At 43.6% G+C, this 70,809-nt stretch overlaps 6 non-coding genes and 7 pseudogenes across 6 annotated transcripts; all 13 read left to right on the top strand.

Annotated features, from left to right (window-relative positions):
- Positions 1-2,702: 2,702 nt before the first annotated feature.
- Positions 2,703-2,871, top strand: LOC142695703 (U2 spliceosomal RNA; annotated as a pseudogene).
- Positions 2,872-4,147: 1,276 nt separating this feature from the next.
- LOC142695736 (U2 spliceosomal RNA) lies at positions 4,148-4,217 on the top strand (annotated as a pseudogene).
- Positions 4,218-10,626: 6,409 nt separating this feature from the next.
- Positions 10,627-10,814, top strand: LOC142695648 (U2 spliceosomal RNA). Its single transcript, XR_012863735.1, has one exon. It is a non-coding gene; the product is annotated as a U2 spliceosomal RNA (small nuclear RNA).
- A 1,316-nt stretch (positions 10,815-12,130) lies between these two features.
- LOC142695735 (U2 spliceosomal RNA) lies at positions 12,131-12,200 on the top strand (annotated as a pseudogene).
- Positions 12,201-18,620: 6,420 nt separating this feature from the next.
- On the top strand, positions 18,621-18,808 carry LOC142695647 (U2 spliceosomal RNA). Its single transcript, XR_012863734.1, has one exon. It is a non-coding gene; the product is annotated as a U2 spliceosomal RNA (small nuclear RNA).
- Positions 18,809-25,009: 6,201 nt separating this feature from the next.
- On the top strand, positions 25,010-25,212 carry LOC142695662 (U2 spliceosomal RNA; annotated as a pseudogene).
- A 6,657-nt stretch (positions 25,213-31,869) lies between these two features.
- LOC142695712 (U2 spliceosomal RNA) lies at positions 31,870-32,067 on the top strand. The gene has a single exon (XR_012863767.1). It is a non-coding gene; the product is annotated as a U2 spliceosomal RNA (small nuclear RNA).
- Positions 32,068-38,393: 6,326 nt separating this feature from the next.
- On the top strand, positions 38,394-38,604 carry LOC142695686 (U2 spliceosomal RNA; annotated as a pseudogene).
- Positions 38,605-44,911: 6,307 nt separating this feature from the next.
- Positions 44,912-45,115, top strand: LOC142695677 (U2 spliceosomal RNA; annotated as a pseudogene).
- Positions 45,116-51,448: 6,333 nt separating this feature from the next.
- Positions 51,449-51,637, top strand: LOC142695717 (U2 spliceosomal RNA). Its single transcript, XR_012863771.1, has one exon. It is a non-coding gene; the product is annotated as a U2 spliceosomal RNA (small nuclear RNA).
- Positions 51,638-52,941: 1,304 nt separating this feature from the next.
- On the top strand, positions 52,942-53,083 carry LOC142695729 (U2 spliceosomal RNA; annotated as a pseudogene).
- A 1,312-nt stretch (positions 53,084-54,395) lies between these two features.
- LOC142695631 (U2 spliceosomal RNA) lies at positions 54,396-54,586 on the top strand. Its single transcript, XR_012863725.1, has one exon. It is a non-coding gene; the product is annotated as a U2 spliceosomal RNA (small nuclear RNA).
- Positions 54,587-65,391: 10,805 nt separating this feature from the next.
- Positions 65,392-65,583, top strand: LOC142695663 (U2 spliceosomal RNA). Its single transcript, XR_012863746.1, has one exon. It is a non-coding gene; the product is annotated as a U2 spliceosomal RNA (small nuclear RNA).
- The last annotated feature ends 5,226 nt before the right edge of the window (positions 65,584-70,809 follow it).

Genomic DNA, 70,809 nt, shown 5'->3' with positions numbered 1-70,809 from the left:
AGAGACATGCGTACTCCCATCAGTGCATGGTGGGAGAAAATGAAAAAAAGAATAAAGGAATTTTTTATTAAAAAGAGCGTGGCGAAAGCCAGAGAAAAACATGCTTTTTTTAAAATTCTCAGCACCCGTCTGCAGACCCTGTACAAGATGAGAGATAATGAAATTGACGTTAAAACTGACATCACTAATTTAAAAAAAGAAATAGCTCAGTGCCTGGAGCAGAAAGGCAAAGAAATCATTTTTCGTTCCAAAATTCAGCATGTGGAGGAGAATGAGACCTGCTCCAGGTACTTTTTTAAAAAAATTAACAATAAAAAGGCTATTATTAAAAATATTGAAGGTGTGTCAGATGTACAGGGTATTTTAAGTAAAGTTCATGAGTTTTATGCTGACCTTTTTAGTGTTAAAACTGTGGATCATAATTTTATGCGTGACTCACTGAAGGAGATTACTACTGTTTTAGACCCTGTCTCCCAGAATTTTTTATTACAGGAGCTGACGGAGCAGGAGGTTTTAGAAACGGTAAAGAGTTTTAAAGCCGGAAAAGTTCCCGGACCGGACGGTATACCCAGTGAGTTTTATGTCAAATTTTATGACATTTTAAAAGAGGATCTTTTTAGCCTTTTTTATGAAGTTTTTAATTCCAAGATGCTGCCTAAGTCCTGGCGGAAGGGTGAGGTCTCCCTGCTACATAAGAAAGGTGACATCGCAGTTTTGAAGAACTGGAGACCAATAACCCTTCTGAATAGCGACTATAAAATAATGGCAAAAGTGTGCGCAAATAGATTAAAAGCCATAATACCCCACATTGTACACTCTAACCAGGTGTGTGGGGTGCCAGGCCGCAGCATCTGGGATAATCTTAACCTGGTAAAAGATGTGATTGAGGACACAAGGTCTAGAAGAGGTAAATTAGCCATTTTATCTATAGACTTCGAGAAGGCGTTCGACCGTGTCTCTCATTTTTATCTTTTTAAGGTTTTAGAGCGTATGGGTATACCTGAAGGATTTTTATTATCACTTAAAGCCTTTTATAAAGATTGCACAAGCAAAATTTTAGTGAATGGTTTTAAGACACAGGACGTGATTTTAGACTCAGGGGTGAAGCAGGGGTGTCCCTTGTCCCCACTGCTTTTTATTTGCGCATTAGAGCCTCTACTGTGTACAATTCGCCGCGATAAGTTAATACGTGGAGTCCCCCTGCCCGGGGGTGGCGGCGTAGAGGCTAAAGCAGTGGGGTACATGGACGATGTAGCGGTTTTTTGCAGGGACACCCTGTCGCTTCAGAGAACCCTCAGACAAATTGAGTTTTATTGCTGTGCTTCCGGTTTTAAGGTGAACTTCGACAAAAGTAATATTTTAAATATAGGAAGCATGGCTTTTAGAGACATACCCGTCCCTGTGTCAGATAATATTACGATTTTAGGTGTCTCCTTCAGTGAGTGCGATAATGGTTTTATCAGTTGGGACATGGTGGCGCAGAAGGTAAATCAAAAAATATGTATGTGGAACATGAGAAAACTTACCATGGAGGGAAAAGTTTTAATTATTAAAATGGTCATTTTACCCCTGCTTTTATATCTCAGTATGGTTTTCCCTCCCCCCACGGTTTTATTGCAAAAAATTACTAAAGCATGTTTTACCTTCTTTTGGAGTTCCAGAATGGAGAAACTTAAAAGAGAGATTGTGATGAAATCCAAACCGAAGGGTGGCAAAGATTTTCCGAATTTTAACAGGTTTCTTTTAATCAAGTTCTTCAGTTTCTGTTTTAATTCCCTTTTTAAAGAACATTATTGGTCCTATTTTTTACGTTTTAATACAGGGTTTTTAATGCGAAGGTTTGGGTGGTTCAACATTGTTTTATCCTCACCTTACGCTTTTAAACTCTCAATAAACTATGTGATTTTAGAAAAGATAGTGACCTTATTCAACCTGAAGGGAAAAAATGTAAATGAGCTGAAAAATAGTAAAAAATTAATTAAAGACCTAAGAGAAAGTGAGACGGTCAGCAGGATTGAGAATTTTAATGAGGAACGAAGTGCTTTTATCTTCAAAATTATTAATGTGTTTTATCTTTTTAATACACAGATGGACCTGGCCTGGAGCTGCATTCATCAATGTCTTCCATGCCGGGCATTCCAATACAGAAGGAGGCTCGCGAGGTCTGCCGTCTGCCCGAGGGAAGGCTGCCAGGCCGAGGAAACGATTCGACACATTTTTTGGACGTGTGATTTTGCGAAGGAATTTTGGAAAAAAATATTCCCTCTTTTGGTAAAGATGGCAGACCTGAAAGACTTGAATTATGAAGATATTTTATATGGACTATTTGGATGCCCAACCGCGAGCCAAAAGATAATAGCGTGGAAGACGATGAATTGCGCCAAAGAAGCTCTATGGAAGGCCAGGAACATCCTGATTTTTAAGCACGATGTTTTATCTACTGATGATGTTTTAGGTCTTTGTTTTAGCGAAATGTACATTTATTATTTATTAGACAAAAAAAGAAATGCCACCCTTCTTAATAAATGGTTTGTGAAAGAATGGAACTCCAACATATAAAGATTTGCCACCATGTCCCTTTTATGTAATGTAATGCAATGAAATATTGATTTTATTGTTATTCATTTGTACAAAAGTTGGTTTTATTGTAAACTGTATTTTTTATCATGAAATAAATCATTGACACCCCTGAAAAGGGGTAGCCAACTTAAAAAAAAATCTGTTCTTATCAGTTTAATATCTGATACGTCCCCTATCTGGGGACCATATATTAAATGGATTTTTAGAACAGGGAGATGGAAATAGAGCTTGCTCTGTCCACTCCACGCATTGACCTGGTATTGCAGTATTTCCAGGACCGGTGCACCCTTCCCTTATGTGTTGACTAAAATCAGATTCCAAAAGTGCTATTTGTGTTTGCTATTGTTTTTGTCTTTCTGATGGGATCTCCCCTTTTAATCCCATTATTTCAACACCTGTTGGACAATGCATTTGTACAGTCATGTGTGATAATGAGCTCATTTATTAACTGCAATTAATTAATGAATAGATTGCCACCTCTTGTTTTGTGTCGTCTGTGTTTCTGTGTTTCCGGCATTTCACATTGGAACAGCTCATTCACCTTCCTTGTCTTCTCTCCGCCCTCCCTTTTAGGTAAGTTAAAGAGCTGCACCTGAGCCAGCCACTGATTGATGCAGCACCACAGTCAAATAGTGGAGTGGAGTGGAGTAGGGGAACAGCAAACAGCCATTAAAGCAGCCAGCCGCCTACCCGCCACAATGGACCTACCTGTGTACACTAGATGGATGTGATGGAATGTACTGTCGTCCCTACATTTCAAGAAGAAGTAAGAATTGCAGTTGCAACAAAGCCTTGCTTGCCTACAAAGAGAGCAGCAATTTGGATTTGTTACTATGTTACCTAGAAGAATAACAAACTGTGCAAGGATGGAGGTTGTAGGAGCAAGGAGAACAAGTTGTCTGTAAAGTTGGTGGATGCCTATTTTCCATTTTGCAGTCCCTTGTCTCCCTCTTGTGGCCTCCTGGAGGCAACTAGCTGTGCAAAAAAAAGACAGCCTGGCGGCCGGCTGTTGCAGTGTTGCCCTCTCAGGCAACACTGAGTGACTGACTGAGCCTCACCGTCTTATATAAAGTTCAGACGGAACTTTGCACGTGTCATAGTGGAGCCCTCAGGATTCCAGAGCCAGCTTTCTGACATCATAATGGGGCCTGCCTCAGAGATAAAAGCCTGGGCCCAGGCAGTGTTGGTCAGTGCTGCTCAGCAGGCAGCACCGGACTGGACTGGATTAAAGCTGATACAAGGTGTGAAGGAACAAGGGGTGGCTGTGGGCATGCACTTGCTGCCGCTGCCAGTGTTTATCTGCATGGCAGCAGGGCATTTGGGCGTTGCCAGGAAGGCGTTTTTATGTAGATTCCTCCTCTTTCAGCACTGCATTGTGGTGCAAGCAAAAGAAGCAAATCCTGTCTGGCTTCCTCTCCGGCCTTTATTCACCTCCCGCTTAGTAGCTGTAAATGTGTGTGAGCCTGCAGGGCCCCATGGAATTGCCTAGGAGTAGGCTGAATCAATCGCTGCAAGGGGTGAACAGCAGTATTAGGCAGGCTCGGTCAACGGCCGGCCCATTCGGGTTATCGCTTCTCGGCCTTTTGGCTAAGATCAAGTGTAGTACCTGCTCAAGCTGAGGTTAGTAATCATCCCTGCCGGTGGTACGTGGGCCATCGTAGGGGGATGACAGAACGCCGAGGTGAGGGCAGGGAACCACAACGGTCATCGCTCTGGTGTACGCATTTGGTTTAAAGGTACCATTTGTAGGTGACCAGGCGACCGCCGGATCGAGGTCATTAGGCCGGGTAGTTTGGAAGCCCGAGTTGCTATGTGCCCCAGGGCTGGTGACCCTGGGGTGCCCTAACTCACTGGGGGTGGGATCCCACTGAGTGAAGGCACACTTGCACGCACTCTCTTTCACGCTATATGAGCACACACCTTTATTCTCCCGGCCTTCTGGCTGGGAGATGAGGAATTTTTATATACCTGGCGGATGTCCAGGCTGTATCACAGCGCACATCCACTTATTTAATTTTGTTTTTCACTGTGTGTTTGTCACGTTTGTCACAAGGATTTTGGGATGCGGTGCCCTTTTGGGACCCTCCTGAGGTCTAGGGGGAAAATGTGTGGCCTTCTGGTTCCTTTTTCCCCTGCAACCCGGCCTCCCTTCTTCGGAGGGGAGGTGCAACTAGGATGCAGGCTCCTAGGTGGACACTGGGGTGGCAGCCCAGGTAGAAGCCTAGGAGTGTGTTTGGGTCTCCCTAAGCTTCGGCGAGGGGGGACCATCGATCCTTGATCCTCTAGGCCTAAGGTTTGGAGGGTCAGGGAATGGTTATGCGGGGCCTCTCTCTTTTAAGAGAAGGGCTGCGATAGACCGCATCCTTGTGCACTTTTTGTGTGGCACCTCTGCACTTTTTATGCACTTGGGTGATAGAAAGCACGACTCGGGCTTTTAAAAAAAAATCTGTTCTTATCAGTCCTTGTAAGGATAGATAGCTCGGAGAACCACTGGGGGCTATAAACACTAGCTTAGCGATCCAAGAGCGTTCCAGACGAAGCCGGCGACGAACTGCGGAGAAGAACCAGCGAAGACGACGATCCAGAAGGGAGAAGCTGCCATCGGGGAAGAAGCTCCGGGAGATCGCTGCCGGGAAGAAGAAGGAGAACTTCGGAGAAGAGCCGCTGCTGAAGGGGATCTTCGAAGAAGCTCGGCCGCAGAAGAAGAAGCTCGACGAGGAACCGCTGCGGAAGAAATTTCGTGGAAGAACCTCGGCCAGCAAGGAGAAGATTTGCATAGCTCCGCCCCCTTCGGGAAAGAGCTATCGAAGATCCTCCCCAAGCGACAGGAACAGCTGGAAGAAGCCATGGCCTCAACCAGCAACCCTGCCACCCAGAAGAAGAAGGCTGATGGACCAGGTGAGCCGACCCAGGCCAGGACATCTCCTCCTGAAGCCTCCTCAAGCCAACAGGCCACCAGGAAGCCGAACCAGGCTGCTCCAACCCTGGAGCCCTGGATGAAGCAGACGGTGGCCCTGAAGCTGAAGGAGGTGGACGGGAGAGTGCCGGACATGACGGAAGAAGTGTTCTGCCAGAAGATGCCCCTGGACCAGGGCTTCGCTAAGCCGGAGACCATCAGCATCCAGGCCTTCATGACCGGGATGTTCTTCGTGACCTTCGCTTCGATCAACATCTGCAGAAGGTACTGGGAGATGGTGAAAGCGGCGAGGCCTGAATCCCCTTTCTCTCGCTTTGTGGGCAACTGCCCTGTCCAAAGAGAGGAAAGGCGGGTGACGGTCTCAATGCGGAACCCACACACCCCCGGCAAAGACATCACCACGCTCCTGAAGCGGTTCTGCACAGTGGTGAGGGAACCCACCCACATCCTGAACGGACTCGGCTTCTGGACTGGCAAGTGGTCGGTAATCGTCCGACTGAACAAGGATTCGAGCGCGGAAGACGGCCTCCAGCACCTGCCCCAGTCATTCTCGCTGGGCAACTCCTACGGCCTCATCTATTACCCGGACATGCCGCAGATCTGCAGGAGATGCAGCAAGAAGGGTCATTCGGTGAAGGACTGCAAGGAGGACGCCTGCAAGAACTGCCGGGTAACAGGACACGAGACCAAAGACTGCCCGAAACGGACAATGTGCAACCTCTGCGGACAAGCAGCCCACTCTTACAAGGACTGCCCGAAGAGGGATCGATCCTGGGCAACTGTAGCAGCGAAAGCTCCAGCCAGAGGGAACCCCGCCCCAGCCAGAGCTCCAGCGGCACAGAAGACCGGGAAAAAGAAGGATGGTAAGAAGACGACAGTCCCTCCCCCCCCTCTCCCGGCCCTCCCTCGCCCTACCCTTCCCACCCTCCCCCGCCCGGCCCTCCCCACCCCCCCGTCCCCAACCCCTGTCACCCCCACTGAGGCTCTCACCTTCTCCTACCCACCCATCTCAGTGGTCCTGTCACCTGCACCTCTCCCAACCCAGCCTCCCTTCTCCCCAGCTCCAGCAGCACTAACATCTTCCCCTCCAGCTGCTGGAGTCCTCTCCCTGGAGGATTTTCCCCCTCTTGTCTCCTCAGGTGCCATCCAGAGGAAGAGAAAGGTGAGGGACAGCCCAGCTGCTGAGTCCTCAAAGCGACAAGTCGTGGAAATCTGCGAAGATTCCCTTGCGCAGCAGGAGGAAATGGAGCAGATGGTGGAGGAACTCGTGTCTGAACCTGAGGTCATCGACTTCACAACAGACATCCAGGTGGCTACAATCCTGGAACAATTTTTGTCAGAGGGCCTGCTGGATCTTTCGGACCCGCCAGGCGAGGAGGACCCGCCCGACCGCACTGGTAACTAAGGTGTATCGTTTGCACTAACCTTCTTTATTCTCCCCCATGGCTGCTAAACTTAACATCTTTGGCCTCAATGTGAGGAGTGTTAGAGATAGGACTAGATGTCAGATGGTGCTAACTTTTCTTTCCAAGCAGTCGAGTGATATATTTATGCTGCAGGAATGTACTCTCCCCTCTTCCAGGTCATATCATCACCTGGCCAGGCAGTGGACCCATGGCCCGTCCTACTGGTCTGGTGGGGGCGACTGTAAGTCTGCGGGGGTTGCCATCCTGATTAGGGGAGGCGTATTTACTGTTGACTCTGTCCAGGAGCTCGTCTGCGGCCGCTTGTTGGTCGTAGACGGTTCCTGGGCAGGAGAGCCGATTAGGCTCATCAACGTGTACGCCCCCCCTATGAAGGCTGAGCGCCTGGAACTATTCCAGACCCTGCGGACCCAGCTCGCCACCACTAGGGCAGTGGTGATGGCCGGGGACTTCAACTGCCCCATCGAAGAGGATGGACGAAGTTCCGGCACTTCAATCAAGCTGGATGTCAGTTCCAAACTGCTTATCGAGATGGTAACCGAAGCATCCTTGCAGGACGTTGTGGGCTCCATGGGGATCGGCTCTGTGAACTATTCATGGAGCCGACCCGATGGCTCACTTCGTTCTCGGATTGACTTTGTGTTCACCTCCCGGGCAGTCAAGCAGCATGGGCACTCCATGGTCCCCTGCTTCTTCTCTGACCACAGGGCCATTCTCTTCCAGGGTGCCATCGGCCACGGTTTTCCTCCCGGCCCTGGCTCCTGGAAGCTGAATTGTGCCCTGCTGGAAAGAGAGGAGGTGCTGGCGGAACTTAGAGACGCCTATATTGTTTGGAGGAATGATAAAGTTTTCTTTGACAAAACCTGTGACTGGTGGGAATATGTTAAAGTTGAATTTCGTTGTTTCTTTCAGGCAAAAAGTCGTCAACAGGCGTGTGAGAGGAAGAGAGACTTCAGAGAGATGCAGCGTCAGCTGCGATCCCTGCAAGACCTCCTTCAATGCGGCTGGGACGTCAGGAAGGAGCTGGAGGAAGCCAAAAAGGGCCTGAAAAGGCACTTTGAGGAGGAATCCAAGCGAATTGTCTTTCGTTCCAAGGTGGAGAACCTGGAGAAGGGTGAGAAATGTAACTCGTTCTTTTTCAGGAAACTCCATGCCGGCCACACGCCCCTGAGGGAACTCCGAGATGAGACCGGAAACATGCATTCTGGGAAGAAGGAGGTGATGGGAGTCGTCACAGACTACTACCGAAGCCTCTACTCCCGGAAAACCACTGACCCCGAAGCCGCCGATAAATTCCTGTCAGGTATCACTAATCATCTTGATCCTGCAGGTACGGAGGCTATGGATGTACCCCTGACGGTGGAGGAACTGCTCTCTGCCGCTAAATCCTTCAGACCCGGCAGGACCCCGGGCAGTGATGGTCTCCCAGCAGAGCTCTATGTGGCGCTGGGGGACCTGATCTGTCCGGACCTGCTGGAGCTCTATGAGGAGATGGTGGTGGAGGGTAGAATGCCACCGTCCTTGAGAGAAGGCATGATCACGATCTTGTATAAGCGGAAGGGGGAGAGATGTGACCTGAAAAACTGGCGTCCCATCTCTCTCCTGAACGTGGACTACAAGATCCTCGCCAAAGTATTGGCCAACAGACTGAAGGTTGTCATCGGACAGATCATCGGATCGGACCAAACCTGCGGCATTCCTGGCCGTAGGGTGGCCGACAGTCTTGCCCTGGTGAGGGACACGGTGCATTACATGCAAAGCCGCCGTACACACGCGGCCCTGGTCAGTCTGGATCAGGAGAAGGCTTTTGACCGGGTCTCTCACGAATTCATGGGTAAGGCTCTGCGTAGGCTGCGGCTTGGCAGGTTGTTCTGTTTGTATGTTAACCTGATGTATTGCGACATTTACAGCTCGGTGCTGGTGAACGGCTGGAAGACTGACCCCTTTCCTGTATCGTCGGGGGTTAGACAAGGCTGTCCTCTTTCACCTCTCCTTTTTGTTTGTGTTATAGAGCTCTTCGCAGAGGCTATCCGGCAGAATGGAGAGATCAGAGGGATCACCGCACCAGGTCCAGGACACTTCGAGGTCAAATGCTCGCTGTACATGGACGACGTGACCGTCTTCTGCGCTGACCAGAGTTCGGTGACTGCACTCGTCCAGACCTGCGAGGAGTTCGGACACGCTTCAGGGGCAAAAGTCAACTGCGGGAAGTCGGAAGCCATGCTCTTCGGAAAGTGGTACCTGCCTTCTCCTGCCTCCTTCCCGTTTACTATCAAGCCGGACTTCATCAAAATTCTGGGAGTCTGGTTCGGTAAGGAAGGTGCAGCCCTAAAGTCGTGGGAAGAACGCTTGGCCAAAGTCAACCAAAGGATCGGACTGTGGAGCCTCAGACAACTCACTATTGAGGGCAAAGCAATGGTCCTGCGTAACGAAGTCTTGCCTGTGCTACAATACACTGCACAGGCATGGCCCCCTCTTGCAACGGTCTCGAGGGCCATTACCAGGACTGTGTTTCGCTTCATCTGGGGCTCGAAAATGGACAGAGTAAAGCGGACGGTTATGTACAAGGAGCCCCGCAAAGGTGGGAAGGGTATACCCGACATTCCCACTCTGCTGCGGATCGCTTTTGCATGTGACTGTGTTCGTAGGACTCTGAGGACAGCAAACGGCTCTGCGGGCAAGGCCATGTCCCGCTACTTCCTCCTTCCCCTCTGGCGAGGTTTTGGCTGGGACAAGTGGGACAGCTCCTTCCCTTACAACTGGCACGCTCCCTGGTTCTACGGAGATGTTGTCCGGTTTGTGAGGGAGCATCAACTGGAGGGTCTTAAGCCCGACTTGTGGAAACCTAAGACGATCCACAAGCACATCAGAGCAAAGGACTCACTGGAGTTTGTTCCAGGGCTTCATGCCGACACGTTGGAGACTGTTTGGACTAACGTGTCATCTGGCAGGTTGACCAATGGGCACAAGGACATTTCATGGATGGCCATCCAGGGAGGACTGCCTCTTAGGTCATTCATGCATGCCCGCAACCTGTGCAAGACCCGGTACTGCCCCAGGTGCCCCTTCACGGAGGAAACATCTTTGCACATTTTCTGGCAGTGCCCCTTTGCACAGGGTCTGTTGAAAGCCTTGGAACATGAACTCAAGGACTCAGTAACCAGGAACAGACTGTCGTACCGCTCGGTACTTTATGGACTATTTCCTGGGAATACCACGGATGGAGCAATCCAGGAAGCCTGGCGCCTTATGAACTGCTTTAAGGACGCTATATGGTTTGCCAGGAACCGTCTGATTTTGCGGAGAGAGAGTGTGTCCGTCCAGGACTGCCGCAGGCTGATCCACAGCCTGCTCAGAGACTATTCCACCTGGGACAGCCCGGACGTCGATGAGGAGGAGGACTGATACTCCCCTTCCCCCCACTCTCCCTTCTTGTGTGTTGTCTTTCAATAAAGCTTCGGGCCTGTGATTTCCCCCCTTCCCTATCCCCTCCTACCCACTCCCCTACCCCATCACTTGTCTGAAATGCTTTGTTGTTTGGCGTTAGTGAATGCAAGAATGTTAGTGTAGCATGTGGTGTAATGTATAGCATAGGCTAGCCTGTACTGTGTATTATACTGTCATGTTATGTTTGACGACTGTTATTATTTATTATTTGCTGCTTCATGGCTTGCGCTGCGTCGCAGTAATGTTTGTATGATGACGATTGATTGTCAATAAAGCAATTTTCAATCAAAAAATCTGTTCTTATCAGTTTAATATCTGATACGTCCCCTATCTGGGGACCATATATTAAATGGATTTTTAGAACAGGGAGATGGAAATAGAGCTTGCTCTGTCCACTCCACGCATTGACCTGGTATTGCAGTATTTCCAGGACCGGTGCACCCTTCCCTTATGTGTTGACTAAAATCAGATTCCAAAAGTGCTATTTGTGTTTGCTATTGTTTTTGTCTTTCTGATGGGATCTCCCCTTTTAATCCCATTATTTCAACACCTGTTGGACAATGCATGAGTGATAATGAGCTCATTGATTAAATGCAATTAATGAATAGATTGCCACCTCTTGTTTTGTGTCGTCTGTGTGTCTGTGTTTCCGGCATTTCACATTGGAACAGCTCATTCACCTTCCTTGTCTTCTCTCCGCCCTCCCTTTTAGGTAAGTTAAAGAGCTGCACCTGAGCCAGCCACTGATTGATTGATTGATTGATTGATTGATTGATTGATTGATTGATTGATTGATTGATTGATTGATTGATTGATGCAGCACAACAGTCAAATAGTGGAGTGGAGTAGGGGAACAGCAAACAGCCAATAAAGCAGCCCGCCCGCTCGCCTGCCCGCCACAATGGACCTACCTGTGTACACTACATGGATGTGATGGAATGTACTGTCGTCCCTACATTTCAAGAAGAAGTAAGAATTGCAGTTGCAACAAAGCCTTGCTTGCCTACAAAGAGAGCAGCAATTTGGATTTGTTACTATGTTACCTAGAAGAATAACAAACTGTGCAAGGATGGAGGTTGTAGGAGCAAGGAGAACAAGTTGTCTGTAAAGTTGGTGGATGCCTATTTTCCATTTTGCAGTCCCTTGTCTCCCTCTTGTGGCCTCCTGGAGGCAACTAGCTGTGCAAAAAAAAGACAGCCTGGCGGCCGGCTGTTGCAGTGTTGCCCTCTCAGGCAACACTGAGTGACTGACTGAGCCTCACCGTCTTATATAAAGTTCAGACGGAACTTTGCACGTGTCATAGTGGAGCCCTCAGGATTCCAGAGCCAGCTTTCTGACATCATAATGGGGCCTCAGAGATAAAAGCCTGGGCCCAGGCAGTGTTGGTCAGTGCTGCTCAGCAGGCAGCACCGGACTGGACTGGATTAAAGCTGATACAAGGTGTGAAGGAACAAGGGGTGGCTGTGGGCATGCACTTGCTGCCGCTGCCAGTGTTTATCTGCATGGCAGCAGGGCATTTGGGCGTTGCCAGGAAGGCGTTTTTATGTAGATTCCTCCTCTTTCAGCACTGCATTGTGGTGCAAGCAAAAGAAGCAAATCCTGTCTGGCTTCCTCTCCGGCCTTTATTCACCTCCCGCTTAGTAGCTGTAAATGTGTGTGAGCCTGCAGGGCCCCATGGAATTGCCTAGAAGTAGGCTGAATCGCTGCAAGGGGTGAACAGCAGTATGGGACAGGCTCGGGCAACGGCCGGCCCATTCGGGTTATCGCTTCTCGGCCTTTTGGCTAAGATCAAGTGTAGTACCTGCTCAAGCTGAGGTTAGTAATCATCCCTGCCGGTGGTACGTGGGCCATCGTAGGGGGATGACAGAACGCCGAGGTGAGGGCAGGGAACCACAACGGTCATCGCTCTGGTGTACGCATTTGGTTTAAAGGTACCATTTGTAGGTGACCAGGCGACCGCCGGATCGAGGTCAGGAGGTCGGGTAGTTTGAAAGCCCGAGTTGCTATGTGCCCCAGGGCTGGTGACCCTGGGGTGCCCTAACTCACTGGGGGTGGGATCCCACTGAGTGAAGGCACACTTGCACGCACTCTTCTTTCACACTTTTAAGCACACACCTTTATTCTCCCGGCCTTCTGGCTGGGAGATGAGGAATTTTTATATACCTGGCGGATGTCCAGGCTGTATCACAGCGCACATCCACTTATTTAATTTTGTTTTTCACTGTGTGTTTGTCACGTTTGTCACAAGGATTTTGGGATGCGGTGCCCTTTTGGGACCCTCCTGAGGTCTAGGGGGAAAATGTGTGGCCTTCTGGTTCCTTTTTCCCCTGCAACCCGGCCTCCCTTCTTCGGAGGGGAGGTGCAACTAGGATGCAGGCTCCTAGGTGGACACTGGGGTGGCAGCCCAGGTAGAAGCCTAGGAGTGTGTTTGGGTCTCCCTAAGCTTCGGCGAGGGGGGACCATCGATCCTTGATCCTCTAGGCCTATGGTTTGGAGGGTCAGGGAATGGTTATGCGGGGCCTCTCTCTTTTAAGAGAAGGGCTGCGATAGACCGCATCCTTGTGCACTTTTTGTGTGGCACCTCTGCACTTTTTATGCACTTGGGTGATAGAAAGCACGACTCGGGCTTTAAAAAAAAAAAAAAAAAAAAAAATCTGTTCTTATCAGTCCTTGTAAGGATAGATAGCTCGGAGAACCACTGGGGGCTATAAACACTAGCTTAGCGATCCAAGAGCGTTCCAGACGAAGCCGGCGACGAACTGCGGAGAAGAACCAGCGAAGACGACGATCCAGAAGGGAGAAGCCGCCATCGAGGAAGAAGCTCCGGGAGATCGCTGCCGGGAAGAAGAAGGAGAACTTCGGAGAAGAGCCGCTGCTGAAGGGGATCTTCGAAGAAGCTCGGCCGCAGAAGAAGAAGCTCGACGAGGAACCGCTGCGGAAGAAATTTCGTGGAAGAACCTCGGCCAGCAAGGAGAAGATTTGCATAGCTCCGCCCCCTTCGGGAAAGAGCTATCGAAGATCCTCCCCAAGCGACAGGAACAGCTGGAAGAAGCCATGGCCTCAACCAGCAACCCTGCCACCCAGAAGGAGAAGGCTGATGGACCAGGTGAGCCGGCCCAGGCCAGGACATCTCCTCCTGAAGCCTCCTCAAGCCAACAGGCCACCAGGAAGCCGAACCAGGCTGCTCCAACCCTGGAGCCCTGGATGAAGCAGACGGTGGCCCTGAAGCTCAAGGAGGTGGACGGGAGAGTGCCGGACATGACGGAAGAAGTGTTCTGCCAGAAGATGCTCCTGGATCAGGGCTTCGCTAAGCCGGAGACCATCAGTATCCAGGCCTTCATGACCGGGATGTTCTTCGTGACCTTCGCTTCGATCAACATCTGCAGAAGGTACTGGGAGATGGTGAAAGCGGCGAGGCCTGAATCCCCTTTCTCTCGCTTTGTGGGCAACTGCCCTGTCCAAAGAGAGGAAAGGCGGGTGACGGTCTCAATGCGGAACCCACACACCCCCGGCAAAGACATCACCACGCTCCTGAAGCGGTTCTGCACAGTGGTGAGGGAACCCACCCACATCCTGAACGGACTCGGCTTCTGGACTGGCAAGTGGTCGGTAATCGTCCGACTGAACAAGGATTCGAGCGCGGAAGACGGCCTCCAGCACCTGCCCCAGTCATTCTCGCTGGGCAACTCCTACGGCCTCATCTATTACCCGGACATGCCGCAGATCTGCAGGAGATGCAGCAAGAAGGGTCATTCGGTGAAGGACTGCAAGGAGGACGCCTGCAAGAACTGCCGGGTAACAGGACACGAGACCAAAGACTGCCCGAAACGGACAATGTGCAACCTCTGCGGACAAGCAGCCCACTCTTACAAGGACTGCCCGAAGAGGGATCGATCCTGGGCAACTGTAGCAGCGAAAGCTCCAGCCAGAGGGAACCCCGCCCCAGCCAGAGCTCCAGCGGCACAGAAGACCGGGAAAAAGAAGGATGGTAAGAAGACGACAGTCCCCCCCCCCCTCTCCCGGCCCTCCCTCGCCCTACCCTTCCCACCCTCCCTCGCCCGGCCCTCCCCACCCCCCCGTCCCCAACCCCTGTCACCCCCACTGAGGCTCTCACCTTCTCCTACCCACCCATCTCAGTGGTCCTGTCACCTGCACCTCTCCCAACCCAGCCTCCCTTCTCCCCAGCTCCAGCAGCACTAACATCTTCCCCTCCAGCTGCTGGAGTCCTCTCCCTGGAGGATTTTCCCCCTCTTGTCTCCTCAGGTGCCATCCAGAGGAAGAGAAAGGTGAGGGACAGCCCAGCTGCTGAGTCCTCAAAGCGACAAGTCGTGGAAATCTGCGAAGATTCCCTTGCGCAGCAGGAGGAAATGGAGCAGATGGTGGAGGAACTCGTGTCTGAACCTGAGGTCATCGACTTCACAACAGACATCCAGGTGGCTACAATCCTGGAACAATTTCTGTCAGAGGGCCTGCTGGATCTTTCGGACCCGCCAGGCGAGGAGGATCCGCCCGACCGGACTGGTAACTAAGGTGTATCGTTTGCACTAACCTTCTTTATTCTCCCCCATGGCTGCTAAACTTAACATCTTTAGCCTCAATGTGAGGAGTGTTAGAGATAGGACTAGATGTCAGATGGTGCTAACTTTTCTTTCCAAGCAGTCGAGTGATGTATTTATGCTGCAGGAATGTACTCTCCCCTCTTCCAGGTCATACCATCATCTGGCCAGGCAGTGGACCCATGGCCCGTCCTACTGGTCTGGTGGGGGCGACTGTAAGTCTGCAGGGGTTGCCATCCTGATTAGGGGAAGCGTATTTACTGTTGACTCTGTCCAGGAGCTCGCCTGCGGCCGCTTGTTGGTCGTAGACGGTTCCTGGGCAGGAGAGCCGATTAGGCTCATCAACGTATACGCTCCCCCTATGAAGGCTGAGCGCCTGGAACTATTCCAGACCCTGCGGACCCAGCTCGCCACCACTAGGGCAGTGGTGATGGCCGGGGACTTCAACTGCCCCATCGAAGAGGATGGACGAAGTTCCGGCACTTCAATCAAACTGGATGTCAGTTCCAAACTGCTTATCGAGATGGTAACCGAAGCATCCTTGCAGGACGTTGTGGGCTCCATGGGGATCGGCTCTGTGAACTATTCATGGAGCCGACCCGATGGCTCACTTCGTTCTCGGATTGACTTTGTGTTCACCTCCCGGGCAGTCAAGCAGCATGGGCACTCCATGATCCCCTGCTTCTTCTCTGACCACAGGGCCATTCTCTTCCAGGGTGCCATCGGCCACGGTTTTCCTCCCGGCCCTGGCTCCTGGAAGCTGAATTGTGCCCTGCTGGAAAGAGAGGAGGTACTGGCGGAACTTAGAGACGCCTATATTGTTTGGAGGAATGATAAAGTTTTCTTTGACAAAACCTGTGACTGGTGGGAATATGTTAAAGTTGAATTTCGTTGTTTCTTTCAGGCAAAAAGTCGTCAACAGGCGTGTGAGAGGAAGAGAGACTTCAGAGAGATGCAGCGTCAGCTGCGATCCCTGCAAGACCTCCTTCAATGCGGCTGGGACGTCAGGAAGGAGCTGGAGGAAGCCAAAAAGGGCCTGAAAAGGCACTTTGAGGAGGAATCCAAGCGAATTGTCTTTCGTTCCAAGGTGGAGAACCTGGAGAAGGGTGAGAAATGTAACTCGTTCTTTTTCAGGAAACTCCATGCCGGCCACACGCCCCTGAAGGAACTCCGAGATGAGACCGGAAACATGCATTCTGGGAAGAAGGAGGTGATGGGAGTCGTCACAGACTACTACCGAAACCTCTACTCCCGGAAAACCACTGACCCCGAAGCCGCCGATAAATTCCTGTCAGGTATCACTAATCATCTTGATCCTGCAGGTACGGAGGCTATGGATGTACCCCTGACGGTGGAGGAACTGCTCTCTGCCGCTAAATCCTTCAGACCCGGCAGGACCCCGGGCAGTGATGGTCTCCCAGCAGAGCTCTATGTAGCGCTGGGGGACTTGATCTGTCCGGACCTGCTGGAGCTCTATGAGGAGATGGTGGTGGAGGGTAGAATGCCACCGTCCTTGAGAGAAGGCATGATCACGATCTTGTATAAGCGGAAGGGGGAGAGATGTGACCTGAAAAACTGGCGCCCCATCTCTCTCCTGAACGTGGACTACAAGATCCTCGCCAAAGTATTGACCAACAGACTGAAGGTTGTCATCGGACAGATCATCGGATCGGACCAAACCTGCGGCATTCCTGGCCGCAGGGTGGCCGACAGTCTTGCCCTGGTGAGGGACACGGTGCATTACATGCAAAGCCGCCGTACACACGCGGCCCTGGTCAGTCTGGATCAGGAGAAGGCTTTTGACCGGGTCTCTCACGAATTCATGGGTAAGGCTCTGCGTAGGCTGCGGCTTGGCAGGTTGTTCTGTTTGTATGTTAACCTGATGTATTGCGACATTTACAGCTCGGTGCTGGTGAACGGCTGGAAGACTGACCCCTTTCCTGTATCGTCGGGGGTTAGACAAGGCTGTCCTCTTTCACCTCTCCTTTTTGTTTGTGTTATAGAGCTCTTCGCAGAGGCTATCCGGCAGAATGGAGAGATCAGAGGGATCACCGCACCAGGTCCAGGACACTTCGAGGTCAAATGCTCGCTGTACATGGACGATGTGACCGTCTTCTGCGCTGACCAGAGTTCGGTGACTGCACTCGTCCAGACCTGTGAGGAGTTCGGACGCGCTTCAGGGGCAAAAGTCAACTGCGGGAAGTCGGAAGCCATGCTCTTCGGAAAGTGGTACCTGCCTTCTCCTGCCTCCTTCCCGTTTACTATCAAGCCGGACTTCATCAAAATTCTGGGAGTCTGGTTCGGTAAGGAAGGTGCAGCCCTAAAGTCGTGGGAAGAACGCTTGGCCAAAGTCAACCAAAGGATCGGACTGTGGAGCCTCAGACAACTCACTATTGAGGGCAAAGCAATGGTCCTGCGTAACGAAGTCTTGCCTGTGCTACAATACACTGCACAGGCATGGCCCCCTCTTGCCACCGTCTCGAGGGCCATTACCAGGACTGTGTTTCGCTTCATCTGGGGCTCGAAAATGGACAGAGTAAAGCGGACTGTCATGTACAAGGAGCCCCGCAAAGGTGGGAAGGGTATACCCGACATTCCCACTCTGCTGCGGATCGCTTTTGTATGTGACTGTGTTCGTAGGACTCTGAGGACAGCAAACGGCTCTGCGGGCAAGGCCATGTCCCGCTACTTCCTCCTTCCCCTCTGGCGAGGTTTTGGCTGGGACAAGTGGGACAGCTCCTTCCCTTACAACTGGCACGCTCCCTGGTTCTACGGAGATGTCGTCCGGTTTGTGAGGGAGCATCAACTGGAGGGTCTTAAGCCCGACTTGTGGAAACCTAAGACGATCCACAAGCACATCAGAGCAAAGGACTCACTGGAGTCTGTTCCAGGGCTTCATGCCGACACGTTGGAGACTGTTTGGACTAACGTGTCATCCGGCAGGTTGACCAACGGGCACAAGGACATTTCATGGATGGCCATCCAGGGAGGACTGCCTCTTAGGTCATTCATGCATGCCCGCAACCTGTGCAAGACCCGGTACTGCCCCAGGTGCCCCTTCACGGAGGAAACATCTTTGCACATTTTCTGGCAGTGCCCCTTTGCACAGGGTCTGTTGAAAGCCTTGGAACACGAACTCAAGGACTCAGTACCCAGGAACAGACTGTCGTACCGCTCGGTACTTTATGGACTATTTCCTGGGAATACCACGGATGGAGCAATCCAGGAAGCCTGGCGCCTTATGAACTGCTTTAAGGACGCTATATGGTTTGCCAGGAACCGTCTGATTTTGCGGAGAGAGAGTGTGTCCGTCCAGGACTGCCGCAGGCTGATCCACAGCCTGCTCAGAGACTATTCCACCTGGGACAGCCCGGACGTCGATGAGGAAGAGGACTGATACTCCCCTTCCCCCCACTCTCCCTTCTTGTGTGTTGTCTTTCAATAAAGCTTCGGGCCTGTGATTTCCCCCTTCCCTATCCCCTCCTACCCACTCCCCTATCCCATCACTTGTCTGTAATGCTTTGTTGTTTGGCGTTAGTGAATGCAAGAATGTTAGTGTAGCATGTGGTGTAATGTATAGCATAGGCTAGCCTGTACTGTGTATTATACTGTCATGTTATGTTTGACGACTGTTATTATTTATTATTTGCTGCTTCATGGCTTGCGCTGCGTCGCAGTAATGTTTGTATGATGACGATTGATTGTCAATAAAGCAATTTTCAATCAAAAAATCTGTTCTTATCAGTTTAATATCTGATACGTCCCCTATCTGGGGACCATATATTAAATGGATTTTTAGAACAGGGAGATGGAAATAGAGCTTGCTCTGTCCACTCCACGCATTGACCTGGTATTGCAGTATTTCCAGGACCGGTGCACCCTTCCCTTATGTGTTGACTAAAATCAGATTCCAAAAGTGCTATTTGTGTTTGCTATTGTTTTTGTCTTTCTGATGGGATCTCCCCTTTTAATCCCATTATTTCAACACCTGTTGGACAATGCATGAGTGATAATGAGCTCATTGATTAAATGCAATTAATGAATAGATTGCCACCTCTTGTTTTGTGTCGTCTGTGTGTCTGTGTTTCCGGCATTTCACATTGGAACAGCTCATTCACCTTCCTTGTCTTCTCTCCGCCCTCCCTTTTAGGTAAGTTAAAGAGCTGCACCTGAGCCAGCCACTGATTGATTGATTGATTGATTGATTGATTGATTGATTGATTGATTGATTGATTGATGCAGCACAACAGTCAAATAGTGGAGTGGAGTAGGGGAACAGCAAACAGCCAATAAAGCAGCCCGCCCGCTCGCCTGCCCGCCACAATGGACCTACCTGTGTACACTACATGGATGTGATGGAATGTACTGTCGTCCCTACATTTCAAGAAGAAGTAAGAATTGCAGTTGCAACAAAGCCTTGCTTGCCTACAAAGAGAGCAGCAATTTGGATTTGTTACTATGTTACCTAGAAGAATAACAAACTGTGCAAGGATGGAGGTTGTAGGAGCAAGGAGAACAAGTTGTCTGTAAAGTTGGTGGATGCCTATTTTCCATTTTGCAGTCCCTTGTCTCCCTCTTGTGGCCTCCTGGAGGCAACTAGCTGTGCAAAAAAAAGACAGCCTGGCGGCCGGCTGTTGCAGTGTTGCCCTCTCAGGCAACACTGAGTGACTGACTGAGCCTCACCGTCTTATATAAAGTTCAGACGGAACTTTGCACGTGTCATAGTGGAGCCCTCAGGATTCCAGAGCCAGCTTTCTGACATCATAATGGGGCCTCAGAGATAAAAGCCTGGGCCCAGGCAGTGTTGGTCAGTGCTGCTCAGCAGGCAGCACCGGACTGGACTGGATTAAAGCTGATACAAGGTGTGAAGGAACAAGGGGTGGCTGTGGGCATGCACTTGCTGCCGCTGCCAGTGTTTATCTGCATGGCAGCAGGGCATTTGGGCGTTGCCAGGAAGGCGTTTTTATGTAGATTCCTCCTCTTTCAGCACTGCATTGTGGTGCAAGCAAAAGAAGCAAATCCTGTCTGGCTTCCTCTCCGGCCTTTATTCACCTCCCGCTTAGTAGCTGTAAATGTGTGTGAGCCTGCAGGGCCCCATGGAATTGCCTAGAAGTAGGCTGAATCGCTGCAAGGGGTGAACAGCAGTATGGGACAGGCTCGGGCAACGGCCGGCCCATTCGGGTTATCGCTTCTCGGCCTTTTGGCTAAGATCAGAGTTTATTGCTCTGGTCTTGGTCAGGGGGTGCGGGTTTTCCCTTGGGAGGAACCAGAGTGGTGATCGTTCTGTGATCGTGGATCGGCAGGTATAGTCAGCATGGATGCAGCAAGGACAACACCAGTGGAGAGAACCATTCGAATTAAGGTAGACCCAAGTGATTCTGGTAAGAACACCATTGAATTTGTTGGAAGGAAGCTGGTGGTCGACATGGCAGGTATCCCTCTTTATAAATTATTCTGTGTGCAAGAAAACAGAAAGCAAGGATTGTATGATGTGTCCTTTCAAGAAGAAAATGACTGTTTAAATTTCTATGAAGCCTTAAAAGTGAATGCTAACTGTGAGGTTTTGAAAAATGTCTCTTTTGTGCCTCTATTTGCTATGGGAGAGAGGGTACTATTTGTACACGTCTTCAACCCATTTACCCAGCTGGACTTAATCAAGAACTTTCTGAGTTTATATTGCACCAGTGTGAAAGGGGGAACCAAAATGACCAGCTCATTGAAAGTGTTCAATGGAACTTATAAATTTTTCGTCCAGTTTAAGCTGGACCCGGATTGTATTGGTGGAGTTAAGAGCCCTCCGTTGTCCTTTTCCATTGCTGGCTATAGAGGATATTTGTATTATCAAAATATGCCAAAATTTTGCCGGTTCTGTCACCAGTTTGGTCACACTAAGGAGTGCTGCCCTGGGGTGAAGGTGTGCAGGAATTGTAAGATGGCTGGACATGAGGCAGGTGCATGTACGGAACCCCGATCGTGTGATTTGTGTGGTGAAGTGGGGCACCTGTATAGAGATTGCCCAGTGGGCAAGAAGAGAAAGGAGAAAGAGGAAAAGGAAAGAGAGGCACAGAGACAGAAGAATATCCAGAAGCAAGAGGAAGCCAATGAGAGGTTAAGGATAGAAAGGGAGGTGGAGGAGCAAAGGCAGAAAGAAATCCTTGATGCAATATTGGCTGAGGCTGAGCGAGATAGCACGCAGGTGCAGGCAATTGAGGAAACTTTCATTGAGGACATGCCAAGCCCTGTGGTAGAAGAATCTCAGAGGATATCAGAATGGTCTTCCTCTGGAGTGTTGAGTCCAGTGAGAGAAGTGGAGATGTCTTTTCGCCCACAGAGAGTGGGGAACTTTCCAAAAAAACAGAGAATTGAAGTGGTGGAGACGCAAAGTGTGGAGACGGCGAACGCCTTTCAGGCATTGTTTGAGCCGAACATGGAGTATGAGACTAGTGAAGAAAACTCTCCCGGGCCTTTAACCCGGAAAGTTTGAGGGTTCTGCTTTGTGTTTTTTCACCTTTTTCTGCCTAGGGCAGTTATAAAATGTCGTTTAAAATTTTGTCTTCCAATGTCCGGGTGTTTAAAAACCGGGCCAGGAGAGCAGCCATTTTGGAGGAATTGTCTTTCAGTGGAGCAGATTTAATTTGTGTGCAGGAGTGTGGGATAGAGTATATAGTTAAGCAGGAGGAGTGGGGTTTTGGTGCAGCAATATGGTCATGTTCTAGTCACAATAGAAATGATGGTGTGGGGGTTTTGGTTAGGAGTAGCAGGGTGGAGGTTTGTAGCTACACAGTGATTGAGGAGGGGCGGTGCCTGTTAGTGGTTATAAAAGTATGTGGTGTGAATGTGCGTGTAATTAATGTGTATGCGTCTGCAAAAAAGGAAGAGAGAGTGGAGTTGTTTGAGAGAATTAAACTGTTTTTGCCAGGTAGGGAACATATTGTGTGGGTGGGGGATTTTAACTGTGATACTAGAGGGGATTTGGATGTGTCTGGGAATGTGCTAAAGTCTGTACTCACTGATTTTGGATTGAGGGATGTAGTACACCTGTGTGGTGTTAACCCTATAGTAGATACTTATTATGCGGATAGTGGGAGACACAGTAGTAGAATTGATATGATTTTCGTTTCTAAGGGGGTGATGGGTAAGGGATATATGCAAATGAAGGTAGGATATTCTGATCACGAGTGCATTAAGTGTGAGTTGGTCTGGGATGAGGATTGTGGGAGTGGGAGGGGTTTATGGAAATTGAATGTGAGTTTGTTGGATGATGAGAGTGTTTGTGGAAAATATGTGGATACATATAGGTTTTGGTGTGAGAAAAAAGGTGATTTTGTGGATATAATAACATGGTGGGATTGGGTTAAAGAAAGAACACGTGTGCTTTTTAGAAAGGTTGGTTATAGGAAAGCTGTGGAGAGAAGGAAGAGGTATGAATGTTATAATATAAGGTTGAATTTTCTCCAGAAGGTTAAAAAGAGAGGTTGGAGTGTGGATGAGGAGATTGATTGTGTGAAAAATGAGATGAGGGAATGGTTGTTAGAAAAAGGTAGAAAGATTATGTATCAGTCAAAATTAGATAAATTGGAAAAGGGGGAAAAATGTTCTAGGTATTTTTTCAAAAAAGTAGTGGGGAAAAAGGAGGATTTGGTGAGAGTGTATGATAAAAATGGAAGGGTGGTGAAAGGAAAAGCAGTGTTTCCTGTGGTTGAAAGTTTTTATAAAGAATTGTATGCAGTGAAAGAGATTGATAGGGACTTGGAGGCTGAAGTGGTGAGTATGATTGAAAATAGGGTGGAAGTAATTGAATATGCAAATTTGATGAGAAACATTGAGGAGGATGAAGTAAAGAGAGTGTTGGATAGTATGGCTGTGAATAAGACCCCAGGGGATGATGGGTTACCGATGGAATTTTACATAAAAATGTGGGATGTGATTAAGGATGATGTGGTGCAAGTTTATAAATTTATGTGGGAGAATGGTAGGATGGTTGAAAGTATGAAAAGTGGGGTGGTGGTTTTGATTTATAAGAAAGGGGATGTGAATGATGTTAAAAATTGGAGGCCGATTACTTTGTTGAATGTGGACTATAAGGTGTTTGCTAAGCTGATTGCAAATAGGATGAGAGATGTGATTGGTCAGGTGGTTGGGGAGGAGCAAGTGTGTGGAGTGCCGGGGAGGAGGATTAGTGAGAATTTGTGTTTGCTGAGAGATGTGATATGGGATAGCATGGAGAGGAAACAAGTATTGAATGTTCTGTCAATTGATTTTGAAAAGGCTTTTGATCGTTTGGCGCATGATTTTTTATTTAGAGTTTTGGTAAGAATGGGTTTTCCTAGTGACTTTGTGAATGTTGTAAGAGTGTTGTATAAGAATGTGTATAGTAAGATTCTCATTAATGGATGGGTTGGTGGTGAGATAAGTGTGGGTTCCGGTGTGAGGCAGGGGTGTCCCCTGTCTCCGATTGCCTTTATTTGTGCGATTGAGCCTTTATTACAGATGTTTCGGAAGGATAAATGTATGAGAGGTGTGAAGATTCCTGGTTGTGGTGGGAAAGAAGTAAAAGTATTAGCATACATGGATGATGTGTGTGTGATTTGTGAATCCGATGCTGCGGTAAGGCGTGCTAAATTGTTAGTTGCTTTGTTCTGTGGGGCATCTGCATTTAGAGTAAATTGGGATAAGAGTGAATGTAAGAGGTTTGGGAACATTGGGAGGAGAGAAGATTTAGGTGTAAAATGTGTGGAAGGAGCGATTCAGATTTTGGGGGTGAAATTTGATGAAAAATTGGATGGGAATGAAAGTTGGGAGGATGTTGGTAAAAAGATTATTAAGAAAATGAATTTCTGGCGTTTGAGAGAATTGTCTTTTGCTGGGAAGATTCTTGTGATTAAAAGTGTGATTTTACCAATTTTGTTGTATGTTGCTTTTGTCTTTCCGCCAGGGTATATGATGCTGAGAAGATTGAATAGAGTGCTGATGGTATTTTTTTGGGGTTCTAAGATGGAGAGAGTGAAGAGAGAGACTGTGAGGAAAAGTGTAAAGAATGGGGGAATGGGGTTTCCTAATATTGAGGTATATTTGGGAGTGAATAGTGTGTTTGCAGTAAGAAGGATGATGGGAGGTGATTGGAAATTTGCATGTATGGTAAGATATCTGAGTGGGAGTGTGTTATGCAGATTAGGATGGATAGGGAGAGATTTAAGAGTGCCGTATGCACTTATATGTCCAAAGTGGTATCTGTATGTGGAAAAGTTTTTGAAAAGCTATGAGTTGTTGGGGAAGGGTGATGTGTTGAGAAATAAAAAAGAGATGTTGAGCTGTATTGAAGGAAAAGAAGTGCAGTGTCCTATAAATATGGTGAGAAGGGCGAATGTAGGGAGAGTATGGAAGAGTTTGGAAACAGATGGGATAACAAATAGACAGAAAGAGATTGTATGGCAAAGTATGCATGGAGCGTTGCCTGTGAGAGAGTTTCAAAGAAATCGTGGGATTGGGAGGAGTGAAGCATGTCCTAGAGTGGGGTGTGGAGGGTGTGAAAATATTTTACATTTATTCTGGAATTGTGATGTGGCTCAGGAAGTGTGGAAGGGTGTGAGTCCTTTGTGTAAAGAGGTGGTTGGGGTTAAAAAACTGTCGTTTGAGGTAATAATGTTTGGGTTGGGAATGTTAGATAGGAAAAAACAGAGGGTGTGGTGTATTATGTTAGCAATCATTAAAGAAGTTTTGTGGGATGTAAGGAATTTGTATGTCTTTAGAAGAAAGGAAGTGACGGTAGAAGGGTGTTTGAGGATGATTTTGGATAGAATGTATGTGGTATATTTGTCGGACAAGAAAAGGTTTGGGGAAGCAGATGCAGAGGGTATTTGGAAATTTTTGAAGTGGAGGTATGTAGTTAAAGTATAAATGGTGGGTGGAGTGAAGGGTTTAGACTAAGGTGATGGGATTGTATGCCTTTTTGTTTAATTGTAAATGTAAATAAATATGTTTAAAAAAGAAAAATCATTGACCCGATGATGAGCTTAAAGAAACGCACTAAATACAGAGTGTACGTTTGGTGAAAGTGTTTGAGGTGCAAAAAATATAATGAACTTATATTTTTACCTCTGAGGGTTAAAAAAAAAAAAAAAAAAAAAAAAAAAAATCTGTTCTTATCAGTTTAATATCTGATACGTCCCCTATCTGGGGACCATATATTAAATGGATTTTTAGAACAGGGAGATGGAAATAGAGCTTGCTCTGTCCACTCCACGCATTGACCTGGTATTGCAGTATTTCCAGGACCGGTGCACCCTTCCCTTATGTGTTGACTAAAATCAGATTCCAAAAGTGCTATTTGTGTTTGCTATTGTTTTTGTCTTTCTGATGGGATCTCCCCTTTTAATCCCATTATTTCAACACCTGTTGGACAATGCATGAGTGATAATGAGCTCATTGATTAAATGCAATTAATGAATAGATTGCCACCTCTTGTTTTGTGTCGTCTGTGTGTCTGTGTTTCCGGCATTTCACATTGGAACAGCTCATTCACCTTCCTTGTCTTCTCTCCGCCCTCCCTTTTAGGTAAGTTAAAGAGCTGCACCTGAGCCAGCCACTGATTGATTGATTGATTGATTGATTGATTGATTGATTGATTGATTGATTGATTGATTGATTGATTGATGCAGCACAACAGTCAAATAGTGGAGTGGAGTAGGGGAACAGCAAACAGCCAATAAAGCAGCCCGCCCGCTCGCCTGCCCGCCACAATGGACCTACCTGTGTACACTACATGGATGTGATGGAATGTACTGTCGTCCCTACATTTCAAGAAGAAGTAAGAATTGCAGTTGCAACAAAGCCTTGCTTGCCTACAAAGAGAGCAGCAATTTGGATTTGTTACTATGTTACCTAGAAGAATAACAAACTGTGCAAGGATGGAGGTTGTAGGAGCAAGGAGAACAAGTTGTCTGTAAAGTTGGTGGATGCCTATTTTCCATTTTGCAGTCCCTTGTCTCCCTCTTGTGGCCTCCTGGAGGCAACTAGCTGTGCAAAAAAAAGACAGCCTGGCGGCCGGCTGTTGCAGTGTTGCCCTTTCAGGCAACACTGAGTGACTGACTGAGCCTCACCGTCTTATATAAAGTTCAGACGGAACTTTGCACGTGTCATAGTGGAGCCCTCAGGATTCCAGAGCCAGCTTTCTGACATCATAATGGGGCCTCAGAGATAAAAGCCTGGGCCCAGGCAGTGTTGGTCAGTGCTGCTCAGCAGGCAGCACCGGACTGGACTGGATTAAAGCTGATACAAGGTGTGAAGGAACAAGGGGTGGCTGTGGGCATGCACTTGCTGCCGCTGCCAGTGTTTATCTGCATGGCAGCAGGGCATTTGGGCGTTGCCAGGAAGGCGTTTTTATGTAGATTCCTCCTCTTTCAGCACTGCATTGTGGTGCAAGCAAAAGAAGCAAATCCTGTCTGGCTTCCTCTCCGGCCTTTATTCACCTCCCGCTTAGTAGCTGTAAATGTGTGTGAGCCTGCAGGGCCCCATGGAATTGCCTAGAAGTAGGCTGAATCGCTGCAAGGGGTGAACAGCAGTATGGGACAGGCTCGGGCAACGGCCGGCCCATTCGGGTTATCGCTTCTCGGCCTTTTGGCTAAGACCAAGTGTATTTATACAGGAGGTTTTTAGTCAGAAGGTGCTCAGGTACCCTCTCTCTCGGCCTCGGGGGATCGTCCAGGTTCGCCTGGACTTCACCCCCGTGCTGCTATTTGGGAGAGAGGCTTAGTCCTGAGCAACGAGTTGCGATCCCCCCCCAGCCCTTTGGTAAGTCTCAGGACCCCATAGGGCGCAGCAATTGCTGTGCGGTTCGGCCTGGCCACGGAAATGGCAGGCGAGCCTGATGCGGTGCCGGTGTATGCCCGGCTAAGGAACTCTGCCCGATTTATCGTGGCAGAGGGTGGAGGCGGTCCACGTGGCGTAAAGTTCTTGGTCCACAAGATCTTGGAAGAACTACTGGCGGTCCACAAGAATGAGATTCTGGCTATCCAGGACTACCCGAAACGAGGAATTTTCGATGTCACCTTTATGGGAGAAGGAATCCTCCGTGATGCCATGGACCGAGCTGAGAGGAGAAAAGGTGAACTCGTGGTAGCGGGAGTCCAGGTAGTAGAACATGCCTTCGAAATTACGAAACTCGTGGTGATTAAAATGTACTCCCCATATGTGAAGGATATGGAAGTGGCAGCATTCTTAGCTGCCTACTTCAAGAATGTCAAACTGTTGGGGAGAGTTATGAACGAGTGTGGAGTGTGGACCGTCAAGTGGAAGTTCTTAGTAACATTGATAAAGGACCCCTCCACCCAAGAAACGAGATTACCACCGGCTCGTTTTAAAATTGGAAATGTGAATGGCGACCTCTATTTTTCAGGGATGCCAAACTTCTGCAGGGCCTGCGGTACCTATGGACATACCAGTTTTAACTGCGATGTCACCTGTAGAAACTGTGGAAGCAAAGAGCACAATATGAGAGAGTGCACACAAGAGAAAAAATGTAATTTTTGCCAAAAAACTGGTCATCTGTACTATTCTTGTCCCCATAGGTACCGAGGCGAAGAAAATGAGCAACCCGAGGCGCCCCCACGTGCTCCACCAGCAGACCAGTCCCACCCCCTGGGAGAGGAGCATGCCGGGGCAGCGAAGGAGCAGCGAGGCACCTGGGCTTCAGTGGTGCGAAGTAATGGAGCCAAAGCGGGTGCCTCGCGGCCAGCAACCTCTGAGGAAAGGATGGAGCCCAATGCCAAAGAAAAAAGGCAATCTAAGAGGAAGGCGGAAAAGGAGCAGGCCACCGATGATACTGGGGCATCCCAGAGGGCTGGTTGTCCAGTGGGTGCCGGGCCTGCTCCTGTACCTGGGTCTCAGGAGTCTGACTCCGAGCAGGAGAACTGGGTAGCGGTGGGTCCCCGAAAAAAGGGAAAACAGGAGCGTGCTGGTAGGAGGGAATCAGGGGAGGAGCAGATGGACACAACCGTGAAAAAAAGTGAGGCTCCTCCTAGGACCACCTCCTCGCCTGACCTGGTGAGGAGGGTGGGCACTGTTCCCTCCCAGATACCGGACACCCCGCCATGTGCGCAACCTCCCCCTCTAAGACGGCGTCATCAGAGCCTGGGGGGAGAGGCGGGGCCCTTGGGGGACCCACCCGAAATGGACCTACGTGGTCACCCAGTTGAGACCCAGGTGACGCTAGGCGAGATTGGGCTCCCCTTGTATGAGATAAGAGTTGCTGGCACGGCCCTCAGTGAAGGTAGTTCCTCTCCCTTTTCGTCCCTCTTTGCAGGCGATTCGGACGAGGGTGGGGATATGAGCGCAAACGAGAGTTCTGGTAATGCTGGTGGAGGAAATGTCTGATTTTAAGTTCCACGAATATTTATTATTTTAAAATCAAGACGCTATTTTAATCTCCACAATGTCAGAAGTAAAGGGAATCTCCCTCAACGTGAGGGGCGCCAAGTCCAAAGTTAGAAGGGTTGCTCTCTTCAGCTTTTTAGCTGGCCTGGCAGCCTCTGTTTTTTTCCTGCAGGAGTGCGGCATTCCCCATATGATGAAGTACCATAAATACCAAGAGGATTGGAAGTATGGTCCATCAGTCTGGTCTGGATCTAACGAGTCCAGATCAGCAGGGGTCGCCATTCTTTTTAAGGGAAACGTTTTAATCGATTTTATCCAAGAGATTCTTCCAGGACGTATTTTATTGGTTAAGGCTTTTATTGACGGTGTGAAATGGCAGTTTTTAAATTTTTACGGCTCACCAGATAAAAATGAAAGAGCAGAAATGTTAGCGATTTTACCTCTTTTTATTAACACGACTGAGCCTTTTATCCTCGCAGGTGATTTTAATTGTATCCTGAGGGGGGAACGCCGGCTTACCAGCGCTACAAGCAGAAACTATGACAAGACCTCTGGACTGCTCAAAGATATGGTGGGTGATTTTAAATTAAAAGACGTTTATAAAGAGTGTAACAGGAGCAGTCCAGAGGAAGCCGGCGTTACCTGGAGCAACGCCACCTGTAGCTCCAGGATAGATTTTATATTTTGTAATGAGAATCTACTGCCTTTTAAATGTGAAGTTTTAACCAATGTTTTTTCTGATCACAAGCTTTTATCATTTTATGTAAAGCGTGATTTTAATAACATTATTAGTAAAAAGTCCTGGAAGTTAAATGTTTCCCTTTTAGATGATCCACAGGTTTTTACAGATTTTATTGAATTTTACAAAGAGAGTAGGCGGGTGAGAGACACACGGGCTCCCATCACCGCATGGTGGGAGAAAATGAAAAGGAAAATAAAAGAATTTTTTATTAAAAAAAGCGTGGCGAAAGCTAGAGAGAAGCAAGCTTTTTTTAAAATTCTCAACACCCGCCTACAGACCCTGTACAAGATGAGAGAGCATGAGATAGAGGTACAAGACGACATCACCAACTTAAAAAAAGAGATAGCTCAGTGCCTGGAGCAGAAAGGTAAAGAAATTATATTTCGTTCTAAAGTACAGCACGTGGAAGAGAACGAGACCTGCTCCAGGTACTTTTTTAAGAAAATGAACAATAAAAAAGCTATTCTTAAAAATATTGATGGGGTGTCGGATGTACAGGGTCTTTTAAGTAAAGTTCATGAGTTTTATACTGACCTTTTTAATGAGAAAACTGTGGATCGTGATTTTATGCGTGACTCGCTGAAGGAGATTACCACTGTTTTAGACCCTGTCTCCCAGAATTTTTTATTGCAGGAACTGTCGGAGCAGGAGATTTTAGAGACAGTGAAGAGTTTTAAAGCAGGTAAAGTTCCTGGCCCGGACGGTATACCCAGCGAGTTTTATGTCAAATTTTATGATATTTTAAAAGATGATCTCTTAAACCTTTTTACCGAAGTCTTTCATTCCAAGATGCTGCCTAAGTCCTGGCGGAAGGGTGAGGTCTCCTTGCTATACAAGAAAGGTGACATCGCAGTTTTAGAGAATTGGAGACCAATAACCCTTCTGAATAGTGACTACAAAATAATGGCAAAACTATGCGCAAACCGTTTAAAAGCCATAGTACCCCACATCATACACTCTAACCAGGTGTGTGGGGTGCCAGGCCGCAGCATCTGGGATAATATTAATTTAATAAAAGATGCGATTGAAGACACAAAATCTAGAAACGGAAAATTAGCCATTTTATCCATAGATTTTCAAAAAGCTTTCGACCGAGTATCGCACTTTTATCTTTTTAAGGTTTTAGAGCGGATGGGTATACCTGAAGGTTTTTTATTATCTATTAAAGCCTTTTATAAAGATTGCACAAGCAAAATTTTAGTAAATGGTTTTAAGACACAGGACGTTCTTTTAAACTCTGGGGTGAAGCAGGGGTGTCCCTTGTCCCCACTGCTTTTCATATGTGCACTAGAGCCTCTGCTATGCGCAATACGCCGGGACAAACAGATACGTGGAGTCCCCCTGCCAGGGGGAGGCGGCATAGAGGCTAAAGCAGTGGGGTACATGGATGATGTGGCGATACTTTGTAGGGACACCCTCTCGCTTCAGAAAGCCCTAAAACAAATTGAGTTTTATTGCTGTGCTTCCGGTTTTAGAATAAACTTCAGCAAAAGTAATATTTTAAGCATAGGAAGCATGGTTTTTAGAGACGTACCCGTTCCTGTGTCAGATACTATTAAAGTTTTAGGTATCTCCTTCAGTGAGCACGACAATGGTTTTATAAGTTGGGACATGGTGGCGCAGAAGGTAAACAATAAAATTTGTATGTGGAATATGAGGAAACTCACTATGGAGGGAAAAATTTTAATCATAAAAATGGTCATTTTACCCCTCCTTTTATACACAAGCATGGTGTTCCCTCCCCCAACAGTTTTATTACGAAAAATAACAAAAGCATGTTTTACCTTCTTTTGGAGTTCCAGGATGGAGAAATTGAAACGAGAAACGGTAATAAAGTCCAAACCAAAGGGTGGCAAAGATTTTCCTGATTTTAATAGGTTTCTTTTAATTAAGTTCTTTAGTTTCTGTTTTAATTCCCTTTTTAAAGAGCACTATTGGTCTTACTTTTTACGTTTTAATACTGGGTTTTTTATGCGGAGGTTTGGTTGGTTCAACATAATTTTATCCTCACCATACGCTTTTAAATTACCAGCGAATTACGTAATTTTAGAAAAAATAGTGGCTCTCTTCAATTTAAAAGGGAAGACCGTGAACGAACTTAAAAACAGCAAGAAAATAATTAAAGACCTGAGAGAGAGCGAGACGGTCAGCAATGTAGAGAATTTTAATACGCAACGATGTGCTTTTATTTTCAAAATGGTTAATGTGTTTTATCTTTTTAATGCACAGATGGACCTGGCCTGGAGCTGCGTTCATCAATGTCTTCCATGCCGGGCATTCCAGTACAGAAGAGGATTCGCGAGGTCTGCCGTCTGCCCGAGGGAAGGCTGCCAGGCCGAGGAAACTATAAGACATATTTTTTGGACATGTGACTTTGCAAAACAATTTTGGAAAAAAATATTCCCTCTTTTGGTGAAGATGGCAGACCTAAAGGACTTAAACTATGAAGATATTTTATATGGACTTTTTGGATGCCCAACCGCGAGTCAGAAGATAATTGCATGGAAGACGATGAATTGCGCCAAAGAAGCTCTATGGAAGGCCAGGAACATCCTCCTTTTTAAGCACGACGTTTTATCGGTTGATGATGTTTTAGGTCTTTGTTTTAGTGAGATGTATATTTATTTTTTACTAGACAAAAAAAGGAATGCCACCCTTCTAAATAAATGGTTTGTGACTGACTGGAACTCCAAATAAATAAAGATTTGCCCCATGTCCCTCTACAAAAATTTTATGAAAATTTGATTTTACTATTGTTACAATGTAAAAATTCTTTGTATTTATCTATGTAACTGAAATGTGTTTTATTGTAAAATTGAAATTTTTATAAATAAATCATTGACACCCCCGCGAGGGGGTAGCCAACTGAAAAAAAAATCTGTTCTTATCAGTTTAATATCTGATACGTCCCCTATCTGGGGACCATATATTAAATGGATTTTTAGAACAGGGAGATGGAAATAGAGCTTGCTCTGTCCACTCCACGCATTGACCTGGTATTGCAGTATTTCCAGGACCGGTGCACCCTTCCCTTATGTGTTGACTAAAATCAGATTCCAAAAGTGCTATTTGTGTTTGCTATTGTTTTTGTCTTTCTGATGGGATCTCCCCTTTTAATCCCATTATTTCAACACCTGTTGGACAATGCATGAGTGATAATGAGCTCATTGATTAAATGCAATTAATGAATAGATTGCCACCTCTTATTTTGTGTCGTCTGTGTGTCTGTGTTTCCGGCATTTCACATTGGAACAGCTCATTCACCTTCCTTGTCTTCTCTCCGCCCTCCCTTTTAGGTAAGTTAAAGAGCTGCACCTGAGCCAGCCACTGATTGATTGATTGATTGATTGATTGATTGATTGATTGATGCAGCACAACAGTCAAATAGTGGAGTGGAGTAGGGGAACAGCAAACAGCCAATAAAGCAGCCCGCCCGCTCGCCTGCCCGCCACAATGGACCTACCTGTGTACACTACATGGATGTGATGGAATGTACTGTCGTCCCTACATTTCAAGAAGAAGTAAGAATTGCAGTTGCAACAAAGCCTTGCTTGCCTACAAAGAGAGCAGCAATTTGGATTTGTTACTATGTTACCTAGAAGAATAACAAACTGTGCAAGGATGGAGGTTGTAGGAGCAAGGAGAACAAGTTGTCTGTAAAGTTGGTGGATGCCTATTTTCCATTTTGCAGTCCCTTGTCTCCCTCTTGTGGCCTCCTGGAGGCAACTAGCTGTGCAAAAAAAAGACAGCCTGGCGGCCGGCTGTTGCAGTGTTGCCCTCTCAGGCAACACTGAGTGACTGACTGAGCCTCACCGTCTTATATAAAGTTCAGACGGAACTTTGCACGTGTCATAGTGGAGCCCTCAGGATTCCAGAGCCAGCTTTCTGACATCATAATGGGGCCTCAGAGATAAAAGCCTGGGCCCAGGCAGTGTTGGTCAGTGCTGCTCAGCAGGCAGCACCGGACTGGACTGGATTAAAGCTGATACAAGGTGTGAAGGAACAAGGGGTGGCTGTGGGCATGCACTTGCTGCCGCTGCCAGTGTTTATCTGCATGGCAGCAGGGCATTTGGGCGTTGCCAGGAAGGCGTTTTTATGTAGATTCCTCCTCTTTCAGCACTGCATTGTGGTGCAAGCAAAAGAAGCAAATCCTGTCTGGCTTCCTCTCCGGCCTTTATTCACCTCCCGCTTAGTAGCTGTAAATGTGTGTGAGCCTGCAGGGCCCCATGGAATTGCCTAGAAGTAGGCTGAATCGCTGCAAGGGGTGAACAGCAGTATGGGACAGGCTCGGGCAACGGCCGGCCCATTCGGGTTATCGCTTCTCGGCCTTTTGGCTCAGATCTGTAGTGGGTTTGAAACCATTAGGCAAGGTTCCTACAGTGGAAACCTACCTGCTCGGCCTTTTCGGTTTTCGGACCGAACTGCTGCTATTGAGGGGTGGCTGAAAGCTGTAGTGCCTTTTCCTTAGGAGGATCCGGATTCTTTTCGTGGAGGGAGAAATTCTTTGGACGTGGGATTCTGGATTATCGATTTGGATCAGGAGGCGATCGAGCTTGGATTTCTGGGCTGTGAGTATATTTTTCATTTGGAACGATGGAAGGAAGATCGGATAATTTCCAGGACTTCTTTGCGGATGATACTCCTTTGAAGGACACGATTCGTTTTGTCATCTCGCCGCAATACCGCCAGGTAAAAGAACTGGGGTTTCTTTATTCCAATGTGTTTGGTCCTATCCTGAAGATCAAGGATGGGGATTATTTTTGTGTTCAATCGTTTAACTCCCGTGGAATTCACGATGTTACTTTGAACTCTTGTGGGATTTGTGAAGCAGCGTATGCTCTCTATGAGCGAAATAGAGGACATGCTATGTTGGAGGGAGTAAAGGTCCTTCCTTTGTTTCAATATCAATATAAACTGCTGACAGTGCAAATGTACAACCCATTTATTTCTGATATGGAAGTCACATCTTTTTTGTACAACTTTTGTGAGAAGGTGACCCTTAAGAAACATGGGATTACTAATTTCGGTGCATGGAATGGGAAAAGGATCTACAGTGTGGTCTTTAAAAAAGATCCGACTGCTGAGGGGGGTGTTCTGAGACCACCCCCTATTATTTTCATCAACAGGAGTAGGGGTTATCTTTTTTTTACGGGGATGCCCCAATACTGTCGTAGATGTCGCAAATATGGACATGCTGACATGGCCTGTAAGCGTTGCATGAAATGCCATGATTCCGTTCATCAGGAAACAGATTGTCCTAAAAAAAGAGTGGAGGAAATTTTGTCAGATGAGGACTTCGTGCCTCCAGAAGAGGCGCAGGCTCCTATAGGTTCTGTGGTACAGAATAAGGGCAAGGAAAAAAAAGAGGAAAAAAAGAAGGATAAAAAGAGCTCCCAGGGGAAAACAAAATCCTCAGGTGTGGAGGCTTCAGTGGTAGAAAAAGAGAAAAAAATATCAAAAGAGAAAAAGGAGAAGAAAAAAGAGGAATTAACTGTGGTGTTGGAGACTCCCCTTTCACCCCCTGGGCAAGCAGGTTCGTCTGGTGCTCAGGAGGAGATGGAGGTGGCAACAAAAAGTTTAAAAAGATATACTAGAGAAGAAGAGAAAGTGAGTGATGAAGAGACTGACCAAAGTGGGAAGAAAAGCAAGGTTTATGATCTTCTTGGAGATATTTCTCCCTCTGACTCATCTGGAGCTGAAGATCTGAAGATTGATACTTCTCCACCATTTATCGATGAGGGCGGGGGAGAAAGCCCTGGCATCTTGGTTAAAAGATGATCAGGGCTGCCTCCCTGAATGTTCAGGGGTTTAATAACCAATATAAACGTACAGCCATTTATGATTTTTTTAATAATGAAAATTATGACTTTGTTTTCTTACAGGAATGTAATTTAGAAAAGAGATTATGTTATAAGTATCTACAAGGTATATGGAAAGGTAAATCTTGTTTTTCAGGTGGAAACGAATTCAAAAGTGACGGGATAGGTTTTTTATGTTCTAAAGATTGGGAAATTGTTAGGCATGAAGAAATATACCCAGGGCGCATACTTATGGTGGAGGTTTTAAAAGATAGCAAAAAAATCAAGTGTTTTTGCATATATGCAAATACAGAAAAAAAAAAAAAAAAAAAAAAAAAAAAAATTGAGAATTCACCTTTTTGAGTTACTACAGTTGTTTATTGTTGGTTCAGATCCCATCATCATTGGTGGTGATTTTAACTGCCAAATCTGTAAAAAAAAAGAAGGATCAGTATCTGTTTTGAAAAATATTCTTTCTGCCTGTAACCTTAAAGATACCTGGGAACTAGGTGGAAAAAGGAAAGAGTATGAGCTTACTTGGAGTAATCGTGGATGCTCATCTAGACTAGATTATATTTTTGTATCTAGTGATTTGATGTGTTCTTCTTTTAAATCCTTTGACAGTTGTTTTTCAGATCACAAGTTAATTGAATGTACACTAAATTATGAGGTTTCAGAAGGTAAGGTGCCATCACACTGGAAACTTAATGTGTCCCTCTTGGAAGGAAGTAAGGTTAAAGAAGAATTCTGTAAGTTTTATGATAAACTAAAACAAAAAGAGGGCGAGTTTAATAATGTATTGGAGTGGTGGGATTTCATGAAGAGGGGTTTTAAAACCTTCTTTGTTAAATATGGGAAGAAGATAGCCTATGCAAAAAAGAAACTATACATTGATCTTAGTTCTAGGCTCCAGTGTTTTTACCTATTTAGAAACAATGGTATAGAAATGGATGATCAAATTGAGGATGTAAAAAGTCAGATAAAAAATTTATTAAAAGAAAAAGGGAAAGAGATTATTTTCAACTCTCGTGTAAGAATCCTTGAAAAGGATGAGAAATGCTCTCATTTCTTTTTTAAAAAAATTAACGGGAAAAAAGATTTTATTGAGTGTCTAGAAGGGGAAACAAACCGTGAAGAAAAATTATTAAAAGCAAAAAATTTTTATGAGGAATTATTTTCCGAAAAGGTGCTTGATGCCTCTTTAAAGGAACATTTTATGGGGTTGTTAGATAAAAAGCTTAGCACTGATGAGATGATGTTTCTAGAGGAGGAATTTACTCAAAATGAAATATTAGATACGATTAATAGTTTTCAGAATTTAAAAACCCCCGGTATGGATGGTCTACCAATAGAATTCTATAAAAAATTTTGGGATGTAATAGGTGAGGATGTGTTCAAAGTTTTTTCTCAAATTGAATCTTCATTAATAATCCCGGAGTCCTGGTTGGAGGGTCTTATTGTTTTAATTTTTAAAAAAGGTGATAAAAAATTAATCAAGAATTGGAGGCCAATTACGCTACTGAACACCGATTATAAAATTTATGCAAAATTGTTAGGGAATCGTTTAAAAAAAGTGATAGCATCAATAATTGGGGTTGACCAGACATGCGCTGTGCCAAAAAGAAAAATTGTCGATTCTTTGGTTTTGCTACGGGATATTATTTGGGACAGCAAGGACCGCAATCAGGATTTAGCTTTGATCTCCTTTGATTTTGAAAAAGCTTATGATCGAGTTTCACACGATTTCTTATTCACAGTTTTAAGCAAATTAGGATGTTCAGAGGGTTTTATTAATCGTATTAAAATCTTATACAATGGAGGTTTTAGTAAAATTTCAGTTAATGGTTCCTTATCTGATAAAGTTCATATTCGATGTGGGGTGAAACAGGGCTGCCCTCTGTCACCTATCTTATTTATATGTGCAATTGAACCCCTCTTAGAGGCCTTTAGAAAAGATAAAGTAATTAACGGTTTTTTTATCCCGGGCTGTAAAAATGAACAAGTTAAAGTTATTGCATATATGGATGACGTGACAGTTTTGGTGCGTGATCTTAGAAGTTTTAATAGGGTTTTAAGAACAGTGGATTGGTTCTGTGGAGCATCAGGTTTCAAAGTGAATTTAGATAAAACCGGTGTTTTAACAATTGGGAAATTTACCCTTGAACCTGATTGTAAGTTGCTTAAAATGCATGACATGAAGATTTTAGGTATCTATTTTTCAGAATCTTGTGGGAATATAAAAAATTGGGAATCCTTGCTGGAAAGGGTAAGGAAAAAGATTTCCTTTTGGAATTTGCGAACTTTGACTCTTGAAGGTAAAATTTTGATCATAAAACAGGTTTTACTCCCCATGATTTTGTACATATCTGCTGTTTTTATCCCCCCAAATAATATCATGAAAAAACTTATTAAAATCTGTTTTTATTTCCTATGGAAATCAAATATGGAAAGAGTCAAAAGGGAGGAGTTGTATAAACCTAAGAATAAAGGAGGGAAAGGCTTCCCCGATATTAGGTCTTTTTTGTATATTAAATATTTGGCCTATTGTACAAGCACTTTATTGGGGCCCAGTTCAAAGATAAAAACTTTTCTTATTTATAATCTTGGGTTTTATATAAGGAAATACAAGTGGTTAGAAATTGACTTAAACAGACCATATAAGTTTTTACCACCAGAACATTATATTATTTTAGAGAAAATTTTAAGGGAGTTTGAGTTGTTAAAATCTGACTTAAGTATTATTACTAATCATAGAAAAGTGTTAAAGATCTTAGATGAGAGGAAAATTATGAGTTCTGTAACAGGTTTCTCTGTAAGAATTGTACAAGGTATTTGGATCAATGTTAACCTGTTTTACTTGTCTAACGAACATAAGGACCTGTTGTGGTGTATGTTGAAGGATTGCTTACCTACAAGAGAATTTCAGCATAGAAGAGGTTTGGTAAGACATGAAAGATGCCCAAGAGTAAGATGTAGCGGAAGTGAAACGCCAACGCATATTTTTTGGAATTGCTCATTTGCACAAAAGATTTGGAGGAAAGTTAGCATCTTAGTTAAATATTTGAGCAAAATTGATCATTTTGATTTTAATATGATCTTTTATGGATTGGGCATTGGTAAAGAGGATTTTAAAGTCGTATGGTTAATATTTACATGTGTTAAGATGGCTTTATGGAAAGCAAGAAATATTGTATTATTTAAAAGAGATCAGCTATCTGTTGAAAACTGTCTTAAACTATGTTTAAGCTATCTGTATGTATATTTTTGGAGAGATAAATTATTACTAGGTACTGTGAGAGCAAATGAGATTTGGAAACCAGAAATGTGGAATGTACTTACCTTGTGATGTGTAATCTTGTATTGTTTTCTTCCTTGTTATACCTGTAAAAAAAAAAAAAAAAAAAGTTAAAATATAATTAAAAAAAAAAAGAAAACAAAACATATTAAAAAAAGAGAAAAAAAGTAATAATAACAATTAAAAAATGGATAAGATCATGAAAATTATATATTCATACTACAATGATGGTTTTGATGAAATCTAAGACTTTCAACCTATGTTTTGCGTTTTAAGATTTCAAATCTGAGTAGAAAAAGAAAAAAAAAAAAAAAAAAAAAATCTGTTCTTATCAGTTTAATATCTGATACGTCCCCTATCTGGGGACCATATATTAAATGGATTTTTAGAACAGGGAGATGGAAATAGAGCTTGCTCTGTCCACTCCACGCATTGACCTGGTATTGCAGTATTTCCAGGACCGGTGCACCCTTCCCTTATGTGTTGACTAAAATCAGATTCCAAAAGTGCTATTTGTGTTTGCTATTGTTTTTGTCTTTCTGATGGGATCTCCCCTTTTAATCCCATTATTTCAACACCTGTTGGACAATGCATGAGTGATAATGAGCTCATTGATTAAATGCAATTAATGAATAGATTGCCACCTCTTGTTTTGTGTCGTCTGTGTGTCTGTGTTTCCGGCATTTCACATTGGAACAGCTCATTCACCTTCCTTGTCTTCTCTCCGCCCTCCCTTTTAGGTAAGTTAAAGAGCTGCACCTGAGCCAGCCACTGATTGATTGATTGATTGATTGATTGATTGATTGATTGATTGATGCAGCACAACAGTCAAATAGTGGAGTGGAGTAGGGGAACAGCAAACAGCCAATAAAGCAGCCCGCCCGCTCGCCTGCCCGCCACAATGGACCTACCTGTGTACACTACATGGATGTGATGGAATGTACTGTCGTCCCTACATTTCAAGAAGAAGTAAGAATTGCAGTTGCAACAAAGCCTTGCTTGCCTACAAAGAGAGCAGCAATTTGGATTTGTTACTATGTTACCTAGAAGAATAACAAACTGTGCAAGGATGGAGGTTGTAGGAGCAAGGAGAACAAGTTGTCTGTAAAGTTGGTGGATGCCTATTTTCCATTTTGCAGTCCCTTGTCTCCCTCTTGTGGCCTCCTGGAGGCAACTAGCTGTGCAAAAAAAAGACAGCCTGGCGGCCGGCTGTTGCAGTGTTGCCCTCTCAGGCAACACTGAGTGACTGACTGAGCCTCACCGTCTTATATAAAGTTCAGACGGAACTTTGCACGTGTCATAGTGGAGCCCTCAGGATTCCAGAGCCAGCTTTCTGACATCATAATGGGGCCTCAGAGATAAAAGCCTGGGCCCAGGCAGTGTTGGTCAGTGCTGCTCAGCAGGCAGCACCGGACTGGACTGGATTAAAGCTGATACAAGGTGTGAAGGAACAAGGGGTGGCTGTGGGCATGCACTTGCTGCCGCTGCCAGTGTTTATCTGCATGGCAGCAGGGCATTTGGGCGTTGCCAGGAAGGCGTTTTTATGTAGATTCCTCCTCTTTCAGCACTGCATTGTGGTGCAAGCAAAAGAAGCAAATCCTGTCTGGCTTCCTCTCCGGCCTTTATTCACCTCCCGCTTAGTAGCTGTAAATGTGTGTGAGCCTGCAGGGCCCCATGGAATTGCCTAGAAGTAGGCTGAATCGCTGCAAGGGGTGAACAGCAGTATGGGACAGGCTCGGGCAACGGCCGGCCCATTCGGGTTATCGCTTCTCGGCCTTTTGGCTCAGATCTGTAGTGGGTTTGAAACCATTAGGCAAGGTTCCTACAGTGGAAACCTACCTGCTCGGCCTTTTCGGTTTTCGGACCGAACTGCTGCTATTGAGGGGTGGCTGAAAGCTGTAGTGCCTTTTCCTTAGGAGGATCCGGATTCTTTTCGTGGAGGGAGAAATTCTTTGGACGTGGGATTCTGGATTATCGATTTGGATCAGGAGGCGATCGAGCTTGGATTTCTGGGCTGTGAGTATATTTTTCATTTGGAACGATGGAAGGAAGATCGGATAATTTCCAGGACTTCTTTGCGGATGATACTCCTTTGAAGGACACGATTCGTTTTGTCATCTCGCCGCAATACCGCCAGGTAAAAGAACTGGGGTTTCTTTATTCCAATGTGTTTGGTCCTATCCTGAAGATCAAGGATGGGGATTATTTTTGTGTTCAATCGTTTAACTCCCGTGGAATTCACGATGTTACTTTGAACTCTTGTGGGATTTGTGAAGCAGCGTATGCTCTCTATGAGCGAAATAGAGGACATGCTATGTTGGAGGGAGTAAAGGTCCTTCCTTTGTTTCAATATCAATATAAACTGCTGACAGTGCAAATGTACAACCCATTTATTTCTGATATGGAAGTCACATCTTTTTTGTACAACTTTTGTGAGAAGGTGACCCTTAAGAAACATGGGATTACTAATTTCGGTGCATGGAATGGGAAAAGGATCTACAGTGTGGTCTTTAAAAAAGATCCGACTGCTGAGGGGGGTGTTCTGAGACCACCCCCTATTATTTTCATCAACAGGAGTAGGGGTTATCTTTTTTTTACGGGGATGCCCCAATACTGTCGTAGATGTCGCAAATATGGACATGCTGACATGGCCTGTAAGCGTTGCATGAAATGCCATGATTCCGTTCATCAGGAAACAGATTGTCCTAAAAAAAGAGTGGAGGAAATTTTGTCAGATGAGGACTTCGTGCCTCCAGAAGAGGCGCAGGCTCCTATAGGTTCTGTGGTACAGAATAAGGGCAAGGAAAAAAAAGAGGAAAAAAAGAAGGATAAAAAGAGCTCCCAGGGGAAAACAAAATCCTCAGGTGTGGAGGCTTCAGTGGTAGAAAAAGAGAAAAAAATATCAAAAGAGAAAAAGGAGAAGAAAAAAGAGGAATTAACTGTGGTGTTGGAGACTCCCCTTTCACCCCCTGGGCAAGCAGGTTCGTCTGGTGCTCAGGAGGAGATGGAGGTGGCAACAAAAAGTTTAAAAAGATATACTAGAGAAGAAGAGAAAGTGAGTGATGAAGAGACTGACCAAAGTGGGAAGAAAAGCAAGGTTTATGATCTTCTTGGAGATATTTCTCCCTCTGACTCATCTGGAGCTGAAGATCTGAAGATTGATACTTCTCCACCATTTATCGATGAGGGCGGGGGAGAAAGCCCTGGCATCTTGGTTAAAAGATGATCAGGGCTGCCTCCCTGAATGTTCAGGGGTTTAATAACCAATATAAACGTACAGCCATTTATGATTTTTTTAATAATGAAAATTATGACTTTGTTTTCTTACAGGAATGTAATTTAGAAAAGAGATTATGTTATAAGTATCTACAAGGTATATGGAAAGGTAAATCTTGTTTTTCAGGTGGAAACGAATTCAAAAGTGACGGGATAGGTTTTTTATGTTCTAAAGATTGGGAAATTGTTAGGCATGAAGAAATATACCCAGGGCGCATACTTATGGTGGAGGTTTTAAAAGATAGCAAAAAAATCAAGTGTTTTTGCATATATGCAAATACAGAAAAAAAATTGAGAATTCACCTTTTTGAGTTACTACAGTTGTTTATTGTTGGTTCAGATCCCATCATCATTGGTGGTGATTTTAACTGCCAAATCTGTAAAAAAAAAGAAGGATCAGTATCTGTTTTGAAAAATATTCTTTCTGCCTGTAACCTTAAAGATACCTGGGAACTAGGTGGAAAAAGGAAAGAGAATGAGCTTACTTGGAGTAATCGTGGATGCTCATCTAGACTAGATTATATTTTTGTATCTAGTGATTTGATGTGTTCTTCTTTTAAATCCTTTGACAGTTGTTTTTCAGATCACAAGTTAATTGAATGTACACTAAATTATGAGGTTTCAGAAGGTAAGGTGCCATCACACTGGAAACTTAATGTGTCCCTCTTGGAAGGAAGTAAGGTTAAAGAAGAATTCTGTAAGTTTTATGATAAACTAAAACAAAAAGAGGGCGAGTTTAATAATGTATTGGAGTGGTGGGATTTCATGAAGAGGGGTTTTAAAACCTTCTTTGTTAAATATGGGAAGAAGATAGCCTATGCAAAAAAGAAACTATACATTGATCTTAGTTCTAGGCTCCAGTGTTTTTACCTATTTAGAAACAATGGTATAGAAATGGATGATCAAATTGAGGATGTAAAAAGTCAGATAAAAAATTTATTAAAAGAAAAAGGGAAAGAGATTATTTTCAACTCTCGTGTAAGAATCCTTGAAAAGGATGAGAAATGCTCTCATTTCTTTTTTAAAAAAATTAACGGGAAAAAAGATTTTATTGAGTGTCTAGAAGGGGAAACAAACCGTGAAGAAAAATTATTAAAAGCAAAAAATTTTTATGAGGAATTATTTTCCGAAAAGGTGCTTGATGCCTCTTTAAAGGAACATTTTATGGGGTTGTTAGATAAAAAGCTTAGCACTGATGAGATGATGTTTCTAGAGGAGGAATTTACTAAAAATGAAATATTAGATACGATTAATAGTTTTCAGAATTTAAAAACCCCTGGTATGGATGGTCTACCAATAGAATTCTATAAAAAATTTTGGGATGTAATAGGTGAGGATGTGTTCAAAGTTTTTTCTCAAATTGAATCTTCATTAATAATCCCGGAGTCCTGGTTGGAGGGTCTTATTGTTTTAATTTTTAAAAAAGGTGATAAAAAATTAATCAAGAATTGGAGGCCAATTACGCTACTGAACACCGATTATAAAATTTATGCAAAATTGTTAGGGAATCGTTTAAAAAAAGTGATAGCATCAATAATTGGGGTTGACCAGACATGCGCTGTGCCAAAAAGAAAAATTGTCGATTCTTTGGTTTTGCTACGGGATATTATTTGGGACAGCAAGGACCGCAATCAGGATTTAGCTTTGATCTCCTTTGATTTTGAAAAAGCTTATGATCGAGTTTCACACGATTTCTTATTCACAGTTTTAAGCAAATTAGGATGTTCAGAGGGTTTTATTAATCGTATTAAAATCTTATACAATGGAGGTTTTAGTAAAATTTCAGTTAATGGTTCCTTATCTGATAAAGTTCATATTCGATGTGGGGTGAAACAGGGCTGCCCTCTGTCACCTATCTTATTTATATGTGCAATTGAACCCCTCTTAGAGGCCTTTAGAAAAGATAAAGTAATTAACGGTTTTTTTATCCCGGGCTGTAAAAATGAACAAGTTAAAGTTATTGCATATATGGATGACGTGACAGTTTTGGTGCGTGATCTTAGAAGTTTTAATAGGGTTTTAAGAACAGTGGATTGGTTCTGTGGAGCATCAGGTTTCAAAGTGAATTTAGATAAAACCGGTGTTTTAACAATTGGGAAATTTACCCTTGAACCTGATTGTAAGTTGCTTAAAATGCATGACATGAAGATTTTAGGTATCTATTTTTCAGAATCTTGTGGGAATATAAAAAATTGGGAATCCTTGCTGGAAAGGGTAAGGAAAAAGATTTCCTTTTGGAATTTGCGAACTTTGACTCTTGAAGGTAAAATTTTGATCATAAAACAGGTTTTACTCCCCATGATTTTGTACATATCTGCTGTTTTTATCCCCCCAAATAATATCATGAAAAAACTTATTAAAATCTGTTTTTATTTCCTATGGAAATCAAATATGGAAAGAGTCAAAAGGGAGGAGTTGTATAAACCTAAGAATAAAGGAGGGAAAGGCTTCCCCGATATTAGGTCTTTTTTGTATATTAAATATTTGGCCTATTGTACAAGCACTTTATTGGGGCCCAGTTCAAAGATAAAAACTTTTCTTATTTATAATCTTGGGTTTTATATAAGGAAATACAAGTGGTTAGAAATTGACTTAAACAGACCATATAAGTTTTTACCACCAGAACATTATATTATTTTAGAGAAAATTTTAAGGGAGTTTGAGTTGTTAAAATCTGACTTAAGTATTATTACTAATCATAGAAAAGTGTTAAAGATCTTAGATGAGAGGAAAATTATGAGTTCTGTAACAGGTTTCTCTGTAAGAATTGTACAAGGTATTTGGATCAATGTTAACCTGTTTTACTTGTCTAACGAACATAAGGACCTGTTGTGGTGTATGTTGAAGGATTGCTTACCTACAAGAGAATTTCAGCATAGAAGAGGTTTGGTAAGACATGAAAGATGCCCAAGAGTAAGATGTAGCGGAAGTGAAACGCCAACGCATATTTTTTGGAATTGCTCATTTGCACAAAAGATTTGGAGGAAAGTTAGCATCTTAGTTAAATATTTGAGCAAAATTGATCATTTTGATTTTAATATGATCTTTTATGGATTGGGCATTGGTAAAGAGGATTTTAAAGTCGTATGGTTAATATTTACATGTGTTAAGATGGCTTTATGGAAAGCAAGAAATATTGTATTATTTAAAAGAGATCAGATATCTGTTGAAAACTGTCTTAAACTATGTTTAAGCTATCTGTATGTATATTTTTGGAGAGATAAATTATTACTAGGTACTGTGAGAGCAAATGAGATTTGGAAACCAGAAATGTGGAATGTACTTACCTTGTGATGTGTAATCTTGTATTGTTTTCTTCTTTGTTATACCTGTAAAAAAAAAAAAAAAAAAGTTAAAATATAATTAAAAAAAAAAAGAAAACAAAACATATTAAAAAAAGAGAAAAAAAGTAATAATAACAATTAAAAAATGGATAAGATCATGAAAATTATATATTCATACTACAATGATGGTTTTGATGAAATCTAAGACTTTCAACCTATGTTTTGCGTTTTAAGATTTCAAATCTGAGTAGAAAAAGAAAAAAAAAAAAAAATCTGTTCTTATCAGTTTAATATCTGATACGTCCCCTATCTGGGGACCATATATTAAATGGATTTTTAGAACAGGGAGATGGAAATAGAGCTTGCTCTGTCCACTCCACGCATTGACCTGGTATTGCAGTATTTCCAGGACCGGTGCACCCTTCCCTTATGTGTTGACTAAAATCAGATTCCAAAAGTGCTATTTGTGTTTGCTATTGTTTTTGTCTTTCTGATGGGATCTCCCCTTTTAATCCCATTATTTCAACACCTGTTGGACAATGCATGAGTGATAATGAGCTCATTGATTAAATGCAATTAATGAATAGATTGCCACCTCTTGTTTTGTGTCGTCTGTGTGTCTGTGTTTCCGGCATTTCACATTGGAACAGCTCATTCACCTTCCTTGTCTTCTCTCCGCCCTCCCTTTTAGGTAAGTTAAAGAGCTGCACCTGAGCCAGCCACTGATTGATTGATTGATTGATTGATTGATTGATTGATTGATGCAGCACAACAGTCAAATAGTGGAGTGGAGTAGGGGAACAGCAAACAGCCAATAAAGCAGCCCGCCCGCTCGCCTGCCCGCCACAATGGACCTACCTGTGTACACTACATGGATGTGATGGAATGTACTGTCGTCCCTACATTTCAAGAAGAAGTAAGAATTGCAGTTGCAACAAAGCCTTGCTTGCCTACAAAGAGAGCAGCAATTTGGATTTGTTACTATGTTACCTAGAAGAATAACAAACTGTGCAAGGATGGAGGTTGTAGGAGCAAGGAGAACAAGTTGTCTGTAAAGTTGGTGGATGCCTATTTTCCATTTTGCAGTCCCTTGTCTCCCTCTTGTGGCCTCCTGGAGGCAACTAGCTGTGCAAAAAAAAGACAGCCTGGCGGCCGGCTGTTGCAGTGTTGCCCTCTCAGGCAACACTGAGTGACTGACTGAGCCTCACCGTCTTATATAAAGTTCAGACGGAACTTTGCACGTGTCATAGTGGAGCCCTCAGGATTCCAGAGCCAGCTTTCTGACATCATAATGGGGCCTCAGAGATAAAAGCCTGGGCCCAGGCAGTGTTGGTCAGTGCTGCTCAGCAGGCAGCACCGGACTGGACTGGATTAAAGCTGATACAAGGTGTGAAGGAACAAGGGGTGGCTGTGGGCATGCACTTGCTGCCGCTGCCAGTGTTTATCTGCATGGCAGCAGGGCATTTGGGCGTTGCCAGGAAGGCGTTTTTATGTAGATTCCTCCTCTTTCAGCACTGCATTGTGGTGCAAGCAAAAGAAGCAAATCCTGTCTGGCTTCCTCTCCGGCCTTTATTCACCTCCCGCTTAGTAGCTGTAAATGTGTGTGAGCCTGCAGGGCCCCATGGAATTGCCTAGAAGTAGGCTGAATCGCTGCAAGGGGTGAACAGCAGTATGGGACAGGCTCGGGCAACGGCCGGCCCATTCGGGTTATCGCTTCTCGGCCTTTTGGCTCAGATCTGGTTGGGGAAACCCTATCAGGTCTGGGTCAGAGGGCTTCTTTGGGTCTTTTCTCGTGAGGATCCGGGGTAAACGAGTCGGCGATCTCTGGAGCGTTGAGGACAGCAAGATGGCGGTTCGTGGCGCAAAGGACACAATTCGATTCCAGGTTTTGCCTGAATTTAGGAAGGAGGTGAGTTTGAGCACCATCGTGGAAGAAGTTATCTTCAAAGTTCTTGGACTACATCCAAAGGAAGTGGAATGCCTGCAAGATTTTCCTGCTCAAGGTACTTATGATTTAACTTTATTCAAAGAATCAGATTGTCTAAATGCAGTTCAAAAAATTCTTGCAAGCAAGCATCCTATCTTGGAAAAACTTAATGTGGAGCCATTGTTTAAACATTGCCGGAGGAAGCTCATTGTTCATATGTATAATGCCAGAGTGAAGGAGGAAATTGTGAGAGCATACTTGAGCAGATTCTGTGAGGAAATACATGGTGGAGAGAAAATGACTAATTTCTGGGGAATGCCAAATGGAAAAAGAAGATTTTTTGTGGTTTTTAAAAGGTCAAAAGACGCTTTACATGGATATGTTTGCCCCCCGGCCACCTTTTCAATTGGAGGTGAAAGAGGTTTTTGTTTTTTTGAAGGACAACCGGAATACTGTAGAAATTGTGGACTTTATGGACATACTAAAGAAAAATGTGATAAGGGTCTGGTGTGTAAAAACTGTGGGAAAACAGGTCATAAGACTGCTACATGTAAAGAAGGGAGACAATGTGATTTGTGTGGGCTGTTTGGCCACATGGCCAGAAATTGTGAAGCTAAGGGAGGGAAGAAACTGTTCTCTTATGCACAGGTGGTTCAAAATGGTGGGGGGAGGAATGAGGCGTTGAATGTGGTGGAGTCTTGCAAAGGGCTGCGGCAAACTGGGGCAGTGGTTGGGGCATCGTCGGCAGAGCAAAGTGTTGCTGGAATTCCTCATCCGCTGGGAAATAGGGGTTTGGTGGATATCGCAGCGGTGGTGGCCCCTCTCGACACTGGAGTTGGGGAGTTTGACCACATGGATACTGTTCCTGCAGTGGAGCAGTTTCAAGGCTCCCCACAGGAGACGCCTAGTGGGGGAGGGGTGAATGTGGTGACTGATCCTTTGGAAGAGGCGGGGAATATGGAAATGATCATTGGTGAAATGTCTAATGTGTTGTGTGAGGCAGATTTGAGTATGGTAAGCCCAATAAGTATCCCTGAGTTATCTGAAGAGGAAGAGGAAGGTGATTTGACACCTGGCCAAAGGTGGGTGAGAAGGTCATCTGAGGAGGATGATAAAGCACTGAGGTCAGTGCTCAAAAAGCCCAAATTTGAACATGAAAATATGTTTGCTTGCTTACCTGTGGAGGAATTGCCTTCCCCCTCAGGAGGTTATAGGGGTATGATGGCTCAGGGTTCGCCTGTTATAGAGTTTCTAGAAAAGGAAGAAGTAGAAAGATTAAAGAAGACTAGTCTGTTTAAAAAGTAAAAACTAGGTTTTTGTGATGGATAGTAAATATAAGTACTTTGTTTTTTCATTCATGATGAGCTTAGTAGTGGCATCTTTAAATGTGAGAAGTGTGGGATCGGTAGTTAGAAGGGCGGCAATTTTTAACCAGTTGAAAAATGTCAAAGCTGATCTTATTTGTATACAGGAGTGTGCTATAAGGGCTTCTCCGGATGAGAATGAATGGCAATATGGAAAATCATTTTGGTCCCCAAGTCTTGAAAATAGGAATGAAGGGGTAGGCATTTTACTAAAAAATAATAATTTTACGGTATTGGATTTTAAAATTATTATTCCAGGACGTTTTATTATTTTAGAGGTAGAATTGTGTGGACAGAGAGTAAGAATTTTTAACATATACGCTCCCGCGGAGAAGCAAGCCCGTGTAATTTTTTTGGAAACTTTAAAATTGTACATGCCTGGGCGTGTTTTTACTATTATCGCTGGTGATTTTAATTGTGTTAGATTCATAGGGGATAGAGAGAGTGCAGCAGTTTCAAAATTGGACATAACATCAAACTTACTTAATCAGATGGTTCAGGATTTGAGATATCAAGATGCAGGTTTGTTGGTGAATGCTGCTGATAAATATACCTATGTGGCTGATAGTGGGGTATCAAAATCCAGAATAGATTTTGTGTTTGTCTCTGAAGGGGTTAAAATTAAAAAATGTGACCACAGTATAACCACCTTTTCAGACCATAAGCTGGTCTGTGTGGAGCTATGCCTCTCGGAATCCATGGTGTTTGGGAGAGGTATATGGAAACTGAATATTAGTTTATTACAAAATGAAGACGTTATGGAGGGTTTTAAAAATTTGTTTAATTTATGCGTAGAGAAGCAAAAAGATTTTAATAACCTGTTGGCATGGTGGGATTGGACAAAAGAAAGGATTAGGGTTTATTTGAAAAAAACTAGTCTCAAGAAAGCACAGGAGAGGAGGGAGCGTGATGCCGCCTTGATACAAAGAGTGGAGACTCTCCATAAGTTTAGAAGTGTGGGAGTGGATGTGGAGGAAGAACTAACACAAGTCAAGGAAGAAATAAGAAAAGGTTTGTTGACAAAAGGCAGAAAACTGGTATACCATTCTAAAGTTAAACACTTAGAGGAAGATGAGCAATGCTCTAGATACTTTTTTAAAAAAACTTTTTCAGCAAAAGGGTTTTTATCTTCAGTCTTATCCCCTGTAGGAGAGGTAACTGGTGATAGCATGGTTTCAGAAATATGTCGGTTTTATCAAAACTTGTTTGGGGTAGATAATGCAGCCCCAGAGAGAGAAATAGAAGAGTATTGTGAGAACGTGACAAATAATATCCCTATTGATGAGATGGGCTGTTTGATTAGCGACCTCCAGGAGGAGGAAGTTAAAAAATCCTTTGATTCTATGGCTAAAGGTAAGGCTCCTGGTTGTGATGGGTTTCCAGCTGAATTTTATGTGGAATGCTGGCCTATTATCAAGGATCAATTTGTCAGAGTGATGAGCTATGTCTTTGAGTCTGGCCATTTGGCTGATACAATGAAAAAAGGGGTGATTACTCTGATCCATAAAAAAGGGGATAGGAGGGATCTGAAGAATTGGCGTCCTATCACCCTGCTGAATGCGGATTATAAAGTTTTCACAAAAATTGTAGCAAATAGAATGAGTCATGTTATACATTACATGGTGGGCAAGTATCAAACTTGTGCCATCCCTAAGCGAAGAATATCGGATAACCTTCTGCTTTTGAGGGATTTGATTTTTTATGCTAAAAATGTGAATTCCCCCTTATTGTTGGAGTCTATTGATTTAGAAAAGGCTTTTGATAAAGTTTCCCATAAGTTCATGTTTGCGGTACTGAGGAGAATGGGAATTCCCCCTAAGCTGTTGAGGGTAATAAGAAGCCTATATACCGATGTAGAGAGCAAGGTGCTAATCAACGGTAATATTAGTCCCTCCATAAGGGTTGGATCGGGAGTCCGGCAGGGATGCCCTCTCTCGCCCATACTTTTTGTATGCATAATGGAACCTTTACTGCTTAGTCTCCAAAAGGATAAAGTCATAAGGGGGTGTTTCATCCCTGGCAGCAATGGTCACCAGGTAAAATCATTGGGCTACATGGACGATGTTGTGTTCATATGTAGTTCTAAAGCTGATTTGGAAAGAGCCAATCTGCACTTAAGGATTTTTTGCGGTATATCTGGGATGAGAGTAAACTGGGACAAATGCCAGATGTGTAATTTTGGCAAGCAGGTTCCTGTAAGTGTGGATAAAGTGATTCAAAGAGAGCATATTGAGGTTTTGGGAGTAACTTTTGAGAGCGATCTAAAAGGCAATAGTAGTTTTTCTAAACTTGAGTCAAAGATTGAACAGAGGCTGTGCTTATGGAGGCTGAGAACGCTCTCTTTGAAAGGGAAAATACTAGTTATCAAATCCGTTATACTACCATTATTGCTATATGTGTCGGTGATCTTCCCCCCTAATCAGTTATGGATAAGAAGGATAACAAGGAAACTTTTTGTCTTTTTCTGGGGCTCCAAGATGGAGAAAATCAAAAGACAAGTAGTGATGAGTAAAAACAGTTTAGGGGGCTATGATTTCCCTAATGTGGAAGTGTTTTTAAAGTTACATTATTTTTTGTTAATTTTTAAAACCGTGAAAGAGAATAATACAGCATCTGATATGATACATTATTTAGCCGGTTGGTTACTGATAAAATGGGAATGGTGCAATAAGGATTTGAAAAGACCGATATCTGAGAAACTGCCTGCTTTTTATGTGGTTTTAAAATCCTTTTATGAACGTTTTAACTTGGGCATCATAGGGGAACCTAGGAAAAAGACAATAAGAGAGCATATTAGGAAGGAGGAAACAGTATGTAAAGTCCCTTTTTTAAATAACGCTCAATCTCTTAATATTTGGAAGTTGTTGAGGACTCCTGGCCTATCTAATAGACAGAGTGATGTGGTTTGGCTGTCTCTCCATAATTCTCTTCCAACAAGGTCCCTTCTTAGGAGAAGAGGGGTGTGCGCGACGGAGGTTTGTCCTAGGAGTGACTGTGGGAAAGAGGAGAGTATAAACCATTTATTTTTAGAGTGTGATTTTGTAAAGCAGGTTTTATTACTTTTAACTCCTCTTTTTATAGTCTTATTAAAATCAAGTAATTTTACGTTTGAACATATATTGATTGGTCGCGATTTTACCAGGTTAAATGATGTACGTATTTATTGGATTGCATTCTCAATTTTTAAAGAAGTTATATGGGATATTAGAAATTTGTTGATTTTTAAGAAAATTATTTTAGTACCTGAAGATGCAGTGAAGCTGTTTTTATCTCGTTTGCATACAGTGTACTTATATGATAAGAAACGATGGGGTGAAGGTAAGGCGGAACAAATATGGAATTTTAAAAAATGGAATATGTAATAAATCTTGTCTGTAATAAATTTTAATGAGCTCAGAGGATGCTAATTACTCGATAAATTTTTTTACCACTTTAAGTGGAATGATATGTGAAGAGTGAATGACTGATGAGCTTGGAAAAAAAAAAAAAAAAAAAAAAAAAAATCTGTTCTTATCAGTTTAATATCTGATACGTCCCCTATCTGGGGACCATATATTAAATGGATTTTTAGAACAGGGAGATGGAAATAGAGCTTGCTCTGTCCACTCCACGCATTGACCTGGTATTGCAGTATTTCCAGGACCGGTGCACCCTTCCCTTATGTGTTGACTAAAATCAGATTCCAAAAGTGCTATTTGTGTTTGCTATTGTTTTTGTCTTTCTGATGGGATCTCCCCTTTTAATCCCATTATTTCAACACCTGTTGGACAATGCATGAGTGATAATGAGCTCATTGATTAAATGCAATTAATGAATAGATTGCCACCTCTTGTTTTGTGTCGTCTGTGTGTCTGTGTTTCCGGCATTTCACATTGGAACAGCTCATTCACCTTCCTTGTCTTCTCTCCGCCCTCCCTTTTAGGTAAGTTAAAGAGCTGCACCTGAGCCAGCCACTGATTGATTGATTGATTGATTGATTGATTGATTGATTGATTGATTGATTGATTGATTGATGCAGCACAACAGTCAAATAGTGGAGTGGAGTAGGGGAACAGCAAACAGCCAATAAAGCAGCCCGCCCGCTCGCCTGCCCGCCACAATGGACCTACCTGTGTACACTACATGGATGTGATGGAATGTACTGTCGTCCCTACATTTCAAGAAGAAGTAAGAATTGCAGTTGCAACAAAGCCTTGCTTGCCTACAAAGAGAGCAGCAATTTGGATTTGTTACTATGTTACCTAGAAGAATAACAAACTGTGCAAGGATGGAGGTTGTAGGAGCAAGGAGAACAAGTTGTCTGTAAAGTTGGTGGATGCCTATTTTCCATTTTGCAGTCCCTTGTCTCCCTCTTGTGGCCTCCTGGAGGCAACTAGCTGTGCAAAAAAAAGACAGCCTGGCGGCCGGCTGTTGCAGTGTTGCCCTCTCAGGCAACACTGAGTGACTGACTGAGCCTCACCGTCTTATATAAAGTTCAGACGGAACTTTGCACGTGTCATAGTGGAGCCCTCAGGATTCCAGAGCCAGCTTTCTGACATCATAATGGGGCCTCAGAGATAAAAGCCTGGGCCCAGGCAGTGTTGGTCAGTGCTGCTCAGCAGGCAGCACCGGACTGGACTGGATTAAAGCTGATACAAGGTGTGAAGGAACAAGGGGTGGCTGTGGGCATGCACTTGCTGCCGCTGCCAGTGTTTATCTGCATGGCAGCAGGGCATTTGGGCGTTGCCAGGAAGGCGTTTTTATGTAGATTCCTCCTCTTTCAGCACTGCATTGTGGTGCAAGCAAAAGAAGCAAATCCTGTCTGGCTTCCTCTCCGGCCTTTATTCACCTCCCGCTTAGTAGCTGTAAATGTGTGTGAGCCTGCAGGGCCCCATGGAATTGCCTAGAAGTAGGCTGAATCGCTGCAAGGGGTGAACAGCAGTATGGGACAGGCTCGGGCAACGGCCGGCCCATTCGGGTTATCGCTTCTCGGCCTTTTGGCTAAGATCAAGTGTAGTGCTTTAGGGTATTGCCTTGTTTCTTGGTCAGGAGGTGCCCTGGTACCCTTTTCCTTGGCCTGGGGGGATCGTCTCTTTCACAAGAGACTTCACCCCTCTGCTGCTATTGGGGAGGAGGATTAGTCCAGGGCAACGAGGAGCGATCACCCACCTGACACCTCGGTGTTGAAGGTCTATCCTGAAAACCATCAGAATGGAGGCCATACCGGAATATATGAGGACCAGGAATGCTGTTCGTTTTACGGTGACGGAACTGGAAAGGACCAAGAAAGACCTGCGTTTCCTGAGCGAAGATTTGTTGCTGGGACTGTTTCGGCTGAGCAAGGAGGACATACTGGCGGTAATGGACTACCCACAGAGAGGTGTCTATGACGTCACGTTCATCAATGAAGAAACGTATTTGAAGTTTTCGGTAAACTTGTTGAAGTCACGTGAAGATCCAAAGTTGGAAGGTGTGGTGTTGGTACCACACTTTTCTGTGTGGCAGCGTCTTGTGACCGTCAAGATGTACTCGCCATATGTTGAAGAGGAGGATATTAGTATATTCCTAGGGAAGTATTGCGAGAAAGTTGTGGAGAAAGGCAAAGTTCTGAATGAATTTGGCTTCTGGACCGGAAAATGGAGATTTTTTTGTTCAATGAAACTGGACAGAACTTCAGGAAAAATGGTAACCCCACCAGCTCGCTTTAAAATTGGAAACACGACTGGAGATTTGTTCTTTTCTGGAATGGACATTTTTTGCAGGAACTGTAAGAAATATGGGCACAATACAGCAGAATGTCAAAAGATTGTGTGTACAAAATGTTTGCATGAAGGCCACGACTATCAAGACTGCAAAGAGGAAAAGATTTGTAACATGTGTGGAGAGGGTGGGCATGTCTTCAGGATATGTCCAAAGAGACATAGAAGAGGAGTGCAACAAGAGAGTGGAGCAAGCAGGGAGAAAAGTAAACCGAATATTGAAGAGGTTTCTTCAGTAACGGAAAAAGTGGAGAATAGTGGAGGAGGAGGTATTAAAGATACTGATGTGGGCAAAGGTAAAATTGCTGAAAAAAGGAAAATTGGGAAAGCTAAAATATCTAAAGAAGAAAGTGAAGAAAGAGAGGATATAATAAGAGAGTCGATTAATTTACGGAAGAAGGCGGATGTAGAGGTTTTGCGTGGAATAATAGAGACGCATTTGACAAAACAATTTTTCCGTTTTATGGAAACATATAAAATACCACCTTGGTTGGTGGAAGAGGTCAAGAATGAATGGGATGGTAAACCCCTGAAGCAGGAACTATTGGAGATGCTTGCTGTTTGCGCGGTTAGAAAAGGCTTGGTGACATGATTTAAATGTTTCTGATGTCAGGACTTTGATGTTCTTTGTTCTTATCTGTTGTTCATGTTTTGCAAAATTCTTCTGATATAATGTATTGTATTTTCTGAATAATTCAATAAAAAAGTAAAAAATCTGTTCTTATCAGTTTAATATCTGATACGTCCCCTATCTGGGGACCATATATTAAATGGATTTTTAGAACAGGGAGATGGAAATAGAGCTTGCTCTGTCCACTCCACGCATTGACCTGGTATTGCAGTATTTCCAGGACCGGTGCACCCTTCCCTTATGTGTTGACTAAAATCAGATTCCAAAAGTGCTATTTGTGTTTGCTATTGTTTTTGTCTTTCTGATGGGATCTCCCCTTTTAATCCCATTATTTCAACACCTGTTGGACAATGCATGAGTGATAATGAGCTCATTGATTAAATGCAATTAATGAATAGATTGCCACCTCTTGTTTTGTGTCGTCTGTGTGTCTGTGTTTCCGGCATTTCACATTGGAACAGCTCATTCACCTTCCTTGTCTTCTCTCCGCCCTCCCTTTTAGGTAAGTTAAAGAGCTGCACCTGAGCCAGCCACTGATTGATTGATTGATTGATTGATTGATTGATTGATTGATTGATGCAGCACAACAGTCAAATAGTGGAGTGGAGTAGGGGAACAGCAAACAGCCAATAAAGCAGCCCGCCCGCTCGCCTGCCCGCCACAATGGACCTACCTGTGTACACTACATGGATGTGATGGAATGTACTGTCGTCCCTACATTTCAAGAAGAAGTAAGAATTGCAGTTGCAACAAAGCCTTGCTTGCCTACAAAGAGAGCAGCAATTTGGATTTGTTACTATGTTACCTAGAAGAATAACAAACTGTGCAAGGATGGAGGTTGTAGGAGCAAGGAGAACAAGTTGTCTGTAAAGTTGGTGGATGCCTATTTTCCATTTTGCAGTCCCTTGTCTCCCTCTTGTGGCCTCCTGGAGGCAACTAGCTGTGCAAAAAAAAGACAGCCTGGCGGCCGGCTGTTGCAGTGTTGCCCTCTCAGGCAACACTGAGTGACTGACTGAGCCTCACCGTCTTATATAAAGTTCAGACGGAACTTTGCACGTGTCATAGTGGAGCCCTCAGGATTCCAGAGCCAGCTTTCTGACATCATAATGGGGCCTCAGAGATAAAAGCCTGGGCCCAGGCAGTGTTGGTCAGTGCTGCTCAGCAGGCAGCACCGGACTGGACTGGATTAAAGCTGATACAAGGTGTGAAGGAACAAGGGGTGGCTGTGGGCATGCACTTGCTGCCGCTGCCAGTGTTTATCTGCATGGCAGCAGGGCATTTGGGCGTTGCCAGGAAGGCGTTTTTATGTAGATTCCTCCTCTTTCAGCACTGCATTGTGGTGCAAGCAAAAGAAGCAAATCCTGTCTGGCTTCCTCTCCGGCCTTTATTCACCTCCCGCTTAGTAGCTGTAAATGTGTGTGAGCCTGCAGGGCCCCATGGAATTGCCTAGGAGTAGGCTGAATCAATCGCTGCAAGGGGTGAACAGCAGTATTAGGCAGGCTCGGTCAACGGCCGGCCCATTCGGGTTATCGCTTCTCGGCCTTTTGGCTCAGATCTGTAGTGGGTTTGAAACCATTAGGCAAGGTTCCTACAGTGGAAACCTACCTGCTCGGCCTTTTCGGTTTTCGGACCGAACTGCTGCTATTGAGGGGTGGCTGAAAGCTGTAGTGCCTTTTCCTTAGGAGGATCCGGATTCTTTTCGTGGAGGGAGAAATTCTTTGGACGTGGGATTCTGGATTATCGATTTGGATCAGGAGGCGATCGAGCTTGGATTTCTGGGCTGTGAGTATATTTTTCATTTGGAACGATGGAAGGAAGATCGGATAATTTCCAGGACTTCTTTGCGGATGATACTCCTTTGAAGGACACGATTCGTTTTGTCATCTCGCCGCAATACCGCCAGGTAAAAGAACTGGGGTTTCTTTATTCCAATGTGTTTGGTCCTATCCTGAAGATCAAGGATGGGGATTATTTTTGTGTTCAATCGTTTAACTCCCGTGGAATTCACGATGTTACTTTGAACTCTTGTGGGATTTGTGAAGCAGCGTATGCTCTCTATGAGCGAAATAGAGGACATGCTATGTTGGAGGGAGTAAAGGTCCTTCCTTTGTTTCAATATCAATATAAACTGCTGACAGTGCAAATGTACAACCCATTTATTTCTGATATGGAAGTCACATCTTTTTTGTACAACTTTTGTGAGAAGGTGACCCTTAAGAAACATGGGATTACTAATTTCGGTGCATGGAATGGGAAAAGGATCTACAGTGTGGTCTTTAAAAAAGATCCGACTGCTGAGGGGGGTGTTCTGAGACCACCCCCTATTATTTTCATCAACAGGAGTAGGGGTTATCTTTTTTTTACGGGGATGCCCCAATACTGTCGTAGATGTCGCAAATATGGACATGCTGACATGGCCTGTAAGCGTTGCATGAAATGCCATGATTCCGTTCATCAGGAAACAGATTGTCCTAAAAAAAGAGTGGAGGAAATTTTGTCAGATGAGGACTTCGTGCCTCCAGAAGAGGCGCAGGCTCCTATAGGTTCTGTGGTACAGAATAAGGGCAAGGAAAAAAAAGAGGAAAAAAAGAAGGATAAAAAGAGCTCCCAGGGGAAAACAAAATCCTCAGGTGTGGAGGCTTCAGTGGTAGAAAAAGAGAAAAAAATATCAAAAGAGAAAAAGGAGAAGAAAAAAGAGGAATTAACTGTGGTGTTGGAGACTCCCCTTTCACCCCCTGGGCAAGCAGGTTCGTCTGGTGCTCAGGAGGAGATGGAGGTGGCAACAAAAAGTTTAAAAAGATATACTAGAGAAGAAGAGAAAGTGAGTGATGAAGAGACTGACCAAAGTGGGAAGAAAAGCAAGGTTTATGATCTTCTTGGAGATATTTCTCCCTCTGACTCATCTGGAGCTGAAGATCTGAAGATTGATACTTCTCCACCATTTATCGATGAGGGCGGGGGAGAAAGCCCTGGCATCTTGGTTAAAAGATGATCAGGGCTGCCTCCCTGAATGTTCAGGGGTTTAATAACCAATATAAACGTACAGCCATTTATGATTTTTTTAATAATGAAAATTATGACTTTGTTTTCTTACAGGAATGTAATTTAGAAAAGAGATTATGTTATAAGTATCTACAAGGTATATGGAAAGGTAAATCTTGTTTTTCAGGTGGAAACGAATTCAAAAGTGACGGGATAGGTTTTTTATGTTCTAAAGATTGGGAAATTGTTAGGCATGAAGAAATATACCCAGGGCGCATACTTATGGTGGAGGTTTTAAAAGATAGCAAAAAAATCAAGTGTTTTTGCATATATGCAAATACAGAAAAAAAATTGAGAATTCACCTTTTTGAGTTACTACAGTTGTTTATTGTTGGTTCAGATCCCATCATCATTGGTGGTGATTTTAACTGCCAAATCTGTAAAAAAAAAGAAGGATCAGTATCTGTTTTGAAAAATATTCTTTCTGCCTGTAACCTTAAAGATACCTGGGAACTAGGTGGAAAAAGGAAAGAGTATGAGCTTACTTGGAGTAATCGTGGATGCTCATCTAGACTAGATTATATTTTTGTATCTAGTGATTTGATGTGTTCTTCTTTTAAATCCTTTGACAGTTGTTTTTCAGATCACAAGTTAATTGAATGTACACTAAATTATGAGGTTTCAGAAGGTAAGGTGCCATCACACTGGAAACTTAATGTGTCCCTCTTGGAAGGAAGTAAGGTTAAAGAAGAATTCTGTAAGTTTTATGATAAACTAAAACAAAAAGAGGGCGAGTTTAATAATGTATTGGAGTGGTGGGATTTCATGAAGAGGGGTTTTAAAACCTTCTTTGTTAAATATGGGAAGAAGATAGCCTATGCAAAAAAGAAACTATACATTGATCTTAGTTCTAGGCTCCAGTGTTTTTACCTATTTAGAAACAATGGTATAGAAATGGATGATCAAATTGAGGATGTAAAAAGTCAGATAAAAAATTTATTAAAAGAAAAAGGGAAAGAGATTATTTTCAACTCTCGTGTAAGAATCCTTGAAAAGGATGAGAAATGCTCTCATTTCTTTTTTAAAAAAATTAACGGGAAAAAAGATTTTATTGAGTGTCTAGAAGGGGAAACAAACCGTGAAGAAAAATTATTAAAAGCAAAAAATTTTTATGAGGAATTATTTTCCGAAAAGGTGCTTGATGCCTCTTTAAAGGAACATTTTATGGGGTTGTTAGATAAAAAGCTTAGCACTGATGAGATGATGTTTCTAGAGGAGGAATTTACTAAAAATGAAATATTAGATACGATTAATAGTTTTCAGAATTTAAAAACCCCTGGTATGGATGGTCTACCAATAGAATTCTATAAAAAATTTTGGGATGTAATAGGTGAGGATGTGTTCAAAGTTTTTTCTCAAATTGAATCTTCATTAATAATCCCGGAGTCCTGGTTGGAGGGTCTTATTGTTTTAATTTTTAAAAAAGGTGATAAAAAATTAATCAAGAATTGGAGGCCAATTACGCTACTGAACACCGATTATAAAATGTATGCAAAATTGTTAGGGAATCGTTTAAAAAAAGTGATAGCATCAATAATTGGGGTTGACCAGACATGCGCTGTGCCAAAAAGAAAAATTGTCGATTCTTTGGTTTTGCTACGGGATATTATTTGGGACAGCAAGGACCGCAATCAGGATTTAGCTTTGATCTCCTTTGATTTTGAAAAAGCTTATGATCGAGTTTCACACGATTTCTTATTCACAGTTTTAAGCAAATTAGGATGTTCAGAGGGTTTTATTAATCGTATTAAAATCTTATACAATGGAGGTTTTAGTAAAATTTCAGTTAATGGTTCCTTATCTGATAAAGTTCATATTCGATGTGGGGTGAAACAGGGCTGCCCTCTGTCACCTATCTTATTTATATGTGCAATTGAACCCCTCTTAGAGGCCTTTAGGAAAGATAAAGTAATTAACGGTTTTTTTATCCCGGGCTGTAAAAATGAACAAGTTAAAGTTATTGCATATATGGATGACGTGACAGTTTTGGTGCGTGATCTTAGAAGTTTTAATAGGGTTTTAAGAACAGTGGATTGGTTCTGTGGAGCATCAGGTTTCAAAGTGAATTTAGATAAAACCGGTGTTTTAACAATTGGGAAATTTACCCTTGAACCTGATTGTAAGTTGCTTAAAATACATGACATGAAGATTTTAGGTATCTATTTTTCAGAATCTTGTGGGAATATAAAAAATTGGGAATCCTTGCTGGAAAGGGTAAGGAAAAAGATTTCCTTTTGGAATTTGCGAACTTTGACTCTTGAAGGTAAAATTTTGATCATAAAACAGGTTTTACTCCCCATGATTTTGTACATATCTGCTGTTTTTATCCCCCCAAATAATATCATGAAAAAACTTATTAAAATCTGTTTTTATTTCCTATGGAAATCAAATATGGAAAGAGTCAAAAGGGAGGAGTTGTATAAACCTAAGAATAAAGGAGGGAAAGGCTTCCCCGATATTAGGTCTTTTTTGTATATTAAATATTTGGCCTATTGTACAAGCACTTTATTGGGGCCCAGTTCAAAGATAAAAACTTTTCTTATTTATAATCTTGGGTTTTATATAAGGAAATACAAGTGGTTAGAAATTGACTTAAACAGACCATATAAGTTTTTACCACCAGAACATTATATTATTTTAGAGAAAATTTTAAGGGAGTTTGAGTTGTTAAAATCTGACTTAAGTATTATTACTAATCATAGAAAAGTGTTAAAGATCTTAGATGAGAGGAAAATTATGAGTTCTGTAACAGGTTTCTCTGTAAGAATTGTACAAGGTATTTGGATCAATGTTAACCTGTTTTACTTGTCTAACGAACACAAGGACCTGTTGTGGTGTATGTTGAAGGATTGCTTACCTACAAGAGAATTTCAGCATAGAAGAGGTTTGGTAAGACATGAAAGATGCCCAAGAGTAAGATGTAGCGGAAGTGAAACGCCAACGCATATTTTTTGGAATTGCTCATTTGCACAAAAGATTTGGAGGAAAGTTAGCATCTTAGTTAAATATTTGAGCAAAATTGATCATTTTGATTTTAATATGATCTTTTATGGATTGGGCATTGGTAAAGAGGATTTTAAAGTCGTATGGTTAATATTTACATGTGTTAAGATGGCTTTATGGAAAGCAAGAAATATTGTATTATTTAAAAGAGATCAGCTATCTGTTGAAAACTGTCTTAAACTATGTTTAAGCTATCTGTATGTATATTTTTGGAGAGATAAATTATTACTAGGTACTGTGAGAGCAAATGAGATTTGGAAACCAGAAATGTGGAATGTACTTACCTTGTGATGTGTAATCTTGTATTGTTTTCTTCTTTGTTATACCTGTAAAAAAAAAAAAAAAAAAGTTAAAATATAATTTAAAAAAAACAGAAAACAAAACATATTAAAAAAAGAGAAAAAAAAGTAATAATAACAATTAAAAAATGGATAAGATCATGAAAATTATATAAAAAAAAAAAAAAAAAAAAAAAAAAAAAAAAAAAAACCTGCTCAAGCTGAGGTTAGTAATCATCCCTGCCGGTGGTACGTGGGCCATCGTAGGGGGATGACAGAACGCCGAGGTGAGGGCAGGGAACCACAACGGTCATCGCTCTGGTGTACGCATTTGGTTTAAAGGTACCATTTGTAGGTGACCAGGCGACCGCCGGATCGAGGTCATTAGGCCGGGTAGTTTGGAAGCCCGAGTTGCTATGTGCCCCAGGGCTGGTGACCCTGGGGTGCCCTAACTCACTGGGGGTGGGATCCCACTGAGTGAAGGCACACTTGCACGCACTCTCTTTCACGCTATATGAGCACACACCTTTATTCTCCCGGCCTTCTGGCTGGGAGATGAGGAATTTTTTTTTTATACCTGGCGGATGTCCAGGCTGTATCACAGCGCACATCCACTTATTTAATTTTGTTTTTCACTGTGTGTTTGTCACGTTTGTCACAAGGATTTTGGGATGCGGTGCCCTTTTGGGACCCTCCTGAGGTCTAGGGGGAAAATGTGTGGCCTTCTGGTTCCTTTTTCCCCTGCAACCCGGCCTCCCTTCTTCGGAGGGGAGGTGCAACTAGGATGCAGGCTCCTAGGTGGACACTGGGGTGGCAGCCCAGGTAGAAGCCTAGGAGTGTGTTTGGGTCTCCCTAAGCTTCGGCGAGGGGGGACCATCGATCCTTGATCCTCTAGGCCTATGGTTTGGAGGGTCAGGGAATGGTTATGCGGGGCCTCTCTCTTTTAAGAGAAGGGCTGCGATAGACCGCAAAAGAAAAAAAAGCAGTGTGGGGGTTGGAGCCGCCCACGTATCTGGCTCTGACCCTACCAACATTAAAGATTTGTTGACCCCTCAAAAAGGGGGTCCAGATTCGCAGCTGATCTCCGAGTACGACTCTTCTGGTTCGGACTCTGACTTAAACTGAGACTATGTTGGTTCCTATCAAAGTCGCCTCACTAAATGTGAGGTCCCTAAAGAGCCCTGTTCGCAGGACTGCTTTATTTTCATTTTTAGAGACTGTGGACTTTGACCTTTGCCTGCTTCAGGAATGTGGAATCCCTAATGACTTGGAATATGAAGATCTAAAGATGGACTGGAAACTAGGCCCCTCAGTCTGGTCTGGTGGAAATGACTGTCGCTCTGCGGGGGTTGGATTGCTCTGCCGAGGTCGTTTTATCTCCATCCAAACAGTGACTGAAATCATGCCCGGCAGAGCTATTTTAATACATTTGCTTTTTAATGGAATTTTAATTCGTGTTTTAAACGTTTATGCCCCTCCTTCCAAACAGGAGAGGGCAGAACTATTAGAAATTTTACCATTGTTTTGTGTGGGGTCTACCCCCCTGCTGGTGGGTGGTGATTTTAACTGTGTACGAGATGGAGAACACCGGCAGGGTGGGGATTTTAATCGAAAAATTGACCGTACTTCTTACCTGCTCAAGAATTTTATTGGTGATTTTAAATTGAAAGATTGCTGGAGGGAACTCTTGCCTGCAGACCCAGGCCCCACCTGGTCCAATGGAAGAGTGAGCTCCAGAATTGATTTTATTTTCACTTCTAACAGTTTTATTCCCAAAAAATGTTTGCTTTTAACAAATATTTTATCTGATCACAAGCTCCTTTCGGTGCACTTGGAGCTAGAGGGGGAGCAAAAAGCTTGTAGGGGTCCCTGGAGACTAAACACCACGCTCCTGGAGGACCCCATCATTAAAGAGGAGTTTGTGCGGACCTACCAGTGTTGGCAGTCCCATAGAGCGCCCAGTCAGCCTATGCTACACTGGTGGGAGGGCATTAAACCCAAAATCAGAGCTTTTTTTATTCGAGCAGGTAAGAAGAAAGCAAAAGAGAAAAAACAATGGTTTTATGTTCTTAATAAACGTTTACATGTGCTTTTTAAATTGAAGGAGATTGGTATGGATGTTGATGATGATATCTTAAATCTTAAAGCTGAAATAAAACATGCCATAGAAGAGAAAGGGAAACAAATAATTTTTAATTCACATGTAAAGCACCTCGAGGATGGCGAGAAGTGTTCCCGGTTCTTCTTCAAAAAGGTAATGGATAAACGAGATGTCATTTTAAACCTTGAAGGAGAAACCACTATGGTCGGCATTTTAAATTCTGCTTTTAATTTCTACCAATCTCTTTTTAACAAGAAAAATATTGATCCTTCCTTTTTAGAACATGTTCTTAATTCCCTTGATGCCAAGCTAGATATTTTAGACCAGGAAGTTTTATCCCGTAATATTACCTTGGAGGAACTTTTATTTGCTTTTAAAAGTTTTTCTAATGGGAAAGCTCCTGGGGAAGATGGTCTGCCCATCGAATTTTATCATGCTTTTTGGGAAATTTTAAAGAATGACATGTTTTTATTGTATAAGGAAGTTTTTATTACTGAAGAGCTGCCCCCTTCCTGGAGGAGGGGGATTGTGTCCTTAATTTTTAAAAAAGGTGAGAAGGACCAGTTAAAAAACTGGCGCCCTATTACTCTTTTAAACGTTGATTGTAAAATTTTAGCTAAACTAATAACAATCCGTTTTAAACCTTTTATTCATAAATTAATCCATCCAAACCAGGTATGTGGGGTACCTGGGAGGTCAATTACTGAGTCCCTGAATATTTTACGTGACATCATTTGGTATTTTAAAGAAAGGGGTCAAAGTCTTGCTATTTTATCCTTAGATTTCGAGAAGGCTTTTGACCGGGTCTCCCATGAATATCTTTTTATGGTTCTTAAAAAGATGGCTGTTCCTGAAATTATTTTAACACGTATTAAGCTTTTATATCGATCCTGTTTTAGCCAAATTTCTATCAACGGATTTTTAACTAAAGGTGTTCCTCTTTTATCAGGGGTGAAACAGGGGTGCCCGTTGTCTCCGCTCCTTTTTATTTGTGCCATAGAACCTCTGTTCACCCTGATAAGAGATGATAAAGTCATCAGAGGCGTGCCCATACCTGGAGGAAGGGGGAACCAGGTAAAAATCCTGGGCTATATGGATGACGCCACCGTCCTATGCCCAGACGCCGCTTCTATGAGAAGGGCATTGAGGAACACCGGCTTTTTTTGTGAAGCCTCTGGTTTTAAATTAAACGTTGATAAGTGTGACTGTTTTTATACTGGTGTATGGGATTCCTCTGTGACACCAGGAGTTAACATGCAGCAGGATCAGATAAAAATTTTAGGAATTGTTTTTAATCAAGAAAACGATGGGAGACCCAATTGGGATTCAGTAATTGCCAAAATGGAAAAAAAGGTTTTAATGTGGAATTTGAGAAATCTCACCATGGAGGGAAAAGTTTTAATAATTAAATCTGTTTTATTACCTATAATGCTCTATGTAGCTATGGTTTTCCCTCCAACAATTTTATATATTAAAAAAGTGACCAGGATCTGTTTTATGTTTTTATGGGGTTCCAAAATGGAAAAACTAAAACGTGATTTTATGTACAGATGTAAGGACAATGGCGGGAGAGATGTTCCTAACCTTTTTAACTTCTTTTACATTAAATACTTTTGCTTCTGTTTTAAAATGTATAATTCTGATGGTATTTTTAGCTACTTTTTAAAGTACGCTACGGGCATGATTTTTAAACGATGGTTTCGTGTCCCTTTGAATTCTCCTGTGCTTCTGTGTCCCCCAAAACAATATGCGGTGCTCGAAAAAACTGTCAGGCTACTAGGTCTCCAAGAATTGGGGCCTGACATATTGGGGGACCAGAAAAAAGTGTCACTCTCCTGTAGGCGGCAGGAAGATACACTGGCAGTTTCAAATTTCTCACAGGCAAGGTCCAAGGTGGTGTGGCGGAACGTTTTCGGGAAATTTATGGCAAATGTGCACAGGGACCTTGCCTGGGCAATCGTTCACCAGTGCCTCCCTACCCGTGAATTCCAGCATAGGCGAGGACTGGTGGCGAGAGCCAAGTGCCCGAGAGACAGGTGTGGTGACGACGAGACGGTAATGCACCTGTTTTGGAACTGCCCATATGCACAGGAGGTTTGGAGGAAGGTAGGCCCATTGCTGAAATGGGCCTGCGGTCTTAAAGATCTTAAATTTGAATACGTGTTTTATGGTCTTTTTAACTGCCCAAGTTTTAAACAGCAAATGGTCTGTTGGATCATTTTAAACTGTTTTAAGAATGCCATCTGGAAGGTTAGGAACATTCTGCTTTTTAAACATGATTTTATTGACGTTAAAAATTGTGTGAAATATGCCCTAAGTGAAATGTATATTTATTATCTTAGGGACAAAAAGCAGCTAGGGGTAAAAGAAGCAACATCCATGTGGTGTTTGCAAATGTGGAATACCATAACATTGTAAATAAAAATGGTTTTATTCTTTTATGTCTTTTATGCCCTGTACAAATTTTATCCTGCTATTGTTCTGTACTTTTATTATAACATCTGTATTACTGGTCTTATTATTATTCTTTTGTATTCATTTAAATGTATGAATATTTATGTATTATGCCATTGATTTTATCTTGTGGTTTCAATTCTTAAAAAAAAGTCTGTAAAATATATTATTTTTGCCAATAAAAAACTTTGTTGAAACCTTATCTGTTCTTATCAGTTTAATATCTGATACGTCCCCTATCTGGGGACCATATATTAAATGGATTTTTAGAACAGGGAGATGGAAATAGAGCTTGCTCTGTCCACTCCACGCATTGACCTGGTATTGCAGTATTTCCAGGACTGGTGCACCCTTCCCTTATGTGTTGACTAAAATCAGATTCCAAAAGTGCTATTTGTGTTTGCTATTGTTTTTGTCTTTCTGATGGGATCTCCCCTTTTAATCCCATTATTTCAACACCTGTTGGACAATGCATTTGTACAGTCATGTGTGATAATGAGCTAATTTATTAAATGCAATTAATTAATACATTGCCACCTCTTGTTGTGTGTGTGTCTTCTGTGTTTCTGTGTTTCCGGCATTTCACATTGGAACAGCTCATTCACCTTCCTTGTCTTCTCTCCGCCCTCCCTCCTAGGTAAGTTAAAGAGCTGCACCTGAGCCAGCCACTGATTGATGCAGCACCACAGTCAAATAGTGGAGTGGAGTGGAGTAGGGGAACAGCAAACAGCCATTAAAGCAGCCAGCCGCCTACCCGCCACAATGGACCTACCTGTGTACACTAGATGGATGTGATGGAATGTACTGTCGTCCCTACATTTCAAGAAGAAGTAAGAATTGCAGTTGCAACAAACCCTTGCTTGCCTACAAAGAGAGCAGCAATTTGGATTTGTTACTTTGTTACCTGGAAGAATAACAAACTGTGCAAGGATGGAGGTTGTAGGAGCAAGGAGAACAAGTTGTCTGTAAAGTTGGTGGATGCCTATTTTCCATTTTGCAGTCCCTTGTCTCCCTCTTGTGGCCTCCTGGAGGCAACTAGCTGTGCAAAAAAAAGACAGCCTGGCGGCCGGCTGTTGCAGTGTTGCCCTCTCAGGCAACACTGAGTGACTGACTGAGCCGCACCGTCTTATATAAAGTTCAGACGGAACTTTGCACGTGTCATAGTGGAGCCCTCAGGATTCCAGAGCCAGCTTTCTGACATCATAATGGGGCCTCAGAGATAAAAGCCTGGGCCCAGGCAGTGTTGGTCAGTGCTGCTCAGCAGGCAGCACTGGACTGGACTGGATTACAGCTGATACAAGGTGTGAAGGAACAAGGGGTGGCTGTGGGCATGCACTTGCTGCCGCTGCCAGTGTTTATCTGCATGGCAGGAGGGCATTTGGGCGTTGCCAGGAAGGCGTTTTTATGTAGATTCCTCCTCTTTCAGCACTGCATTGTGGTGCAAGCAAAAGAAGCAAATCCTGTCTGGCTTCCTCTCCGGCCTTTATTCACCTCCCGCTTAGTAGCTGTAAATGTGTGTGAGCCTGCAGGGCCCCATGGAATTGCCTAGGAGTAGGCTGAATCAATCGCTGCAAGGGGTGAACAGCAGTATTAGGCAGGCTCGGTCAACGGCCGGCCCATTCGGGTTATCGCTTCTCGGCCTTTTGGCTCAGATCAGGTTTATTGCCTGGTCTGGGCCGGGGGTTCGGTCTTTCGTGGAGTCCTCTCCGACGTTTTTGGGAGCGATCACCGTGCCGTTGGGCATTCCATATCAAGATGGCAGCTGTGCGGAATACTATTCGTTTTGTGGTAAATGAGCAGAGGAGAGACGAAGTGGATACTGGGCACATCATTGAGAACATCCTTCTGGACCTGGCTGGAGTTAAGTTGGTAGAGGTATTCTGTATCCAAGCTTTCAGTAATATTGCTACGTATGACGTATCCTTTTTTGAGGCCGCCTACTGTCTAAATGTTTTTCAGTTGCTCAAGGAGAAACACATGCATGAGGCTTTAACATCTATTGAAGTGCAACCTCTTTTTTCAGCAGTGGAGAAATGTATCACAATCCACATGTATAACCCATTTCTGGATAGAAGGCTGGTTAGGGCCTTTTTAGCTCACTACTGTACCCATGTTAGAGGTGGTGTGGAGCAGAAGAATCTATGGGGAGTTTTCAATGGTGATATCAAGTACTGGGTCAGGCTGAAACCTGACTCCAGCTGTATTGGAGGAGTGATGAATCCTCCTGCTAATTTTTCAATTGGTGGTAATAAGGGATATCTTTACTACCAAGATATGCCATGCTTTTGTAGATCATGTTTTTCCTACGGGCATACCAAAGATGCATGCAAAGGCAAGGTATGCAGGAATTGTAAAGAAACAGGACATGAGGCTAGTGCATGTATTTCCCCATCCAGGTGTGACATTTGTGGTTTGCCTGGTCATACCTGTAGAAAATGCCCAAAGGTGTTTCCCTTCTTAGGGCAAGAGAGAAGGACATGGGGCAGACAGGTGAGAACAACAGGTTCCCTTGCTGCCTCTTCTGATGTAATTTCAGAGCCTGCTGGCAGTGTTTCTGTGGCTGCTTCTCAGGACCCTGGGAAAGCTGGATTTGGAGAGGTTCTAACCTCACATACTGATAGCATGGAGTTGGGTGTGGTCCCTCTTGCAGAGCCAACTGTTGATGAGACACCTGTGGTTATACCTATGGAAGGTGAAGACACAGCGCCACCTAGTGGGTGTGCATACCCTGATAATGGTGCAAGTATGCAAATTTTGTCTTTCTCTAGCCCAGAGTCAAAAACGGAAGACTCAGCTAAAGTGGAGTGGTCAATATCAGAGGAGGACGAGAAGGAGGCCAGGATGCCTAGTGCCACTAGTGCGGAAATTTTCCACAAAGTTGTCTCAAAAAGGGGGAAGTCTGGAAAGGCGGTGAAGAGACTGAAGATAGGTTTGTTGGAAGATTCTGCTCATGCAAATCCTTTCTCATTGCTGGACAGTGACTCTAGTTGTAGCCCTAAGTCATCTGAGGTGGCCTCAGAAGTACCCAGCTCTCCTGGGGAAGGTTTCCTCAGTGAAGCCAATGTGGCGAATCTGGAAAGAGCTATGTATTTCCCTGGGACGTGATATGTTCTGGTTTTCTCATGGCTTTCTTTTCCACTAACCATACTATGCCCGCATGTCTTTGAGATTAAAGATTGTCTCTCAAAATGTACGGGTGTTCTCCTCTGCTCACAAGCGTGCTGCAGTCCTGGACTTTTTGGCCTCTAAGGGCAGTGACATTGTTTGCGTACAAGAATGTGGTTTATCAAAAATGCCTAGGAAAGAAGAATGGAAGTTTGGGGAAGCAATTTGGTCCTTTTCTTCCACAAATAGGAATGATGGAATTGGTATTCTCTTCAAAAATAATGAGTTTGTCATCAAACAGACTCAAATCATTCAGGAAGGAAGATGTGTCTGTGTGTTACTATCCTATAAGGGATGGCAGTTTAGGCTTATCAATATCTATGGCCATGCTGTGAAAACTGATAGGTTGGCACTTTTTGATAGTTTAAAATTTTTTCTACATGGTAAAGTTCCTGTTATTATTGTCGGTGATATTAACTGTATCCTGGAGAAGCAGGCCCGAGCTGGATCCACAGAGTCTAATGTGGACGCTACCGGAAGTTTGTGGAATAAAATTTTGCAGGACTTTGCTTTGCAGGACGCTGTCACCAGGAAACCAGGTCCATTTACTTACCATGCCGATGACGGAAGAACGGATTCTCGTCTGGACTTTTTCTTTTTTTCTACTTCAGCAATGAAATGTGTCGATTATGCGCAGGAGAGAGTGTGGTTTTCAGATCACGAGTGTTTGTTGGGGGTTTTTGTTATAAATAATTTCTTTTATGGTAGAGGGGTATGGAAGATGAATGTCAGTTTTCTGAGTGATGAAAGGGTAAAAACTAGGTTTGGGAAAAAATATGGGTTTTGGGTTAGGAAGAAAAGTTCTTTCTCTAATGTGTGTGAATGGTGGGTATGGGTGAAAAAAAAGATTGGTGGGTTTTTTAGACAGATAGGATATAGAAGAGCGAGAAGGAAAAGATTGCAATATTCACGCTTTAATATGCGGATGACGTTCCTTCATCAATGTAAAAATTTGGGTATGGATGTAAGACACGATTTAGAAAAAACAAAAAAAGATATTAAGGAGTGGTTCCGAGAGAAAGGGAAAGAAATAATATTTAGGTCTAAGGTGGAGGTTAGAGATAATCACGAGAAGTGCACTAGATTTTTCTTTAAAAAAATGTGTGGTGGGAAAAGTGGTATGAATGTGTTATTGGATAAGGATGATAAAGAGGTGTTTGGTAAGGATGTGATTGATGTGGTGTCTGATTTTTATAAACAACTGTATGATGTGAAGAAGTGTGATCTGGGTGACGATGATGAGTTTTTGGATATTGTGTGTAATTTTGTTCCTGAAAGTGAATGTGAGCTTTTGCTTGGTGAGATTATGGATGGTGAAGTAAAGGATGTGGTGGGAAGTATGGCTAAAAATAAGTCTCCAGGGATCGATGGAATACCAGCTGATTTCTATGGGAAATATTGGGATATAATTGGGAAGGATGTTATTGATGTTATGAGAGTGTTGTTTTCTGGGACGAATATGTGTGATGTGATGAAGAAGGGTATGGTAGTTCTGTTGCATAAAAAAGGAGATAAGAGACGGTTAGAAAACTGGCGACCAATTACTTTGCTGAATACGGATTATAAAATTTTTGCCAAGCTGATTGCGAATCGTATGAGAGATGTGATTGGGTGTGTAATTGATGAGGATCAGGTATGTGCGGTACCGAAAAGGAAATTGCATGAGAACGTGGCGTTGGTGCGGGACATGCTTGAGGATTGTAAGGGTCGGAATAAGAAGGTGATTGTGTGTGCGTTAGATTTTGAGAAAGCGTTTGATCGTGTGGCGCATGTGTTTTTGTTCAAAGTGTTAGAGAGAATGGGTTTTCCGGTTCAGTTTGTGAGTTTGTTGAAGAAATTATACGCGAATGCAAAGAGTTGTGTGCAGGTGAATGGGTTTTTTTCAGAATCATTTAGTATTATGTCTGGTGTGCGACAGGGTTGTCCGTTGTCTCCCATCCTTTTTATTTGTGCGATTGAACCATTGTTGCAAATGATTAGAAATGATAAGGTTGTGAAAGGTTTGGTGGTGCCCGGGTGTGATGGAAAGCGTGTGAAAGCTTTGGGATATATGGATGATATTTGTGTATTGTGTGATTCAGTGTATGATATGTCCAGAGTGAAGTTGATTGTAAATATGTTTTGTATTGCGTCTGCTTTTAAAATAAATTGGGGTAAGAGCAAATTTAAAATTTTTTTCAGTAATGAGCGAGTGTGTGATTCTGATATGGAACAGGTGAATGGTGTGAAAATTTTGGGTATTGTGTTTGATGATGAGCTGAAAGGGAAAGAAAGTTGGGATGAGTTAGGTGGTAGGATTGTGCGAAAGTTGGAAATGTGGAGAATGAGGGATCTTTCTTTTTCGGGGAAGGTTTTAATTGTCAAAAGTATTATTCTACCTATGATTTTATATGTTGCTCTGGTTTTTCCTCCTGCT

The sequence above is a fragment of the Rhinoderma darwinii genome (genome assembly GCF_050947455.1).
Source record: "Rhinoderma darwinii isolate aRhiDar2 chromosome 5 unlocalized genomic scaffold, aRhiDar2.hap1 SUPER_5_unloc_48, whole genome shotgun sequence".
Lineage (NCBI taxonomy): Eukaryota > Metazoa > Chordata > Amphibia > Anura > Rhinodermatidae > Rhinoderma > Rhinoderma darwinii.
This window is presented reverse-complemented; position numbering and strand designations above follow the sequence as displayed.